At 33.2% G+C, this 72,089-nt stretch overlaps 1 protein-coding gene across 1 annotated transcript; it reads left to right on the top strand.

Annotated features, from left to right (window-relative positions):
• Nucleotides 1–39,420: 39,420 nt before the first annotated feature.
• On the top strand, nucleotides 39,421–51,321 carry LOC129224794 (uncharacterized). The gene is made up of 6 exons (XM_054859343.1): nucleotides 39,421–39,610; nucleotides 42,478–42,731; nucleotides 44,441–44,722; nucleotides 45,671–45,969; nucleotides 47,441–47,783; nucleotides 51,307–51,321. Exons 1-6 carry the CDS (start codon nucleotides 39,421–39,423, stop codon nucleotides 51,319–51,321), a joined length of 1,383 nt encoding a protein of 460 aa, XP_054715318.1.
• Nucleotides 51,322–72,089: the final 20,768 nt, after the last annotated feature.

The following is a 72,089-nucleotide window of genomic DNA, read 5'->3' as shown; positions in this document are numbered from 1 at the left end:
TTCCGCGACTTTGCCATTGTTTGCGGAGTCGGATTTATTTTGGGACAAAGGAGTCGAAGACTTTAAATTTCCAAGAGTCGGAGTCAGTGATTTCCCCTCCATGCCTCAATTTTTGCCAAAGCTACGGAGTCATAGTCGGAGTCGTGGAGTCGAAATCCGACTAAGTTTGGGAATCTAGAATCTTCGCTTTTCACTTGATTATAGTGCTGGTGTCAATCGCTCTCCTACCGTACCTTCCCAACCATCAACTGCCCATCACATTTCCCCTGTAGTAACCGTGTCTTTCAGTCTTTTTAATCTTTTCTCGGTATTGTTGGACTTTTCTCACTAATCGTTTTATAGCTTCATTATTATTATTGTATAATTGCATATTGTTTATTGTTCTGCATCATGCAGCATTATTAAGTACCGCTTGTAACTTTATTATACTCGTACTTACAGTCGTTTCACATTATAGCATCTGTAACTTTTATTATGCTTCGATATTCATAGTGTCTGTGTCTACTACTTCTAAACTACTTTGTACGCTGTTCATTTTTAAAATTCCACTCCCTATTCATCATCGTAATATAAACAGAAGTATGTATGTAACGACGACGTCGTCAACTCAGTACCTAACAATTCCCCAAACTATGTTCCAGATGCAGTGCAGTGTGCAAGGTTCCTTAGCTAACCCACCTGTGTTACGTACACCCACTGTGTATCCCTTTCAATTCTTATACATATGGCTTTCTCTTCTCACTAACCACCACAACATAAACAAATGTACGCCTGTAACGGCGATTTCGCTAGCTCGGTACAATTCCAACTATTTATATCATTATCTGTCACGATCGCCCAGTTCCGGGTATTTTACTTTTTGCACACGATTGCCACGGCGCTGAAATGACAACTTCACCAGCATTCCACATCCGAAATCACTCCTTATCACATTTGAACGCTGCTTGTGGTGGGCGGCGGTGGCATTTATTGGTCTTTTACTGTATTACTTTATAACTAGTATATACTTACGCATTCACAGTTTTAGTGCAATATGTATTACTATACAACATTACTCGCGACGTAATAATCAAATGTACTTTTGTAACGGCGAACTATGTACCCATCGACTACTCTATTATCTTCTCAGCATCATGTTTTATAGCATGTTTTTTTCGAATTGTTTTGTGCTTCTATGTCTGTTTGTCAATATGTATTGTTATTGTCTGTGATCTTGTTTGCTTGTACGTGTGTGCATTGTTATATGTTGTATTTTGAAATGTATATGTTGAATGTTTAAAATAAAGCTCCGGGGGTCCTAAACTGGTTAAATCACTTAGTGATAGGTACAGTGGGCCCCCGGAGAGTGAAGTGAAGGTACAGGAGTCAGATTTGGAGTCATCTACCCAAACATTTTAGGCGTCGGAGTTGGTCATTAAGAGCTATTTCCAACAAGATTTGTTTGAAATATATACGCTTTTAAATTATCGTTACCATTTGAAAAAACAGAAGAACCTTTTTAATCCAAACTATAGTGATGTAAAACACCTGGTTATGTTTTGAGGGGAGGGAGGGGGAGGTATTTGTGTGCAATGATATTGCAATATGCATATAGTATATTGAATGCAAAGAAAATTTAAACATTTGAACCGTTTATACAAATTTTTAGCTTTATAGACCTAAAATAATAAATCAGGAAACACTTATGTTTTTAACACCATGCATTTTTGATGCAATACTTGATTTAAATATTATCGCTTTGTTCAGCCGACGAAAAAAATCCAGGTTTCTTGTCTAATTTTACACGTTTTAAATTAGGGCAAAAATTATCATGTAAGCACAAGCCATTTTTGTCCAAATAGTCAACTTTACAGGTTTCACTGTACAGTAAAAATTATTTAGCTGTCAAACATTTATCCTTATTTATGATTTCCCATGCCAATATTTAAGTGACAATATATGCAATAACAAATATAGATTGTCAAAATTATATGCTTATGTAACATTGAAACTTGACAAAAATGACGTATAAAGTACCTGTGCATTTTAAGAAAACAAATGCTATTATTAGTTATAGCATTTAATGTCTTCAAATTATCAATTAATTAGTTTGAAAAGTACTATACTAAGTTGAAACTATTGTGGTACAAATAAAATAAGAATTGTGTGATGAAAAACAGAAGAAAAATAAGAAACCACGTATAAATAATAAATGCAAACAGGAATCTTACAGACTGTGTTTGATGAATAAATGAAATCATTCTTTCAGTTTCAGAATACTACATAAGCTGTAAGAACTTCTCTCTGTATTCATTTTTTTTTAACTAATAATAAAGTTGAAAGTCTCTTTGTCTGGATGTCTGGATGTCAGTAGGATGTGTGTGACGCGCATAGCGCCTAGACCGTTCGGCCAATTTTCATGAAATTTGGTACAAAGTTAGTTTGTAGCATGGGGTGTGCACCTCGAAGTGATTTTTGAAAATTCGAATTTGTTCTTTTTCTATACTAATTTTAGGAAAAAAATTTCCGAGCCAATTATCACAACGCGGAATAGTAAATTACGAGACCATCATAACCTGGAACCGTAATATGGGCGAGCCATTTAACATAGCCAATTGGCGAGAAATTCATAAATAATATATGTTAATATACAGGCGAACCAAATGATCTTTTAATTTTTCTACTACGGGCAAAGCCGTGCGGGTGCCACTAGTTATAAATAAGCTACATTGAGCTTCTGCATTTAATATGTTGTGTTTCCCTTCAACGTAAATGTGGAGTCACGGTTAATAACCATGCAGTTTTTTTAAAAAACTAATTTCGTTTTTATACATAAGCAAAAAATAACTAAGTTAAATATGATTTTAAAATAAATAAATGCATATATAATTCGGAAACGATTTTTTAACCAAAATCTCACAATAACATCAATATTTACTTAGTATAATAACCTGACTGAAATATTTTTAAAAAGCGAATGTGAATAATTTTTGTGAGCAAATTATCCCCAAAATATTTAACACTTGAATACTTAAACATCTAAATAACAATAAATAAAGAAATTTACTGTAAAAACAAACTCGAAAAAAAATAAAAATGATAGCATTAAATGGTCACTTACCTGTTAAAGTAATTTCAGGTATTTTCTTCCTTCCCCCGATTTGTACTTAAGTTGCTTATTTAAGTTGCTTACAATATACAGCTTATCTTTTATTATCTACTAGTGGCACTCGCACGACTTTACCAGCAGTAAAAAATTAAAAGGTCTTTTGGTTCGCCTGTATATTTACAAATAATGCATGATGAATTTCTCACAAATTGGCTTGCCCATGTTACGGTTTCACGTTATGATAACTTGGTAATTTACGCGTCCATCTCATGATAATTTTGCTCGGGAATTATCGGGAAATCGTATTTAAAAATAAAATATTCTCTTCAATTCAAATTTCAATTAGCTGTAACAGTCGCTTTATGAATTTATATAAAAAAATTCTTCGAGACGTATCAAACCCAAATCGACAGCTCGGGAATGCAGCTCGCTGTCCACATGGCCACCGAGCTGTTGTGGCGAGTAATCTCTATTAGTATACACTCAGGAACATTGAAAATAGCGCCCCAAGAAGGAAGCATTGGATTGAAGTGAAATTTAATGTACATAATAATACAGGTGAGAGAGACACTTGATCCAAAAATCCAGGAAATTAAACAAATACAGGCTAAGAAATAAGATAAATACAGTGCTACTTTAATAGCGCGTTGGACCCTTTTTGCTGCAATGCATGCCGCAGCACAAACCGGCGCTAAGCTAATTAAACGTCTGACGTTGTCCTGTGGCAGATGGTCCCCCAAATTTTGAACAACCATTTCTAAATCTTGCACAAAGAAGCACGGCGGCATCTGATGTTTCAGCTTATCTCATACATGCTCTATACGGGACAAGTCGGGGGAGCAGTGGGCCATGGAAGCTTCTAAAAAGGACGTAAGAAGTCTTGAGCAACTCTAGCTGCATGCGGGGGAGTATTATCTTGCTGGAAAATAGCCCGCGGGAGACCATTTCGGGACGGTGCTATATCTGGTTGCAGAATGTCATTAAGACAACACTGGCCCGTTAAGGTACCTACCTTAGCTAGAGTGGACAGGCTATCATAGGCTATGGCCCCCCAGACCATTATGCTCGCTGTTCGGGCAGTATGTCGTGCGATAAAATGGGTTAAATGGTACCTTTCTCCAGGGCGCTTCCACACCCGTGTGCGGCTATTATCTGACCCTTAAACAAATCGAGATTCATCACTGAACACCACTTTTTGCCAGTCAGTGACATCCCACATCGCTCTGGCTCCGCATCATTGTAGACGGAGTTGTCTATGCTTTGGTGTTAAAGGGAGAAAGCGAAAAGGGCGCTTGGACTGCAGATTCACTGCTTCAAGACGGCTGGAAATTGTTCGAGGAACAAGTGCTAACCCTACGTCTGCTTGTATGGTGGAACAAGTCACTGTGGGATCCACGAGCGCTTGCCGCACGATCCTACGATTACGTCTCCTCGTCGACTTCTTAGTTGCTCCAGATCCGTTTTTTTGCACGTGGATACCATCTCGTGTCCACTGCCTACAACAGTTTCTAGCGGAACACTCCGAATGATCCACCTGAGCAGCAACACGGCTCGTCGACCTACCTGCAATTTTCATGCCGGTGATCAATCTCTCGCAAACTTGCCCAACGGTGAGAAACGTTTTCTAACTAATCGACCTGGCATCTTTCACTCATTAAGGCTCTCTAACAATCGGGATGTACTTTTAACATTTATAAAATCTTAATTATGCACTGGTTTATATAGCATCTTTTTCCCGATAGCGCCGATAGAGTAGGGTAAACAGTCATGTGCAGTGACACCAAACTTGGATCATTTGCATATCAGATGTCACTCTTCTTATATGCAAAATTTCGTGATTGCACCTTTCTTCTTTCTTGGTGCGCTATTTTCAATGTTTCTGAGTGTATATAGGCTGCGCGTAAAACTTTGGAGGCTGTTTTCTTGGAATATTCTGGCTAGTGCGCTTTATTACTTTACTGTGTGGATACTCTTAAGGCAGCGGTTCCCAACCTTTTTAGCCTACTTTCCCAGTAAAAGTCAGAAAAGAAGAAAAAAGCATGAAAGAAGGCTTAATGCATCTTAAAAATATCGTGAAAAACAAAAAAAAGTCAAAAATAAATAAAATAATTAAATAAATATTGAAAAATTAAAAATTGGAAAGTAGGGTATTGAGATGGGGAAAAATGTCTGTCGGTCTGTCTGTCGGTCTGTCTGTCTGTCGGTCTGTCTGTCTGTCTGTCGGTCTGTCTGTCTGTCCCCCCCTAATAACTTTTGAATGAATAGTCCGATTCGAACAAACTTTTTTTTGTTCGAAAGATCTCGGCGAGGACACCTCATTCCCATATTTCACTTTTTGATTTGAACTATTTTTTGTTCAATTTTGAACAGTTCAAAAAACTAAACATTAGCGCCTACGGGGAAATTCAAGGCAATTCCGAACTGTGAGGCGAATTTGCTTCAAACAAACTTTGTAGGAAAAAGCTTTTGATAAAAAACTTGTATATAAGATATCTTTTTGATTTGAACAATTTTCCGTTCAATTTTGAACAGTTCAAATCCCTTAACATTAGCGCCTACGGGGAAACTGAAAGTCAATGTAGATTCCGTACTTGAAGGCGGATTTACTTCAAACAAACTTTGTTGGAAATAGCTCTTGACGACCTACTCCCGACTCCGACTCCGAGAATTTAGGGGGACCTGACACCGACTCTGACTCCTGTTCCCGACAATTAATCGGACTCCGACTCCCCGACTTCGACTCTGACTTCGTAGCTTTGGCAAACATTTATACACGGAGGACAAATGACTGACTCCGATTCTTGGATATTCGACTCCGACTCTTTTATCCCAAAATGAGATTGACTCCGACTCCGACTCCGCTGCTGTGGTTTTAACTGTGAAATAATTATTGTTGATATGATTTGTTTTTATTTTCACGCTAAAGTTTTAATTTAGGTATTTAGTTTTCGGTGAATAAACTCGAAAAATATGCGCAGACGATTTTTTTTTTTTTGACAATGAAAATTATTTTTTTAAGTTGACATTTTATTGTTTTTTTTTTATTTTGGTAAGTGCATTAATTCGTTTAAAAAATTATTTTCGGCAACAGGGGAAAAAGAAACGATTTTTTTATATGATGTATTTATTTTAATGAACTTATTACTATTTTTTCGTTTTGAAAGCTGTTAAAAAAAATTTTTAATGGAAAGAAGTGTATTAGCTGCTTTGTTTAAAAAGTGCTGCTATTTTATTTGTTCGTTTTTTTGAAGAAAAGTAAGGAATATTTTATTCCTAGAAATCAGCTTAAAATATTAAAAAAAATATGTTTGAAAAAATTTGCGATTTTAGCTATTTTTGAGAATATTGATCAGGTACTAGAAAGTAGTATGGGTATACGGGAAAGTAGGCTCGTCTAGTTCTAGACGGAACTTCTTGTTAGTTGTACGGCCCACCAATTTTGTAGAAAACACCACTGAGGACCACTAACTACTATGTGTTACTTGCACAATCAAAATTGACTAGAGGGGGGGGGGGGAGGTTGTATCTGCTGGAGATGCTACCCTCATGCTGCACCACTTAATGCAGATAAACTGTAGAAGAACAATTTTCAAAGTACTTTTTTAAGAAAGAAAAGAACTTTATTGCTTGCACTTAGCTGACACAACTGTAAGAAAACTCAAAAATAAGTCGTCAAAGTTGAAGCTCCATAGGAATTTTTTCACTGTTCTTCCTCTAAGAGGGCGTTGGTATCTGGATTGAAACTGGATAGTTTTCGTCTCAAATAACTCGCAACATTCAATGCATTTCTGTATTATTCTTCTAAAAAACTGCAACGAAAAGTCTCATTAAAATAGGTAGGTTGTTCAAAAGCCCCACAAGTGTCCCAATTCCCTGGTTAGTCTTGCCAGTTTAACAAAGGAGTGACATTGTTAACTTTAAGCTTGAAGCTAATAGTTTTTTGGCAATCTTCTGTAAAAGAAGTTCTGATTTATTGGATTTCACCTTCAATTATAGGACAAAGTTCCTAAGAAATATGTAACATCTTAACCTTAAAGTTCCTTATTGGCTATGAGACACGGAGAGCTTTTGAATACATCTAATATGAGTTTTCGCGAAAAAACGGAAATTAAGACCCTAAGATTTATCTTGGTTCAGATTCTCGACTAGTGTCCACGACCCAGTAACACGCTGTTCACGGCCCACTTGCGGGCCGCGGCCCACGGGTTGGGAACCGCTGTCTTAAGGGGTACTAGTAATTTGCTGAATTTCATCCCGATCTGAATTTCCGAGACCGTAAGGTCTCCTTGTAAGTAAGGCTATTTTCTACACTTCTATGCAAAAAAAAAAAAGTTTGTATGCATATGAGCAATAATTTAAAAGATTTATCTATATTTGTTTTAATTAAGACGAATAATAGTGTAAAAACATAGTGGCTTCAAGATCTGTCTTAAAGGCATTGCCAAATCATATCGATGAATAACATGTATTTTGGAAGTCACATAATTATTTTTTAAAAAATCGTCTTTATTCCACGCAAAATAATACTTTGTATAACATTACAATTTTTGAAGTTTTGAAAACAGTTTAAATTTTGCGACAAAGTTCCTGAGCTCGTTCAATTAGCAGTAAACCACTTTCAGAAGTAGATGCCATTGAAATTTAAGTTATGTGATAAATTTATAAGCTGAATAGGATTCTGAAGAAAGGTTTTTTCGTAACTGCCATGGTACCCTTCGCCGGTTAAGCTAGAAATGGCAGGTACGAAGGTATCATTGGTTAAAATAAAATAAAATAAATTGTAGGAAGGATGTCTTTTCTTTCATGAGCTCACTTCTTTTTTTTTTTGTATTGAAAAAGCGTTCTTTGTAACGCAGAAACACGTGTCTGTAGTAATCTGCAGTTTTGTGCAATTAAACGTCTTCATTTATTATTTTACTACGAGCAGCTTTGTTAATTTTCGCTTCTCTGTAAAGTTTCAAAACTTTCTACAGCAACTTCCAAATAAGTTTTTGTCCTCTCATAAATAGAAAATCGTTGCTAATTTGCGAAGCATTTACAAATAATGCGTACACTCATTCAGGGGAGAAGAGACACCTGTTGGCCCGGGTCGGAGCCTGAAAAGAGCCCAATATTTTTTAAATGAGGGGTGAAATGTAGGGGTAAATAATATTTAAGGGTCCCATGATAGACATTTGTTTGACCCTAAAATTTCTGTGAACGCCCCTGATTCACGGTAACTTTGAACCGCAGTTTGCCTCAATCACGTTTTAATAGTTAATTGTGTTTTTTGGCATAATATGGAAAAAAGCGCATTAAAGTATTGCATAATACAAAATGAAGAAATAACTATTATTAAATCCTTTTGGAATGAAATATTAGTCAAATTCAAAGCCACCCATTTAGGGTAACTTAGAGCCACGTGAGAAATGGGATGCAAAGAAAAGTAGTTTAGTAAAGGTAGCGTAATTTTAATGCAGCAAAATAAAGTTTCTGCAATGTCTTCAACCTTCCCTTTGGACTTCACAACATTACAAGATTTTTACCATTTATATTAATGCGAAAAGTATCACAATGTAGGAAGATCAATTTAAATAGCTTTGAAAAAGTAATTTCAGAATCATTCAATGTTGCAATCAGTTGTACACAATATTGGCTGGTAACTTTTTTTTTTTGTAAAGTGAACTTATACACAACTACTTGTAGTACTTATTTTAGAGTAGAAACTTATTTCACAACTTTGACAGCAGAGTGCAGCTTTTTAGGCCTGCTATTTCTTTTCAAACTTCCCAAACTAAAAATAATTGAAATCGCTCAAAATTAATCGCTTAAACCCTAAAAAAATTACTTTTGTCATTCTTCATACTATCAAAATGTTCAAATCATGGTATTTCAAGCGACACCAGATTCGTATTTCTATGTAGACCAATCGTATCTCAGTTTAAACATTATTGGGGCAAGAACGTATTAAAATGTACGTACACAATTTTACTTTCAAACTCAATTTTCTAAAAACGTCAATTTTAAATAATTATGTTCATTTTTCTAGAAAACTACTTTACATATTACTTTGAAATTTTCACCATATTTCATTTATGTGTTTACAATCATACTGATGTAAGATTTTACTTTAGGACTCACACTTTTTCCTAAACAATTGCTCCTACAGACAAAAACCTTTTTTTCATTTAAAAAATGAATATTGCTTAAAATTTAACTAACTATGAATTAACCAGTATCGCCTTAAAATTTCACTTTGGTAGATTTTTGAAAGCATAGGAAAATTTATAAGTTTCTATCAAGAAAACATTGAGATAAAGTTACATAAAATTCAGCATTAATTTAACACTAAGCGTATACAGGGTACGACTCCCACCCTAAATGTTTCTGATGTAAAAAGTTCACTAGAAAATATCCGCAATTTTTTCTTACCATTTCCTTCGGATTAAGTGCATAAGTAAAAACCTAGCCTCAATATGAAGTAGCTAATGATTTGGTGAAAAGAAAGAAACTTTCTCAGCTTCACAGAAACTAGTGTTATGTAACATTCACACACCCGAATATGAATGCCCCACGTATTTGGTTAATTGACAGCTTGCCTCGTTTATTCACCTAATCCTCCTGAGCGAATAGTTTTCATTCACCTATGCCCGCTCCAGTAAGTCTAACTACCTAAATCACGCCCTTGTTTCAGATTTCAATTTAAATAAGAAACCTTTTGTCATTTTGTTTACACTTGCTTTGCATAATGTATTCGAACCGATACAAAGTGTATTGTTACAGCTTGAACTGATTAGCATAAAGTCAGACGTCAGTTCCACATAGATTCTTACCTCCGTCAAGTCTTGAAAAGCGAAACAGACCCTCGCTTTTGTTCCAGAATCATCAACGGCGATTCTCTTTGAGTTTAACAACATCCGGTGGAGATTTTCTTTTTTTCTTTTTGTGGCAAGGACCCGCAAATTAATCAGAAGGTCGATCCATTCACCTTTTTCTCTTCATAAAATTCCAATTGAAAAGATTTGTTTTTCTTTTTTCCAGAGGAACGCTTTTCCGCGATGTTTGATGAAGGTATCGGAGCGTAAGCTTCTGCTGTCTTCAGAGCATTTAGCAACAGGACGGCCGCTCGGAACAAAAAGTCGTCAATGACCCCGTTGAGGAATGATACATTGATTTTTTTTAAACATGTATGGTGAAATGATCAAAAAGCATTGAGAACCATTTGGTATATATAAGTTAAAATGAAGTCTTGGGTTTCAATATCTTCCAAACTTTTGAAGAATGGAGAACCAGACAGGAAAGAAAAATTCGTTTTAGGAATACCAAAAACTTGTGAGTAGATTTTCTGTGCTTACTACGGAATTTATGGAACTGAACATATTTCCACAAAACTAACGTAGCATATCGTATAACTTTTGTGTAATTTTAAATTTTAATGTCTAACAACTATCATTGCGCAATTAATAACCTATCAATAATACTTCAAAATGGAAAATTTTGTTATAGAATTTAATAGAAAAAATTTATAAGATAAACGTGCGAAATTTTCTCAACGTTTGCTGGACGAAATAATATTTAATACCTGGGTGTGTAATGTGTGTGAATTTTCTTTCTTTTTTTTTTCCTTTATTTATTTATCTATTTATTTTCAATTAGGAGAAATATTTACTTACCATTTGACAATATCATCTCATCTATGCCTTTCCGGGAATATTTCTGTACTGTTTCAGCAATTACATTAGCCAGTAGCTTAGTGATTAAAAGTCGAATTTTCATGCTATTTTTATCTCGTTCATATCTATAATTTCGTTCACAAAAATTCATATAACCCATTATGATCTTATGTTCGGTGCATCCAACATAATATTCTTATCTATAGTTGGGGTAAACCTAACCTGGTAGCATTTTGAAGGCTACGCAGATTGTAGTCACAGCATTGCGACGCTGCCAGATTAGGTTTGTCTAAAATATAGACGCAATTCCAATTTATTTAAATGTTTGAAGTAAATGCTTGTGTTCCGATTGCTGTATGCAACTAAAATATTTATTACCAATCATGATCATATCCGATTTTAAAATTTTTTACAGAGCTTTTCTCCGGAAGGAGGGGTTGAGGGTTCAATTTGAATGTTTTAAAGTCTAAGATTTTTAATTATTTACTAACGAAAAGAATATGATTAATCAATAACGTACAAAAAAATAATATATCCAGCTCTGAATTGTGAGGTTTGAGAATGACTACTAGTTTCACACATGAAATATAATTTGCAGCATTCTTTCTATACGTTTTTCAGTCAAAATGATGTCTTGAAATAAAATCATAACATACAATACTTAGTGACATGCATACCACTTTACATCCATAAGCTCAGTTTTTTGCTTTGAAAAAGGTGGTTCATTGTGAACCCGGGAACAAGTGTCTGCAGTTATCTGAAAATTTGGACTATTCATTGTTGGTATATTTTCTTTTCTTTTTTTCACAAAAGTATATATTTATTTCTTAGGAGTACAAATAACTTTAATAAAAGTTGGAAGTGATGTCAAAGTAGGAGACGTTATTTTTTCCAATAAGTTACTTGACAGAAAAAAAAAATAGTTTTCTGAAGCAAAAAAAATTTGGAAAAAAAAAAACTTGATGGTGCTTTAAATTTTATACAACATTGTCATTCTACAGTTGAAAATGAATTAAAAAATTTTATTTGTAGTTCAACTTAAAAGTGATGAAAGTATGTAACATTACAAAACTGGTAGAAAATTAAGTATTTTGCATACTATATGTTGCTGATGAAGCTTAAATTGCGAATTAAATACTAAATGCCAAATAATTATTTCAATTAATTTTTAAATTATAGTATGGCTGATATGGCCCCTATTCCCCCATGAAGGCGAATCAGTTAATATTCAAATAATTTTTTAAAAAAAGGATGTGGATAATATGATCTTAGTAGGTAGATAAATTTTTGTATTCTGAAAATGTTTTTTGCTAAATAAAGAGAAAAGAACATCTAATTTGCAAAAAAAATTTAACTGAATGTTTTAATCAGAAAAATAATTTGTTTTTAAATAACTACCGTTGTGTGTTCGTTTACTGTTTAAGAAGCAATTTTTTTATGAATTTTAAAACATAAGGGTATGGTTAATCTGCTCTTAGTAGTTAGCTTAACTGTTGGATTCTGAAAAGGCTTTCCATTGAATAAAGAGAATGGAATATCTAATCTGTGAATTATTTTACTGAGCATTTTTGTCAGATTTTTTTAATTTTTAAATTGTTACCATTATTTTATTTACCTTTTACAAAACGAATTTTGGCTCATCAGTTTTAAAGTATAAGGATATTTATGTTTTGCTCTTAGTAGTTAGGTGATTTGTGGAATACTGAAAATGCTTTTCGTTTGATAAAGAGAAAGGAGCATCTAATTTCATAAACATTTTTACTGAATATTTTCACACTTTTTTTTTTTTTTTTTTCATTTTTAAATTACTACATTTATTGATATACCTTGAATGAAATGATTCCCTGTCATCAATTTTAAAATATAAGAATGTTTATGTTGCACTCTTAGCAGTTAGAAAAATAGTAGAGTTCTGAAAATTCTTTTCTCTGAATTAGAAGAAAGAAACATCTAATGTAACTATTGCAAACGATTGTAAACAATTTTACTCAAAACTATTTCATTAATTGGTTTACCGTTTACGAAACAACTTTACTCTAAACAATTTCTCTTACACAATACGAAATTTTCTAGTCGAAAAGTAGTGAAAAAAAAAGCTATTGAAATAAGAATTTTTCACACTTAATTTTAATGATCACATTAGCTTAAACATCCCTAATGTTCTAAAGAGCCTAAATTGGGAAATTAAAGCATTTTGATGCAACTAATAGCAATTAAAAGCCCAGTCAATGTTTTAGACAGTGCAATTGTAAAGAACTACATTATTGTGTACTATGTCTGCCTTTGTAGATTCATATCTTTTCAATGACATGTTAGTGTTTTGCTAAGTTTCGAAGGAAAAAACAAGAAGCTCCATCCAGAGCTAAACGAATTGTTCAAATCAAAAACATATTTTCTGTACATGTTCTTCTTCAAAAAAAATTTCCTGCAAAGTTTGTTTGTAGCAAATTCGTCTCTAGGTTCGGGATTTATATTTGTCTTAAATTTCCCCGTAGGCGCTAATGTGTTAATTTTTTTTTTTTTTTTTTTTTGTTTGAACTCCTCGAATCAAAAAATTAAATATGGGAATGAGGTGTCCTTGTCGAGACCTTTTGAACAAAAAAAATCGAATCCTACTATTTAGTCAAAAGTTATTAGGGGTGGGGGAGAGAGACAGACAGACAGGCCGACAGACATTTTCCCCATCTCAAAACAATACTTTCCAATTTTTAATTTTTCGATAGATTCATTCCACTTCAAATCAGGCAGGCAGGCATGAAAAGTGTCATATAACCATCACCGACTTTTTCGAGAAAAATTACAGTATTTACAACTAAGGGACATATAAAATCCCAAAAGGATTTTGCAAGAAAAATTTTTTGCTTCAGTTACAGCCTACTAAACCTTACGAGTGTGATCGAATTAGTAGCTCGTTTACAGTACCTGGCAAGGGCGTATATAAGGAAGAGACTGAGGGGGCCCAGGCCCCCTCCAAAACCTGGAAAAGAAAATTAAATAACAGGGAGTCATTATTTGGTTTCAGTTAGCTCTCAAATAATTTCCAAACTTTAGCTACAAAAAAAATGAATAAATAATGATAGTGATACTAGTAATTATAATACATTAGATCAGAGATTTCCGAACTGGGTGCCGCAGGAGGAAGTGAGGATATCCACGAAGTGTCCATTGTAAAAATACTATACATATAAATCTAGACTAGGATGCCGTGAGAAAATTCTAACCCTTCAAAAGGAGCCGCGAATCGTTAAAGTTTGGGAACCCTGCGTTAGAGGGCACCAGACAATGCTGTTCCGAAGGAAATCCGTACTCCTTACTCAAGAAAAGAACGTGTCTTGGAAAAGCGAAGTGATTTAAACAAAAATAAAAGCAAGTAATGTTGGTGTGGTGGGGGGGGGGGGGGGATCTCAATTCTTTCAAAAACAAATCTTTAAGTTGAAAAATCTTTTAACAGATGCTGATTATTGCTTAACAAAATGCAAATAACATATTGCTTGCAAATATTATAACACCACCTATTTCCTTTACCTCCACACACCCCATTTTTTTTCTTTTTCCTAGTCGTTCTAAAATTGAGACAGTTTTCAAAATGCTAAACTTTTGTAAGCCTCCTCCCCCCACCAAAACCATTAAAGAGAGTCACAAATCTCATTCTCAAGGCTTCAATGTCGAAAATTTCCAGGGAACAGTTACCAAACGCCTTGCTTCTAACAGCATCGAAATACGTTTGAGATTGCTTTTATGGGAGCTTCAATTTTGAAAAATGACCGAACCCCTAACGTTACCTAATATGGTACCACAGTCGCGTTTTTAAGACTTCAATTACGAAAACATTTTGGACGAGTGCCCGAATGCTCCCAATGAAATCTGAAAATGAAAACAGTACAATTTCGAAAAAAAAATTAAGGTGGAGAGTGTTTAAATCCCTCCACCTAATGTCAATGAATATCTCTTTAAAACTTTGTTTTTTAGGACTTTTATTTCAAAATAGTTTTTGGGGTAAACCCAAGAACCGCCCTGCCCGTATCAGCATCAAGGTTAGTCTGAAACCTCAATAAATCGGGCGGAGGGATGATCGATTTAGCTCTATTTAAAAAAAAATCGATCGTGGTTAACTTCATAAAGTCCCATTCTTTCAATACCCTAACGTCAACAAAGTTAACTGCTTTTATTAGAGCTACAATTTCAGAAAATTTCCGGGGAAGAACCCCGGATCCCCCTTCCCCCCCATCACAAGAGAGATTTTTTTAAGAGTGCCCTCCTAAAACTATTTTTTGGTTGCGCCACTGGCTAACAGTATGAAATCCTAGACCCACCGAAAAAAATGAGAAGATTAGGGAACTGTTGCTCCACCCTCCCCCCCCCCAAAAAAAAATTAAAAAAAGGTGGGGGAGAGGGAGCTAATCTTGGTTATATGGGCCCCTTCAAAATAAAATCATATATACGTCACTGGTACCAGGTATGATATGATGTAGGACGTCGTACAAGATTGTTATGACTCTATGATTGCCTGTATTGCCTCGTAAATTCACGCTAGGCGTGGCTCAACAGGGTACTAAAACCTTCATTCATCTGGGATTTATCCACTAATAAATGAATACTTAGATTTCATTTTCTTATATCAATGGTGTCCTTTCGTAGGTAAAATTTCGTTTTATGCTCTCAGTTCCTTCTAGGTGAGCCGATTGTTTGTTACAGAGCGCATTGGGAGAAAAGGAAAAATTATAACTTTTCCCTAGTGCACTGGGAATCTTTAATATCAAGCCTATCTCATTAGTCGCGGGGAAAGTGTTAACCTTATACTTCTATAAAAGCAGTTTGGTGAGATTTAAGACGATTTCTTGAAACAAATCATTTATGGATTCATTTTTCATTTTTTTCTTAGGTGAATACGTCACCAAAGATTGTCCTTTATATCTGGTTCACAGCAGATTTTTCGTTGTTTAGAATTGGAGATAAAAAATGCTGTCTTTTATGTTGCCTATTCTAGGTAAGAAAAATATCCCATATTTAATTGGAAATTTTAAAAATTAAAATAATATTTCCCTGAAAAAGGATCTTTATAAATGATCTCATTCAAATGTTGATCTTTTGCAAAGCACTGTGAGAATGTTGCCTTTAACTAGATGTTGATTTTGGAAATTATAATGTGATAATTCAACCGTTTATTTCAGAGTAAAGTCTAGCGCGAAGTTCGAAAACAACGGAAAAGCCTTTTTACCGTCAAATCGAAATTTTTGAATAAGGATTGCAATATTTTGAATTCAAAGGAATACATTATTTAGCCACATTTTCTTTCAGTAAAAATCTCTGTAATCTCTCAAAAATTTTATAATGATGACATAATATTTGAACTAGAAAATTTGACGTTTGCATGGTTTCTGAAATGAACGATTCAATTTAACTAGTTACTTATAGTTTTAAAGTTCTTTGATTTTCATTATGTTGGTTAATCCTAATTATAAATTTTCATTCCAACTATCTATTTAATTATCCCTCTTAGACTCCTTTTTTTTAATGCTTAGTGCTCCAGTGCATTTGTTGTTCATTTACTTTTTTTAAATTGCCTTTTGAAATTTCAAGCTTTTAAAAAAACGTACAAGATATAAATACCACAATTTATTTTTGAATAATTGAAAATCTTTCTTCTACTTAAGAAATTCTTCACTTTCTTTCAGTGTTTCTTGGTTGTATCGAATTCTGTTTTTCAAAGGTAAGTGACGAACTTAAAAACATTTTATCTGTGGGTATAAATGCTTCCTTTATTATGTCAAATAGATAAAACAGGACAGTCTGTCTAAGAAGTTAAATTAAAAAAAATATTGAAGCTATTTTCAAGGTTTCGTAAAAATCAAGAATCTGCTGACCCTTGCGAAACTAGGTTACTGATTTGATGCTTTAGTCAGCTGAAAATAATAACACGTTAGGCAAAATTAACTTTTGTAAAATGTGATGATAGATTTCTAATTATCAGCATCGTTTTACATAAAATTAGTGACTTTTCATATACAATAGAAATTATTTATATTGAATCTTGAGCAGATAAGAAAAATGGAGTTAGTGGAATTTTAACAATGGTTAAGCAGAATATTTTAAATTAACACTTTAACAGGTGCAAATAACATTATTCTATTCATTTTCAGTAGTCTTTCTTGTCTTTTCTTTTTCATTCATATTGCATTCTATTTTATCCTAATTGTGATAATTCTGCCTATAATCAGGTAAAGTTCAACAGTAGCAACAAATACATAAAATACACCGCCAGCTCAGTCATTCCATCCGTGGACTGCAGCTTCGTCCCTATTAGCACTCATCAGCCGGGATTAGGAAGTGACTGAGCTGGAGGTGGAAGACTTCTTAAGGAAGCCAAGAGCTGACCAGATACTGACCAGATTTTATATATTTCGGCCTTAGTTCTGGCTATAGGGCGGTAACTTACTGAAAATAGTAGCAACAAATGTTCATTAAATAACGACGTTTCAAAATCGGGATTTGTATTAATTTTTATGTTTAGAAAAAGTTCACTGGGTCTTTGATTAATTAGGACGATTGATGATCATTGATTGTGCTTCTTCTATCTGTTTTTCCTTTAATTTGATTTGCCACCATTATTTTCCATGTCTATTTGACGGCATGTTTATTTTGAGCCCTTAAATTTTTATTGCCTAATATTCATTAAATTCTTGTAAATTTTAACAAATATGAAAAAATCACTGCGTCATGATGAGTTCGATATCAAGCATCAACTCGCTGGAGTGGAAAGAAATATTTTCTTGCACGTTTTTTTTAAAATCGATTCGTTGTCCTGACTTAGGAAAAAACAATTTAGTTATTAATTTAGCACAAACAGGTTACATAATCTATTACTTTTAAAGTTTTAATTTTCTTTTTTTAACAATTCTGTTCATTTCTTCTGTTTTCAACTCGGTGATAGAAATTTAACTCGGTAAAACTCATCAAGTTTCTTTTCCGCCATAAATTGCAAATAACCAATCAACCAACGAGAAAAGGAATATTATTTTTACTGCTATTTTGACTGTAATAAGTAAGGTATTCTGTGACATTTTTCTCTCACTACGATCTGATTATTACACTCTAAATTTTGTTTTAATATAAAACATTGAAAAAAAAAAAATAGTATTTCCACTGCAACTGGCGAACAGCTATGGAAATAATGAATGAATAATGTGCTAAAATCTCGTTAAATTCATAAACGTTAAAGACAAAAAAAAGGCTACATGTTGTTCTCAACAATATTTTTTGAATTTTAATTTTAGAACGATGGAAATACTTTAGTTCAAGAAAACCTACAGCAAGGTTGGCAACAGCAAGGGCAAAGAGGACAAACAAAAGGCCAGGGTCCTCTCGGTGGATGGGACGACGAAGCTCTTAATCCTTGGGGAGGATACCCAGAGGACACGTCACAGTGGAAACTCGAGGACTCCATACCTGGTGTACCAGGTCATAGCTATCCCAACTTTGACAAGATACCAGATACGTCTTTCGACTGTAGGGCGCAGAAAGATCCTGGCTACTATGGTGACGTCGAATCACAATGTCAGGTTAGCTATAACTATTGAATTTTTAATCGCCATCTTCATTTTTAAATGCTGTTAGCTAAATATATCATTTAAAACTGCATTATATTTAAAGGTAATTGAATTTTTGTTAACAAAGGAATAAAGTAAACCGAAGACATATCTGATCAATTCAAATCTAATTTACTTTATAACGAAAACAAAATGAAATTTTAATGAAAGCCAAAATACACCAGAGTAAATTAAAGTTACACATTCCACTTACACAACATGCAAGGTCTAAAGCTTTGTGCCTTCTTAACAAGTCACATTCACAGTAAAATCAGTTGGGGAAAGTTGCCGTCCATGACTAGACCGTGAAGATATTTCCTGTACCAGAGTTTGTGCCGATGCGTAATCAGTTTTAGTACCTTCCTTTGTCTAAAAACAGTCTACTGCAGAGTTGTCAAGTAGCTAAAATGGCCTAATAATATTATTAATGGGTCAGATAAGATGTTTATCATTATCTTACTAATTATTGAGATTTTCATTTAGTTATAACATGCTTTGAATACCTCTGATCAATTAAACATGAGCATTGACTTAAAAGAGTGCCTTTTCTAGTACAATTTCCCATGTTTCATCATGATTCGTCACAGCAGTAACACCTATAAGAATATTCAAAATGACGTAGTTGCTATCTTTGGATCGCTAGGTGTTTTCACGAATGGACCACGTAACTAAGTGGAAAATTGCAAATATTGTTGTAATTTCAGCTCAATTACCTTAGAAAATTGCTCAATTGCATTACAATAAGTATGATAATACTAATGAAAAAAAATCAGTAATTCATGAAAACTCTTTTGCTTTCTTATAATTTAAACTACATTTTTTTAATAAAATTGATCAAAAATTTAAAACATAATACAGTTTCAAATACTTTTGCTGTTCCGAAAAAATGCAAAAATTAGTAAAATATGGCCAGTGGACAAGTGAGAACATGTAAGGTGTACAGTAGCTCATAGAAATGGTGGCATGAACCTTAACGAAGTCTACCGATAAAAAAAAAGAGTCCTGAAAGCAACTTTAAACAATCGAATAGAATTTAAAAACCGGTTTGTTATTGCTTTAATCACTTATTGAAAATTTAGGAGGTAAGCCCTCCGAATTAGGAATATAATTCCGAAATAGGAATAAATAAATTAGAGATTCATATTTTGAAACTATAGAAGACGTTTTTGAAATTCCTTCCAAAAAATTTGGGGAATTGGCCTTTCAAGAGGCTGAGAAAAATAACCTGTCCCACAGATTTAATTAGGACAAAAAGTTTGTTAGTACTATATTCTCTGGTAGTTTGAGACTGGTTTCAGGAATAAAATGGTCAATAAGTTATATGACATTTTACAACTACAATCTTGCGTCAAACGAAAATTTTCAAAACTGATTTAACAAAACTCCCAACAGTTCAAAGGAGGTTGAAAATATAAAAAAGTGTTGCACAGGTTGGGAAAATATCAAGTAGCGAACGAGGTATAAAAGATAACAGCTGTGAGTTATGTGAGTGCTGGGTTTTTCTTATGTCCCTCTTATCCGGAAAAAAAATAGAAAATTAATATATTTTTCTATAATTTATTGTTATTTGTAGTGTTTATTGATCGCCTGTTATAAATATGTGTAAGTTACGCATTGATTTTTTAATTTGAGGATGTGGTCCATCAATGGAAACTTGATGGTCCATCCATAGCAAGTGGTTGCCATGAATAGACCACATGCTAAAGTATTTATTTTTAATTTTCATCTTTATTGTGCATATTTATCATGAAAGTGAATATTATTATTAAAAGAGAAATATACTGAGAAATTGTTCCAATAACTAACGTAAAATTTGAGTTAGATTTCCTTTCTGAAAAATCGAAAACAATTATGTGGTTCATTGACGGTAACCTTCCCTATGGAAAAATAACAAAACCTTATAAAAATGTTCACAAATTGATATGAACTATAATATAGCTTAAATGCATTTTTGTACTCTGCCAACTGACTCAGTTGTGATTAACAGGTTGATCACATTTGAGAGCGGAATGATTTCTAATTGATATGCTTAAACTATTGGATGAATACCTTACTTCACCGTGTCTTCTTTCCAAAACTACGTGTAGCTTTTCGTTCCCTGCTTTTGCTTTCTTACTTATCATTTATAAATATACGAACCACTAAATTTATATTTCTAAAGGAATTCTTCCCTCATATCTCAGACACATTTTTCACTCCAGTGATATTCTAACCTTAAGTCATACTCTATTGCAGCAATTTGCACGTTTTTTTCGTCAATGCATACTTTCCATAATCTGAAAGTTGGCAACACTTTAACAATAAGAAAATTTAAGGAAATTTTTAGTTCTTTTATTGTTTGATGTATCCATCATATGACTTAGTGAGAAGCAAAGGTATGCAAGTGGCAAAATTAAAAATTTGGAGATAACCAGTACAAATGGTAGGTGAGCACTTCCTCTGTCTTGGGGCAAAAGATAGTACTAGTAGTCCTGGTAGGTGCTGCTGTACAGCATGATTTAGAAAAACAAAAAACAATGAAAGCCTACCTAAGACGAGATCTTTTACGCGTTTTACTCAAAAGAAAATGTCCACATACATCCCTTTGCTTCTCACTACCCCATAAGTTTTCAAAATATAACCTGCGATACTCTAATTTTCAAATAAATATAATTTCAAATTTTGATTGCGCAATATTTAATATTGTATGTATGAAAGCAAATATATATACGCTGCGACTTATGCACACACTAAGTGAATAAAAAAATGACTGCGAAATAACTTTATTTGAATTATTCAGATCCAGTTCAGAACTCTAATTGTAATGAATTTTTGTTCCTATTAGGCAGGTTAACCCAACTGAGCTTTTAGCTTGTTTGACATCATTGGGCATGGGTATCCGCAATGACACATTTCATTATTTCACGGCACATTGTTTGAGGATCTCCGCTGCATAACTTTTTACATTAAATACTAAATCTTGTTATTTTTGGCTTGGAAATGAATCCGCGTGTAGATACGTACAATGATTTAAGTGTATCAATGTAACTTATTTACACATTGAGTTTCCATTGCTTGCTATAAAGAATTTGTTTCTTTTGGTCACTGTCATACATTTTTAAGTAGAGAAAGAGAATTTTTAATGCGTTGTCTTTGAACTGAATGTGATGATGGTAGAAAATTCGTTAACCTTTTGTAAAGGCTTTTTTTTAGTTCAGTTTTCCTCTTGTTAGACACGCAATGATTCCAGAAAGACTGATTCCAATCTTAGAATGTTTTTTTTTCTTAATTTAAATCTAGAATCTTTTTCCCCATGGAAAAAAGCAATTTGTTAATTGTAATTCCAATTCTCCACCGAATACATTTTAAAAATAAGAAAAGTAAAACATGTTTAAAGAGATTTTCGAAACGAGATTTTATTAAATAATCAGGATCCAAAAATTTAAGCTAAGTTTACGGGCGAAACATGACAGAGAACACTTTGAAAACCTCTCGTGATAGCTCAAGGCCTAGCATCACTGATGATCCTTAAAGGGATGAGACATCCTTTAGGACGTCAATGTGATATAGATTGTTTGCTTGAGTGTTTAATGCGCATGATTTGAGTGTTTGATGCTCAGTAAAGCTTATAAAATCATCGGTTCTGTAAATTTTTATTTATGTAAACGCACTGATTAAATGACGTATGTAGGTGTATCACATGTGCAAGAATCGTGCCGAATGTGCTGCTTCAATTTCATGAATGAGGTATTTTTCTAATCAATTTGATGGTTTAATGCCTAAATTTTCTAGTTGAATTTTAAGAGCTTTCATATGCTCTTCAAGAATTAAATTCTTATTAATATTCCTTGAAATTTAATTTTTATAATAAAAGCGTATTGTAAAGTTTTCCATTTGCATTCATCCTGATATTTTGTTTCTGTTGCAGGTCTATCACGTTTGCCAAATAGGAGGACGTCAAAACTCTTTTTTGTGCCCTCTGGGTACAATCTTCAATCAAGAAACATTTGTGTGTGATTGGTGGTTCAATGTAAATTGTGATGACACACCCAATTACTACAAGCGGAATGAGAACCTCTTTAGAGGACCAGATATTGGAATTGATGGATCTACAGTTGGAGGGCAAAAAAGAAAAGGTTATCCAGAAAATACAGATCAAACAAATGTAGGTCAACCAAATTGGGATTCACAAGGCCATTGGGGTATGCAGGCTGGAACAAATCGTGGGCGAGATCAAAATCCACGAAAAACTCCTGTTAGCCATGCTGGTCGTGGCGATGGTAATGATCACAGACGTGGCAACCGCGGTCAGGGGCGAAACAGAGGAGGTCAAAATAGGAAGAACAAAGAAATGCGAAATCGGAGAGTAAACGTAGGTATTATTCAAAATTCTTCTCCCAGAAGACGATCCAAAGTTTCTGGGCCACAACAAAACTGGCCTCAAATGACTAGTTTTCCCCAACAAGGAAAGTCCCAGACAGGAGGATGGCCACAAGGTGGACAAACTCAATCTAACAGTTGGTCTAATAATGGAAATTCCCAATCTGATGCATGGTCTCAGCAAAGGAAACCCAAAACCGGAGGATTGTCACAACAACAAGGACCACGAAACAATGGATGGCCACAACAGCAAGAACCACAAATGGATCGATGGCCTCAGCAAAAAGGCATGCAGCCCAACGAGTGGTCGCGAAATGAAAATTTCCCCTCTGACGGATGGTCAAGGCAGCAAAATGCCCAAAGAGACGGTTTATCGCATCAAGAGAAAACGCAGTCCAGTGGAGGTGTTCACCAAGGAAATTTTCAGGCTAACAGCTGGTCTCAACAACATGGGAATCAGGCAGGAGGATTTCAAAACCAAAATAAATATCAATCAGGTAACTGGCCCCTACAAACTGGAAATAAGGGAAATCAAGGCGGAAATCAGGTAGGAGGATTTCAAAACCAGAATAATCACCAAGCAGCTAATTGGCCTCAGCAAGTTGGAAATCAGATAGGAGGATTTCAAAACCAAAATAAACACCAAGCAGGTAATTGGCCTCAGCAAGGTGGAAATCAGGGGAATCAAGGAGGAAATCAGAAAGGTATGATGTCTCACAAAAACTCCCAAAATCAATTATCTACTGGAATCAACTTTGATGGAAAACAAAACCAAAAGGGCGGAGGAAGTCAAAATGTTCAGAAGTCCAATCGAAAGAACCAGCAAATGTATTCTAAAAGCAATAGCGGTTTAAATGTGCAAGGCGGTAATTATCAAAAAGGTGATTCGTCTGTTGGATACAATATGACACCAGATTCCAAAAGACCCAGTGGAGCATCTCAACAAGCAAATAAAGGGTTTAGCGCAAACAACTGGAGTATGAAAAATTTTCAAACTTCTTCTCAAAATGGAGGAACTAACGAAATGTGGCCAAGAAGTCCAAACACAAATAAAGGCGTAAATGCAGCTCAAAATCAAGAAAGCCAGCCTTGGCAAGACGGACAGAGTCAAAATGAAAATCTATTTAAAGGAGATAATGAAAACAGCAATTGGAATAATGATGGTGGAGATTTCGGCAAATGGGGAAATAATGGCTTTCCGGACAGCATGATAGGGAATTTTCAGAATGGAGACATTCCTACAGGTCAATATTGGAAAGGAGAAGTACAAATGAAAAATGAAAATTATTTTTCAAGTAATGAACAATACTGGAACAACAATCAATCTAGCGAAAACGACTACGATTACACTTTGAGTTAATTTGCGATCTTTGAAACATTTTGGCTTAGTTTGGCCGTTTGGATACAACTCAGGGAATTATCGAAAGAAAATACTTTTCTGGTGTCTGTTGAAGGTTCTTATTCTTCAATCATTTTGTGGTCAGTCCTTGTAGGGGGATGAGAAGCTGGTTAGTTGGAGAAAATATTTTAAAATACTTTTTGGAATAGGATTGCTTTTTAATATTACGTGAAAACGGTTAACTGAAACAAAGCAGAATGGTATTATTGCACTTTATAATACGAATATCTGCTTAGAGTTCAGAAGTCATATTAACTGTACAGATTAGGAGACATACATACGAACATATGAGAATTAAGTTTTTCCTACCGCAATGTGCATGTTTACTCGTTGAAGAAAAAATGATCGAACATATCTAAAGCTGAGTATCATACTTGTACAAATACAGTAAAAGTATTAAACAAAGAACAATCTTTATAAACGTTATTATCATTGCGAAGTTCAAAAACTTCTTTAATTGAAATGCACATTCAGCGTATTTTCTAAGGATACCAATTTTGGTAAAATGAGAAGTAAAAACACTTCACTACATCAAAACCCAAACACTTGAGCATAATTAGTCTTTGTAATGAGTATTCCAATAATTGTCAAAAATACCAAAAATGATTTGGTGCGGATTAAACCCGGTTAGCTTAATATTCAAGTTGTATGTTCGTAAAAATTTTCATTCTATTGGAAAATATGAAACTTTTCAATTCATGCTTATTTTTTGTTAAAGTTATCTATCTGTATTAGAAAACAGAACATTTGAACTTAACTACAGCTTTTTATTTATGTTCTAAAAATACATAATGAGCTAATGTCTAGAAAAATATTTTTCATTACGCGTATGTAATATATCTATCAGCTACTCAAGTCTTAGTAGGATTCAATCAGTGTATGTTAACTATGGATCCAACTTGTTACAGCATTTAACTCTTTTTTTTCACAAGTATGAAATTCTTATGGGTTTAGATAATATTTAAAGAAATCTGTTCCTGAAATGAAGTTAAACTTATATATAATTTTTTAATGGGCATTATTTTATTGTGCAAATGTGAACTTACGCTAAAATGTTATGTTCTTTTTATTCTTCAGCTGGAGAAGAATATAATGCTAACAATTGGGAAATGTTTTAGCGTTGTACAAGTTTGACAGTTTCATTTGTCTTCATGTATAAGTTGGTTACCTGTTTTTCATTTAGAAAAATGTGACAAAATAAACATATTTCAAAGTGGTTTGTTGTTGTTTGCTTATTTTTGTTATATTTATTTCCCTTATTTGATTGTGAACCATGGATCCCTGGGGGACAGGGGTGTTGGTCAGGGATTACACCAGTATTGGAGCCTGGAAGTTACTCGGGTAAATGATCAAGAGTACAGAAAGTTATTTTCTTTTCCAGAAAAATTTATTTGACTTTTCCAGAAGGTAATAAATCGATTGGGTGGGATTCACAAACCGTGGTGGCTACCGGTTTCTGATTGAATGGGACCACAGTATGTTTTAGACTGATGTGGCGAGCGGATCTAAGGGCAGGGTGCCATGTTTTTGATAAATTGAAATTCTCCTCTTTTCTGTTGAAATTAAAGGGGAGTTTGAAAATTTCTATAGCTTCGTGATGAAGACGAGCAAAGAAATGAGATGTTGTAGCCAAGATTTCTGTGTCTTTAAATTTGATGTTGTTCAACATCAAATTCGTCTTCATCACGAAGCTATAGAAATTTTCAAACTCCCCTTTAATTTCAACAGAAAAGAGGAGAATTTCAATTTACCAAAAACATGGCACCCTGCCCTTAGATCCGCTCGCCACATCAGTCTAAAACATACTGTGGTCCCATCCAATCAGAAACCGGTAGCCACCACGGCTTGTGAATCCCATCCAATCAGGTACCAGGATCACCCAGCGGCTTGAATCTCATACAATCAGGAACCTTATTCCACCAGCGGCTTGCGAACGCCTCCCAATCAGGACCAGCAGCGCAGCAGCAGCTTGCTTAAATACCGGTGCCACCGAAGCCAGGAATTAGTCTCACCAATCTCAAACCACTGATGATGGTTGCAGCAAAGCAAGCCGAAACGTCTGGAATTTCTATTCCAATTAGACCACGGCCAATAAGCCCGGAAATGTTATATCCTCATAACATATTAATTATTTATTAATTCATTAATAATTATAAAATTATTTTTATTGTATTTTAAATACTCACAAGTACCAAATTCTGTTCACTATAACACATTTATGGAGCCTGAGCATAAAATGGCAAAATTTGTTTTAATAGGGTTGTTTCCATCAGTCAAAAGTATAATTTTTAGTCACTGAAGTTGATAGAATAGGGAAGTTGCAACCTATTAAATGTTCATATTTTGGCTATTGTAAATTGACCCTCAAAACTAAAAAATACACCATCGCCGAATTTTAAAACACCGTGATTGGTTTTTAATGAATTTTTAAAAATCCACGCGCAAAAGTGCGCTATTATGAAACGTCACGAGCTTACGTCACAGGGCACTAATGGGCAGCCTTCCGCCGAAGATCTCTTGTTTTCGCTAGGGACATTTTGAGCGCGATGATATTTTTATTTTTTAGAAATTCAACAATCCTTTTGAACACACTATGGAGGCCGGATTCATTAAAGCACAATCTAAATAATCTTCCTCAAGTAACATCAATGACGATATTCGAATATTTCCGAGAGGATGAGAGGTTTAATGTTCCAGAAACGCGAGGAGTTAAATGCGAGGAGATAAGCGTTTTACGTTTCGCCTTCAAAGTCGAATGCACGTCCTTGGGTTTCTCCCCATCGGAAGAGAGCATGACGTCACTTCCTATGCCATTTGACGTCACAAGCGCTTGAGCTTTAAAAAATAATTTAAAAAAAAACTACTTATCGTATCGCAAAATTTTTTTCACCTATGATGTTCATACATGTTACTCTATCATATGAAAATAAAATTGAAATATCGAAAACTTCCCTATGAGCAAATAATAGTAATAGTAATAATAATAATAATAATAACATGGAGCGAGGAAAGTCTTTTATTTTCAAAATGTTTAATTTTTAATCAGTTGTTTTAAATATTCAATTTTTCAAACAAGGCTTGGTCTTTAGGACGTGACAAGGGATGAACTTTGGCTCGTACTCCACTGGCACGCTGAATACGGAAGCTTGCTGTCTACCCCGTTCGAAGCTTATGATAATTCAGAAGCGAATTAAATATTGCGCTCTACGCTTGCTATCAATCATATCGTTTTCAGTACATGTGAGTAAAGATGAAAAATAAATATTGCGCTCTGCGTTAAAGACATCAGTGAATTACATTTCATTTGTTGTGATGTCATGAGCAGAAGCGTAAAAAATGAAATTGAAACTGCGCACCGATTAAAATAATTTTTTTTTAAATATTAAACTTTTTGAAATTATTTAAAAAAGGGTCAGATCCTATGTTTTTAAACGTGAGAAAAATACGTTTAAAATTTCGAAAACGGTAGACATTTTTAGCAATGCTCTTATTTTGTTTAACATAAATCAATGGTACTTTGACAGCTCCTTGGCGAGTTTTTATAAGAGTCCCGATGAAGGCAGTCAAAAATATGACAAACCTAGATTGCAGGCTCATTCTTAGAAACACCTTTTTCCCTTTTCTGCAGCAATTGTTCTGTTTGATCCCTAGAAAGACTGTTTGTTAAATAAATTGATAGAAATTATTGAAGATACGCATCTCAATTTTCATTCTTTGTTGTGTAAGGAATAAAATTCAGTTTTTTCTAGGGCAGCGGAGTAGGAGTCGTAGAGTTAGAGTCGAACTGGTTTTGGGGTTAAGGAGTCGGAGCTGGGATTTGAAGGAATAAAATTCCAAGAGTCGGAGTTAAAAATAACGTGAAAATTTGTGATGAAAACATGATACTGTGTCTGAAATACATTTACACTAAACAGAAGAAAATTAAAGTATATTTGAAAACAATTAGAACCGACTTTAAAACAGCAGCTGGATATTGGTCTAAAAAGTAAAAAATAGTTTATTCTTTGAACATCAGCGATTTTACTTTTACACATAATTTTTGATGTCGGTGCAAAAGGAAATATGTAAAAAAATTTTTTCAACATTTTTTTATATTTAAAGTCTAAACTTGCCTCTTATTAACTAAATAATAACCGTACTGAATATGAGTTGACTTCAACTAACACTTTAAATGTTAGTAACAAAATTTTATATTTTTAGAATAACAAATATCTTTTTTTGATAAACCATAAAATAATACAATAGGTGTAGCTGATTTGGAAAATTACTTAAATTATTATTTTCCTTCATCTTTAGAGCTATTTTATATTTTGAGGGAAATCAACTGTACTTTAAAATTTGTTAGGTAGGTGGCGCAGCATATTTTACAATATCACTTTGCCTCACATTCCTCTAATGCATTCTTATACTCCTTGCTTTAAGATTTATCTAGTGAAGAAAAGCCAAAAAAAAAAAAAAAAATGGTTTTCTAGACAACAATACAGCTGTTTTAGTGAGAAAATATAGAAATAAATGTCAGTAGTGAATACAAATATAATGTTTTGGATGATGATTGTTTAAAGGAAATAAATAGCACTGAAATATTTACACAAGAGAAAATAGTGCTACGTTGAGTTCTCTCTTTTACAGTCAATCTTTCAAACATTAAAACTCTCGTAAAATTTTAACATGCAACTAATACGCAACATGATTTACATTTTAAAATTTTTTTAATGAATTTTCAACCAGACTTAAATAAAAATTTAAAAGCAATGTGTTTTAATTAAAATTCTATACATATTTTTTATTTTTCCACATGAAGACTTAACTTTGGCTCGTAATTATTTTTTATATACATTTTGAAAGAAAAAAACCCGCAAAAGTAGCTGTTTAAAAAAAAACTCAACACGAGCGCTTCTTTGCAAAATTTCAAAACGTGCGCGTTCAAATAGTAGAAAGAAAACTATTCATAAAAATAGTAGTTCAATTTCATTATATAAACTGTTAAACATTAGATATCAGTTGAATTCGAGCATTAATGATTTTAAAAGAAGAAATTTTAACTCAAGCACAATTTAATAGTAAGCTTGCAAACACAATAAATTTTGAAACCTCAACAAAACTATTTTCTCATAAAATTTTCAAATTTGAACTGTTAAAACAGGAAAAAAGAGTAATATCAATGTTGTATTACATTTAAACATGCATCAAATTTCACCAGACTGTCTAACTTTTGAACGAAAATATTTTTCAATTTTAAAACGTTTCGTTTTCTTTTTCCCCTCATTCTCAAAAGTGTAACCTACTAGAAGTAACCATAAACAATGGCCCAGCTAAATTCCCATTAATTTACTCATAAATAAAAAAATATGTAGTAGTTTTGTTAATTGCACAATTAATGAGCTATTTTAATGATAAATGTGAATCAAATAATAATCTCCCTTAATTGAAGTGCGACTTAAATTTTAGTTATCCTTTTAGTTCAAATTTGTGCTAAAAAAGTATGGTATTAATATACTTCTAAATTAGTAAATTTCAGAATATACTGGTAATTTATAGTTTTGGTAGACTGCCTAAAATTGATTTATTTCCTCTCCATCATTCATTCTCACCTCCGAAATAATGACGTTGATAAGGTCTATCACGGAGGCGACGAATTTTCCATTAATATAGGCCTAATGGATACATTTTTCAGGGAATTTGTTCTGTCCTATCTCGTTGCTGCAATCTGCACATGTTAAAGAGGAAGAAAACGTGTGTACTTCTTTTGTTACATTCATTTAGATCCTTAAAATTCAAGTTCACGGAGGTGTGAATTCCCGATAACCGCACTTGGTTTTTAAAACAAAATCTATTTTCTTGTTTTTCGACAAAATCTCGCATTTTCTTTATGGCTGAAAATAAACCAGAAGGCAGATTTAAGCTTTCTTAGTTGTTATTTTCATAGCATTTATTAAATGAGTAGTAGTTCCATTTAGCCGTTATACTAAATGACAGCGTAGAAGTAAAACCATGTAATAAATATGAAAAAAGTCACAGACAACTAAAATGTTTCTATGAATCTCCGCTTGGCAAATAATGGTGTACAGTTTACAGTTATTTATAGAGTTGAGAGTTAAAACCAACTATCGCAATGAAAACAATATTCGCAGATATAACCAATGCCAACAACGGCATTAGCTGTCGTAACCTCATAAATCCTGAAATCTACAAATTCTGGCATTATTTCAATAATAACACATCCTAAAGAAAACGTAATTTTGAAATTTCTATTAGAAATAAAGTGTAAGGTAAACACACTAGTAGTGTCCAGTGCTTAGTAGTGCTTCAGTGGTAACCAGTTCAAGGTTTATGTTTGAAAAAGCAAGATTCCAGGTTTCCCATTGGATTCAAACATTACCTCCTGCACGTTGGATGCACTTTTGAATCCAATGAGAGACCTGGAATGCTAGTTTTTTTTTTCAAATATAAACCTTGAAGTGGCCACTACTGAAGAACTGCACTACCGGTGTGTTTGCCTTAATTTATGTTTTATCTAGTTCTATACTGCTGGATGTTGAATAAGTTTTTCTGCTCTTTACTTTCCTTTCTTTTGCTTGGCATATTTCCTGAATTACAGCACGAAAAATTATATTACAATGGGCATTCCTAAAGACACTGATTTTTAACGTGTTTCAATATTGAACAAGCGCAGGTTTATGAGTACCACTCTTCTGTGGCTTATAAAATCAAAACTTTTTTCTTTGGGGGGAATTTTGAGTTTCTTTGTGGAAAAAAAAAGAAAAGAAAAAAAAATTATTTGAATTCTAAAATTTTGAATTCAAATTATGTTTTTGCAATCACGAGTTGCGACAGGAACCTGCTCATTACGGCTCCTGTCCTCCAAGCCTGCTCCTCCTCTTGGGCGGTTACGTGTGTATAGTTGCATGTGTGTATGTATAGGCCTGTATGTGGGCATAAACCTGTATGTGTGCACATTGGCGTGTGTGTGTATGTGTGTGCATGAGCGCTCGTGTGTGTAGGATATGGACGCCAGCGACCAGGAGAAGCGGATTGCTCAGGACCGGAGGAACCGCGCTTGCAGAGTACGGTGGGGTTGAAAAAGGAACCAAACATTAAAGACTGTCAAGTGAAAAGAATTAGAAATTGTGATTGCTCAAAAAAAAAAAAAAAAAACTGACTTTGAAAGATACCAGTAAACAACACAATCAAACAGGATTTATTTATGAAATATGATTAGCCAAAATAATTTCAAGTCAACCTGAGGAAAATAAAGCAATAAAATGTTTGTCACTTAAAGATATTGCCATATTTATAGTGAAATTATTTTTAACCATTTGATTTCTAGAACTGTGTACTGGTCTATGAAAACTGATATACAGTGGCTCCCAAAAGTGTTCGTACACCTACGACTTTCAATGAAATAGGCCCTTATCCATTGGTTAGAATTAATATTTCGGAATAAGTATTTTATTATAAGATCTATGATCTGTTTTTAACAAAACTGCATGAAAATTTTTAATAAAACATTAAAACTTAATTTTTAAAAAATCAAAAACCAAAAAGTGCTGGAAAATTTTTCTCACAAAAGTCTTCGTACACTTTGAAAAAATGTCAAAAAATTAGTAAATAATCTAACTTTTTACTAAGTTATTATTTAGTAGGATATCATGCAGTAACAACAACAGCCTTTAAACGTCTGGGAATAGATTTCATTGTTTTTTCTTTCTTTTTTTGTGCAATTTCTGAGTAAGTGTTCAGCCGCGCTACGAGTCTTACTGTTTCTAGTTCGCTTTTTGTTTCAATGGTGTATTTTGGTAATCTAGCCACCAGATATCTCCAAATATGTTCCATTAAGTTTAAATCTAGCGATTGAGGAGATATTTCTAAGCTTAAGGACAAATTTTGAGGCGCCAAACGTGAATCGTTAGTTCTTATCGTTATCTTGATAAAAAACAAAGTTGTTTCCGATTACCAAATTTTGGGTAATAGTTTCAAATTGCTTCTTAAAATATTTAAATGAACAGCATAATTCATTATTTCATCAAAAAATTCCAAATTTCTGATTCCTGATGCTGAGATGCACCCTCACACAAGAACACCTTCACCGTCCTGATTAACCGATCCAACTAAGTTCTTAAGATTAAATTCCTCATTTTTTCTTCTTTTTACAATTATAAAACAATTTAACCCAAAATGTTGAATTTATTTTCGTCTATGAGTAAGACGTTGTTCCAAAACGTTTTGACCTTATTTATCATTGATTTTACGACGGAAAGTGTAAGCTTACTGCTTTTCGTACGAACAAGAAAATTTCTGCGGGAAGCGGTCCTATTTAATCTAGCTAATCAGAGAACTTAGCGAACAATTTTAGGTAAAAGTTAAACGTAAAATGTTTCATTCAATTCTGCAGAAACTTTTTCAGTTCTGAAATGTGTATTTTTCATATTTTTTTTAACTGTAAACCTCCGATCACTCTTTGTTAACTTTGCCAGTTGACCTTTTCTTACCTTGTTTTCGATCCGATTCTTGACTTTAAAGCATTTTATCAAGCCCTTCACCATAGAATGGTATAAATTAACCAATTTAGAGACATTTCAAACCAATTTACGGCTACTGTGAGGGAAAAAATCAAATTTCGAATCGTGTTTGTTGTTTTTTACGCATACCTGCCATTTTAAAATATTAAGCAAAATATTAGGGAATGAATACACAAAAAATTAAAGGCAAATGACTTTACAGTATCATTACAATGCAAAAATAATAAAAAAACCACATATGATAATTCTAATTATGAATTTATTCGAAACTATTTCAGTGTACGATGATTTTTGTGGCGTATTTTTCCTCTGACTCTTCGTTTTTTGACAAATTTCAAAAATAAAATCTGGCAATATTCTAAAAAAAACTACTGGGTTTTATTCAGAATGACATAGGAATGGTGCGAAAAAAAATTGGACTTTATATTCGAATTCAGTTTTGAGTTATTTTGGTTTTACTACAAAATTTCAAGGTGTACGAACACTTTTGGGAGCCACTGTATACATTTTTGGAATTAAAATTACTACCCGTTGAAATTATCAATTTTATGTAAATGTTTTTTCACTGTGATGTCATTACATGCGTGTAAAAAGGCACAAAACAGTTATAATTAGCTTTTATCTTTCAATTCCATCCAACATGAAACTACTAAAATAAATATAATATTAAAGTTTTTAAGAGCTTTTTACCAGCTTTTATTTATACTTTCATTTATTGTTCTGTCCTATCAGTTTGAGTTGGTGCATCATAGAGCAAGGAATATTAGCAATAATACGAATATCCCGCTGCATATTAGACTTACTGTATAGATAATAGTGATGCAATTCCAAAGCAGAACTAAGAAAAGCATGGAATTGTGTATTTGGGCTTCTGAAACTTTTCTTCAAAAAAACAATTATTCGATTGTTTCTTCGATTCAAGTCATTAATTCAAAATCTTTTCTTAAGCTTTTTTTCTTTAAATACTTTTGAAAGAATACTTTTTATGCAAAATAGGGTGTTAATGTAACTACTAACTGCACTGCATCAAATTTTATTATGAAATGAAACTGATTCACATTATAATGCTATAATCCTGACAGTGTTTTGAAAAATGATAATGAGCTTCTAGTCCTCAGAGAGCTTTGGTGCAAATTACAAAAGCAAATGGCTGCCCCATCAATAAATGCTTACACTGGTACCAATAAGCAATTAACACGTGATTATTCAGAAATCGCAAGTCACGGATGAATGGCAGAATTGATGGCCAATGTACATCGTAGAAATGCAGCGTTAAGTGGACAGTAAGAACCCTGTTTGCATGACAACAGTCCTGATTCAGAGGGCCATCCCTCACAACTGTTTAATGACGTGCCCCGATATCAATTTCTAGCCAATTAACGAACCATTCACAAACCTCCGGCCAGAAGAGCTGAGACAATGACTTCGTCGTTAAGAAAAACACAAATTGATTGCACGCGAAAGTGAATCCTTTTGTACGAACAAGAAGATTTACAACAAAAACTCATATCAGAGGGAAAGAAGATGAGGATAGCTGAAGCATGGCACGCGCCCACAAAAGATTTGCAAAGAGTTTGTCCATAGATGACCCATATCGGAAATAAGAAATTGTTACTGCCGGAAGAAAAACTGAAGGCACGGAAGTCCGAATAAAGTGGGATTTTGCAACCGAGTATTTAAGGCTTTTGTGAGAGTAATGGTTACTTATTTCCGAGAGCAGGTGTCAAGGAGAAAGTGTAGGCCTACTGACTCAGGAATTTCGATTAAGAAGGTAAGAAGCTCAAGGATTACAATTTCATAATGATTTTAAGCTCCCATTATTATTGTTTGTAGCAATCAGTAAAGTGAACTTCTATTAGCATTTGAAGTGTTTTGCCCACAAAAGACTACATTTAGCACATTCAACGTTGGAAGACGAGTTATTAATCTATTCCTTCCCATATACGAACTGATCTTTTAAAACCTTAATGCCATATTTAAATATATTTTATTGCTGCTCACGGTTCTGATTTTTTTACGTTAAATACTTTAGGATGTTTTAATTACAAATGAGAAAGAAATAAAAAAGGACCTCGAATGGTTTAAACTAAACTGCAGACTGAAAGAAATGGATAAATGACTAGTTTAATTATGAAAATTTTCCGTGGGAAATGCAAAAGAAGTTTCGACAGCTTGAGTAAAAACCGTAATTTTTTCTATAAGTTATTTAGCGGTTTTACAATTCAATAGCAATTGTGCAGCAGCACTCGTGTAGTTAGTAAAATAAGATAAGACTTTGCTTCGGGAGCAACATTTTTAGCAAGAGCCATAAATTAAAAACAAGAAAAAAAAAATGCTAAAAGAAAAGTAAGCCTAAGAAATTTGAAATATAAAAATTTTAAATATAAGTTTTTCCCTTGAAATGTAGAAATTCTCAAAGTTAAAGCTCAATAATTCAGAGCATCTGTAATTGTTGGTCGCTTTTGTCAGATTATGACACTCTTTTTAAAAATATTAGTAAACCCTTAAATAACATGAAACGAGCATAAATCCGAGCTTTTTTTTTCAGAACTACGATTCGCAAATGAAAAAAGGCTTTCTTGTTTGAAAGTACAGAATTTAGCAAAATAATATTAACAATAAAGTTTAATGATTACGAAAATCCCCCTTCAAATCCAAAAATTTTGAGGGGAAAAAAAAAAACATGCGTCAACGCTTCTTGAAGTTTGGGTCTCTCATCGATTTTTGCTAGGACACTAATAACCTGATAAACCTTTAGATTTCGTGAAACAAGCTGAAATCCCAACTAATCGTATAACCTTTCAATTTATGCGCAAAATTCCAATAATTGGGGAAAATTATGAGGCTATATGAATGTTGTGTTCGCAAAATGTATATGATTCATTACTACACCTTGATAACTAACTACTTGTATATTAGTCAAGTGGATTTTCTAAAATAGTAACTTTAAAAGTGAATGTAAATGACTTCTTTCACTATATTTGTACTAAAAGGTGTTTTTTTTAGAAGTAGAAAACTTTAGGTTCAAATAAAACACAGTTAAATGTTGTTAATTGCCATGAATGTTGCTTTATTCGAAAGGTGATTCTTTGCCATTTTCATTTAAATATGATTTCTGGCATATGGCCACCTCAGCTGGCTCGGAGAAAGTCCAATTTTCTCACTTTTTGCAGCAATAGAGGATGTATGTCAGTAATAAGGTGGCGAATGTTCTCTTCCAAGGCGTCAATCGTCTGTGGCTTATCGGTGCAGACCAGAGACTCCACATAACTCCACAAAAAGTAGTCCAGCGGTGTTAAATCGCATGATCTTGCAGGCCAATTCACGGGTCCATTACGCGAAATTATTCGTTCACCGAACGTTTCTTTCAATAAATCAATTGTGACACGCGCTGTGTGGCATATTGCACCGCCTTGTTGTCTATTCATGATGAAATGGCAAACCGAACTGAACACAAAACAAGTGACAGCTATCAAAATGGCACACATATCAAACAGTGTTGCCAACTTAAAGTTCTATACCTCTAAAAAAAACACCCTTTACATTTAAACTGTTCTTACTACTCACTTCATATTAAACTAGTTGCTGCATTTGAGTACATTTTCACTGATTATTAATGAAGATGATTTTATGGTTATTGGAGCATTCTTCTTAGAGATTACATTGTTCTATGCTATGAAATTAACAGAATTTACTTACCAACTTATAACCCCTTTACTCTTTAAATCAGTACCAAATTAGTTTTCAGCATCCAAATATCGCGTACTCATGAGCCAAGACCGTTTTAGTGAGTAATTTACCACCAGTATATCAGAAAGATGAATATTTAGATAAATTCATAAAACCGTAAGTTTCAATATTTCGCACAAAAGTATTCACATCTAGCAACTGATTTGGGATAAAAATTTTAACTTAAATGTAGCAACTTATTTGGGAAAAAAATTTCGACCTAAATGTAGCAATTAATTTAGGATAAAATTTGCGACCTAAATGTAGCAACTAATTTGGGATAACATTTTCGACCTAAATGTAGCAACAAATTTGGGATAAAATTTTCGACTTAAATGTAGCAACTAATCTGGGACAAAATTTTCGACCTAACTTTTACAGTTGAGCTATCGCCACCAATTATTTATTTTCATATTTTATATTATTTTATCAATAATATTACAATTGTTATTCATTCAGGGCTTAATTATTTATTGCCGCAAAAACAGGTTCTAATATTTATTGCCGAATTTTCCCTTGACCAATTTCTCGTCAAATTTCAATAAAACTCCACAACAACATATTTGTTCATCTAACATGATTTTGATATAAATATTTCTCCTTATAATTTGGCCTTTTATTTATACATCTAATGTATTCTTCCACCTAATTTTATAGAAACCAAGCTTTGGCCTACTGATTGTAAAGTATGGAAACGATTCTAAAAGGTAAGTTCAGACTAAAGGAATTTATTTATTTTCCTTTTTAACATGTTTTTAGAAAGTAGAAGCAAAAAATTCTATTTTCGTATATGTGATTACAGAAACATTTGACAGAACATTATAACATGCGGGTCGTGTGTAAAAACTTGTAAAATTGATGCTTACAGATCAAATTTTCTAGTATAAGATTAGAAGAGTATAAATAATGAGCTAACATCTGTATTTCGTAAAACTGTCTCTTCATTTTATTTTTTACCATATTTTTAAATTCTTGTTAATTTACAGGCTTCGCCTTCATTGCAATCCTAACTATGACATCGGCTATAAGGGTAAGTTCCAATCACTTTTGAAGACAACTCATACGCTGATGTCAAAAAGTTAAGCATAATTAGTGATGATGTGTATATTTTAGAATACCTAAGTCGGAATGATGGGAAACGTGGAACGCGAATGTAGTACAGTTATATCAAAAGATAACAGTGCAAAAAAAGGGATATTACTCACCTTTATTAGTCAAGGATGAAGTTTGAAAGAAAATTGAATTGACGAATATTTTTACACTTTAGTCAAAGAAATTAAAATACAAAGTTGACTTGACAGCTTAACAATACTTGAAGAAGCCTCAGGGAGCTACGCATGCAGGACAACGATTTCCCATATTTCCTCAGACATTCGGGATAACTTGGGGCCTCAAAGAGTTCCAAGCATTATGGAGATTGCTGTTGATCTCTGCAACGGAGTTTAGTTCGGTGTGGAAGAACTACAATTTGTCTTCCGAACATACACTGCACATGTTCGATGGGATTCTGATCAGGAGAGCGAGGAGAGCACTGTATGCGCTGGATATTTTTACTTTGAAAGCAGTCGTCATCCAGGACCACACGGTGACAAAGCGTATTATCTTCCATGAAAATGAATCCTACAGTCCCTCGAAACAAGCTCGTATAAGGCTCAAGCATTTCTTTTCAGTGCCTTGTACCAGTAAAAGATCCCGGTTCAAAGATATGGTAGCTCAAGATGTGGTTTCAATTCTTGACCACATCTCTGTGTGGTCATTCATCATGATGCCTACCCACATCATGAGTCCCCTTGCAAACAGATGTCTTTCCGTGATGTTTCCTTATGAAAACGTGTTCCGCGTTTTCTCCATATCGTTGCCTGACGAGAATCCATGTTCAGACTAAAGAGAAAATCGTTCTTTTACACCATAGTGTCCCACTGTGCCGAAATTCATTGGCTTTTACAGCGCCTCTGACAACGCGTATTTTTCTACAAATATTGGTCTTGCCGAAGTGTTGTCATTCTTGGCCAATTTCACACTGGTCGTCGGATATCATCTCTCTTCTACTTTGAAACTTCTGCCAGAGGCTTAAGATCCACACTGAGGCACATCGAGCAGTCTAAACACTTTGGTTTGCAATCGTCCAGATTCCAGCATTCTAATGATTCTTCCTTTCAGAAACATGTCTAGTTAGCTTTCTTATGCCATCATTAGTCCTTTTTAGTTGTTAAATGCAACTTTTAACATAGCACCTGCGCAGAAACTGGTACGTCTCCCTGTACCGAGTTAGTCCGTTTTTTACTCATTCTCACGTGAGCAGAAGTTTCGCACATGTTGACATCGACTGCATTGTTTTCTTTATACACAATGTTTCTTCTTTAGTACTTTTGAACAATATGACTGATATTTACTTACATTTTTCCATGTTTTACGAATTATGCTTAGCTTTTAGACACTAGTATATAGATATATTCATATATTTATTTGTTTATTCATTTATTTATTTATTTATTTATTTATGTTGTGAAAGTACAGAAAGTATCAGCATTTCAATTTGAACTGTGGTGCAAACAATTGCAGTACTTTTGGTATAGAAATATCTAACTTCTATTAAATAACAGACTGAAAGTGTTTGACAAATTCTGTTACTATTACATATTTTTTTAATTGCTAGAAGATTATCCAGTCTTTAAAAATTGCAAGCAGGAATCCGATAACTAGTAGAGTAGTAAAAAAATTCGAGTGAGAAGCTACATTTTCCCACTAAAGTCGTTATACCGAGGTAGTAATGTAGTTGCACGATACACTACTAAAAGTTTATTTTTTATCAGATTTCTAAGGCTGAAATTTATTTTATCAAAAAGCAATCAGCAAATATATTTATCCATAACTGATACTTCTAGCATACGTCTAACTAGGTTTTCTTTTTTTTAATTATCATAATCATGTTCTGCTTTCAGTTTATAATTAATTGAATACATCAATCTTTACTTAAAATCCTTCCAGAACAAAAAATCGCCAAAAGCATCTATAAAAATTAGAAATCATAACTAAAGGACGTATCAAAAATAAAATATACAAATTTTCATTTAAAAACCGATTAATAATGTTACGTCAAACATTCCAGGACCGACGATATGCAGGCAATAGACAAAATGGTGGAAACGAATGGAGCTGGAATCGAGGAGAACAATTTATGGAAGCGCAGAATAAAGATTTCACACAATCTTCATGGTCCTCAAACAAAGGAGACGGCGGAACGTCAAAGGAAAGATCTGACTCTAAGACAAGTAGAGGTATATTATAATGCTGAAAAAAAAAATGACAGAAACTTTTTGAGTTGCGTTAATTATTTACTACTGCCAAATAATAATGGTAAAAATATTAATATTTTCTACAAATTTTAGAGGGGCAATTCCACGGGTAATCGGCTGACAGTTTCGACGGAAACCATAAGCATTTAGTCAAATTACGCGCAAAATATGCACCAATTTGAAAATAGTTTCCCGTGGTTTATGGTTCTTTTTTTAAGCTGAACTTAATCCCGTAATTTAATTCCCAAATAATCTTTTGCATGGTTTTTTAAATAAAGTTGTAAACACAGTAACTGACGGACATTAAAGTACTTTACATGGCAGTCAGTTCCCATGCTTTTAACTATTTTTTTTAATCAACAAAAAATATTTTGAAAATTCAACTACACCATTCATTTCAGAATTAAAAGAACAATAAACAAGCGGAAATAATTTTAAAATTCTATTTCGTATGAGTTCGCAACATGTAAAAGACCCCTCGAGTATTCATTTGGTTTTGAATACTTTTTGTAAAATTAAATTTTTATTGTAGTCTCATGCATCGTAAGAGCCCAGGTATATTCATCTGGTGGAGGTTCCCTAGGGCATCAAAATTATCGTGGTCATCGCATCTGCATACAAGGATGCCACATGAATGAAGGAACGTCAGTCCCTGGGGAATGCACTAGGTTTGCAAGTGGTTCGTTGCTACCAGGGCTGTTGAGTCGGAGTTGGGTTGGTTTTGGGGAAAAGGAGTCTGAGTCACTCGAAAACAGGCCGACTCCGACTCCGGGCTTCTTTTTTTCATTAATATTCACTGACTTTCCTTGCATTTTTTAAAAAATTGACTACTAATTGGTTCGATTACATGTATAAAGGCCTACTAATAAGAAAATAACTGTCATTGACAATCAGCTGGTTTGATAGTTTATCGAACTTTCTGTAGTAGCTACTACGCCGTCTCCTAGTTTACTTGTTTCTTTACTCTTTTTAACTAATAGCAACTGTCACAAACGGTTTTTTGCCTAACATTTTCTAAGCAATCACTTTCAAATTAAAAAAAAAAACACACACATTTTTTACTTCGATCGTAGCTATACAATAGTAAAAGGAATGTATTCCTTGAGCAAGTCGACTCCCGTATCTCGGGAGAAAATTTCTGAATGTGTTCAGTAAATTCAAATAAGTGCTGTTGCGGCAAATCCAAAAGATTTGACAAAAAGTTTTTTTTTTTTCTTATTTAAATCCGTCTTTCTCAATTTATTTTGAGAAATTTTGCATGATGTTTTTCTTTCTTGTATTTAAGCCTGATTGTTAAATATACGTCACTTGACGCAATCTTCATTTTTAAGATAGACCGGGCAAAGCCGGGTAACGCAGCTAGTTAGTAATAAAAAAGAACAATACATTTTCATCAGGACTCTATAATTTATAGGCGCTAGGACGCCACGGTACACAGATCTTCAGAGCTTGTGCTTAAAAAAATGACGGCAAAATTGTCTGCAACTTCAATACGTTTCATAGCATTATCCCCAACGTTGTCATGGATGTGAATCAAATTTTTGCAGACCAGTAATTTTCAGAGTTAGTTTAAAATTGAATTTTCTGTTTTTGATGAGCTTAATCTCTTTTATCAATGCTAAATTCAAATGAACTATAGGAGGCGCTGCATTCTCTGGTTAATGGCGTCTGAAAGAGGTAAACCGAGATTAACGCACTTGCATAGGATATGATCTGTCTAAGGAACAGTTACCTTGTCCTCGCAAAATTAAAACTCTTTACTTCCTTGGCTATTTTTTTAAATTCCCGCAAGATGACGGATTCAAGCTCTAGATTTGGCAATGGTGTTGTTTCCATCAGTCAAAAGTACTACTTTTAGTCACTGAAGTTGATAGAATGAGCAAAAGAAATAACATGGAGCAAAGAAAATCTTTTATTTTCAAAACGTTTAATTTTTAATCAATATTTTTAAATGTCCAATTTTTCAAACAAGGCGTGATCTTTATGACATCACAAGTAATGAACTTTGGCTCGCTGTTCCACTGGCACGCTGAGCGCTGACGCTTGCTGTCTACCGCGTTTCCAGCTTATGATAATGCAAAAGCAAATTAAATACTGCGCTCTAAGATTGCTATCAACCATATTGTTGCCAGTAAATTTGAGTAAAGATACGAATTAAATATTGCACTCTGCGCTAATGGCATCAGTGAATGGCATTTCATCACTTGTGACGTCATGTGAAAAAGCGTAAAAAGTAAAATTGAATCTGCGCACCGATTAAAAAAATTTTTGAAAAAATATTAAACTTCGTCAAATTATTTGAAAAAAATGGCCAAATCCTATATTTTTAAGCTTATTGCTCGTTCAGAAAAAAAAATACTTTTAAAATTTCGGAAACGCTATTTTCGAGAAATTTCTTAACATAATTACTGCATGAGTACACACTTTTAATTTATTTGTTGCTTAAAAAATATGTTTGAAAAAATTATTTTGTAATGGATGTTAGAAAAATGAAGGAAAAACGATGTGTCGTAAAAGAAATTACAATATAATCATGAAGTTTTGAAAAATAAGAACTGGCTGCTAATATTCGGCCTATCTCCATGAGCCATTGTCAACCCTTGCTTTACATGAACTTTAAAAATATCTTTTCCTCTAACGTAGTAACAGAGACCTCATACGAAAGATTCATACTGAAAAAATAATTTCAACAATTAAATCGCCAAAAACATAAATTTCTTCCTCCGGTCCAGTTTTGTGACACAAATCTATTACTGAACGATTATTGTCCTGTTAACTATTCTACTGTTTTTGGTTAATGGTTAGTATGTTTCAATCCTTTTTTCAAACTATGGTGCAATTTTTAACAGGCAACTCTTGGAATTCGCAATCTTGGTCTTCAAATGAGGGAAGTGACATGGGGTGGAGCAGTGAACCACAAGGCAATAACAAAGGCAGTGACTATCCCGATGAGGGAGGCAGCTCCGGAGGAAATCTGGAAACTCTTCTGAGAGGAGTTCCTGGAATGGACTTCCCAGATTATCTGACAGTGCCAAACACTGATTTCGACTGCAGCAGAATGCCGACGAGAGGATACTATGGCGATGTAGACGCAGGCTGCCAGGTTTGATGACAATAAATATTTGCAACGAATTTAGCTCTTATTCTTCTTAATGTATTTTTGAGTACCAATTTGTGTCTAATTCGTGAAATTGCAGATATATTACGCTAACCCACTAAAGCAGCATGAATTATCTGCTGGGTGGTGGAAGGGGTCATAGCATGTAAGAATTTGCTCCTGGAGAGAAAGTTTTGATCATAATAGAAAATGTATGCCGGAGCGGATCCATAGTTAGGTCATGGGGTCATGACCCCCCCCCCCCCCCTTTAAGTTACCAAATATAGCTTAAAGCCGCATTTTAAGACTGAAATTTCCAAAAAACTTCGCCTGGGATCATCTATTTATAGCTAAAAATGACGTTCATGACCACCCTCCTCATGGCAGGGTACCAAACTAGACGCTGACCTAAACTAGAAGCTAGATCCACCGTTAAGTGTATGGCCATGCATGATGCATTAATGAACGGAATTAAAGATATTAAGAAAATGAAAGGTTGAAATAAGAAGGAGGGATATTTGTGGTTAATAAGTCAACATTTATTTATTTATTTATTCAGAAGCTAAACAGCTTCACATACATAGAGTACTGCGCGCCAAACGCCTTGACTCCGGACACAAACAGGAAATATTTACCACATAAGAGAAGGAAATAACATCCAGGGCACCGGCGGAAATCTAACCCACGACCTCCGTCTTAGAAGACGAAACTTCTACCGCAGGACCACGAAGGTACAAACGTGAATATAAATAAGGACATAACTATATCGATGAACACGTTGAAACTGTTGAACACAATATAAAGATAAATTTTATAAGCAGGGAAAAAAAGCTTCATTTTTCAGGGTAGAAACTACGATCTTGACGCACGTGTTCTTATGAATTTGTTATGAGCATTCATAACACATTTTGATAGCTAATATTGTTCATGACACGAAAGTCCAAAGCATAATTAAAGAAGAGAAACGGAAGGAAAACCGATGGAAATAAACACCAGTTTCCACAAAACGTATACTAACATCTTTATTTCTCTTTCTTAAGTATGCTAAGGAAGTACATTAGACATGTTATAGGCGATTCGTGCGAGGAGGCAAGAGGTGCAACTGCCCCCTCACTTTCAAAAGTAATGGAGGATTGCCCCTCCACTTTTCTAAGTTCAAAATTAAATAGTCAATCAAAAATGCATATCCTTGGATCCTTTAACGTGGTTAAAGAACAAGAATTATCTTAATAAGTGTGAGTTTTTTATTTCTCTCATTTTATTTCATAAAAAGTATGATTTTACTTTGAATTGAAAGGATGCTGTGTACCGTAGTCAGCTGCCAAAATTTTTGAAGAAATGTATTGAATCAAGAATGCCGTTACAATGCAATAGTTTACCCAATTTTCCAAAAAAAAAGAAAAGAAATCTATGTTAAGACAACTACTCACCTACCCCCTACCCCAAACACACATCTTCTTTGACCCCCCACTTTTATGGGACACACGCCACCTGTGCGACATTTTATAATTTATCGATATAACTTCAAGTAATAGTGATTGGCATTCGGTATTCCCTAACGAGATCTTTTGAAACTAGTTAGTGTATTTTTAAATTAAGAGTAACTGATGTAAAAATGAAATATTCCTTTCTCAATTTTTACTCAATTTAGGGTTGCGCATGAGCTCTCTTATTGACTTCTTTTTGGCTGGTTAAATATTTCTGCTTTGTTCCAGGTGTTCCACATCTGTCAGCCAGGAAACCGCAAAGATTCGTTCCTTTGTCCTATCGGGACCATCTTCAACCAAAAGTATTTTGTTTGCGATTGGTGGTACAATGTCAACTGTTCTGATACTCCATCATACTATGACTTAAATGCAGAGGTGTATAAAGAAGTTTCCATGACAACTGAAGGTATTTCGAGCACGACAGAGAAATCATTGCCCTGGAATCCACAAGATTTAGATAAGAAAAGACCGACAAAAAGTTGGGGAAATCAAGGATCAACAGGAAAGCAAGTAAGATTGCTTGTTTTCAATTATTAAAAATATAAAAAAGGGTATAAGAATTTTTCGAAACTTTTTCAAGTCTCTATCTTTAATATCCCTTCACATTACCTTAACTTTTTTTTTAAAAATTTATAATTAAGCTGAACATAAAAAAGCAATAAAAACACATTTTCGAATACTTTAAAGTACCTTTAAATGATTTAAGTAGTTAAAATGTTTACTAAAATCACTAAAAATTTATCCTTTGAGAATTATTAGACTTTCATTAAATGCTCAATTTGTTTCAGAAAAGTTAATTTCTTATTTATCATCAAAAAATGTTTACTCAACCAATTAACCACCAGTTAATCCTTGAATATTAAATGTATATGTACCATCATTTTGTTGCTTTTTTTCCTTTCTTTTTTTTTCTTTTGGTAGCGATTCTGAATAGTGAGTGGTTCTATAAAAAAAACGTTTTGACGATTATTTTCATTCAGAAATCTTTAGAATTTTTTTTTTCATTCAATGAGAGTAAATTTGTGATGCACGAAAAGAAATCTCGATGCTATTTTAGAAACAATACATAGCTTGTTTCTCGATCCCTTTTTCTTGTGAAAATTAACTTTATATAATGGTTTCTTTTTTTTTTCTTTTTTTTAAAGAAAATACATAAAATATATTTTTGAAAGGCAAAATAATCGCAGAACATTCTGGATTAATTTGGTGTTTATTAGGGTGTGGAATCGCTAAATTGACCCCTTCTCTTTCTCTCTCTCTCTCTCTTTTTTTTTTTTTTCACTTTTTGTTGAATATTTGTGGAAAAGAAAATAACGTGAAGCGCAGTTTGACAAAAATGTTACTAAGAAAATTGTTTTTGACGATGGATAATAAATCAACGACTGCATTTAACGATTCTGCAAAAAAATGTATGTTTAATATCTTTCTATTGCACTATTTGCCTGTTTGCTCCTGAAGAACACACGAAAGCAAGACACGCCCACCAGACGAGGCAAGTCTGACTCGGGATCGAGTCGAGAAGTCGTCAGCAGTACATGGAGTCAGTCTGACATCCAAAAAGAAGTGACCCACTCCTGGAGCACGTCGAGTGGCAGCACGTCCGGCAACTACGGAAGCCCCTCTTTGTCCTCCAACGCTGTTGTACCGACAGTCAAGCCGATCTGGTATGGAATTGATGGACAACCAGCAAAAGATCAGTCCAATGGAATGAAAAAGAGAAATGGTTTGGTGCATTCGTCTGCACCATTCGGAACGAGGTAAATATTTCCCCAAACAAAGAAAGAGTCCAAAAATGTTTGATTCTTGTTTCATTTCATGAAATTAATGAAGAACATTGGTTATAATTCTATAAAATGCAATTAAGTGTTACAGTTTCCGCAAACATTATTTAAAATGTATTGTTTTTGCTCAGTAACGAACATATGAGTCAATGAGAAGCAAAGGGATGTAAGTGGACTTTTTAAAGTTTTGAGTGAAACGCGTTTAAAATTCAGATCCTAGGTCGGCTTTCATTGATTTTTTTTTTCTGAATCATGCTGTATAGCAGCATCCGAAAGAGCTGCACTAGAACCATCTCTTGCCCTAAAACAGAGGAGATTTTCTCCTATCATTTGCAACGATAATCTCCATTTTTTTTTTAAATTTGGCACTTACATCCCTTTGCTTCTCACTGCTTCGTGTATGAATCTGTTATGAGGCAATGAGGAGCAAAGGAATGTGAGTGAACTTTCTTAAGTTTTGAGTAAAACGCGTTCAAAGTACAGAGCCTTGGGAGACTTCCAATGAAAAGTTTTGCTAAATCCTGATGTATAGCATTACCTACCAGGGATACTAGTACTACCTCTTGATCAAAAACAGATGAGAGCTTCTCCTACCATTTGTACTAATTATCTTCAAATTTTGATAAATGGGAGATCTACTGGTTGGACTACGCTGCTTTATATCGTTATAACGGTTGACATAGTCCAGTAACATTTTCTCCTGAAGAGGGGGGAGGGATCTTTTTTCAGATCTAATAGTTCTGATTTTTGCTGAGTTATTCATGGAGTTGGTCCAATAATTAATCTAAGTTTTTGACTTCGAGCACCGAACGCAACCTTGTAAAAAATCAAAGAAAAAGCCGTAAAATTTCAGACTTTACTGAAGTTTTTTTCGAATTTAACCCTCAAACGACTACTTTTCCAAAATGCTTCTGCTGAACGTTTTTACAGTAGATTAAATTTTCTACAATATGGATTTTGAGCTATCTCTTCAGATCGAATAGTTATCGAGGTAAAGTCAATCAGAACGGCAAAATATTGCTAAAATTTGTGAGGTTCGAAAGAAACAAAAAAAAAAAAAAAAATTTAAAGGCTTTATTTTGGAAACCGTTGGGTCTAAGGAGACAGTTCTAGATACCTATTGTGACGAATTTAGTCCGCTTAAAAACGTTCATAGTATGCATTATGGTAAAACTTGTCGTTCAGGGTTTTAAAATCGAAAAAACTACTGTAAAGTCTAAAATTTCACGATTTTTTCGTATTATAAAAAGGTTGCGTTTGTCACTCTATGTCAAAAACTTGGATCATTTATTTTTTGCCAATCCATAAACATCTCAGCAAAAAATCAAAACTACCGAATCTGACTCAAGGTGTGACATATATAGTTACTAGACAATACAAATACAATGCTTATATTTTTAAAAGTTGCTCAAAAAAAAGGTGATTACATTTTGAACCCCTTGATTAGGATGAAATCAACCCCAATGGCTACCGCTGGCACTTGGACTCCAGCAGAAGTACACCAGCCCACACCATCACCTATACGGAACAACGGTTTTCAACCAACACCAGCAACAAGAGCCTGGTTGAAGGTGGACGACATCCCAGAAACTTCTATCGTCCCAACAGGTGTGAAAGGAGTATGGGAGCAGGAAACCACCAGACGATCTGAGCAAGGTTCACATACCAGAACGACTAGCACAAATCGCAAACTATCTGTTGCTAGTCAAGAAAACCGAGTTGTAAACAAAAAACAGCAATCTCTAGATTCGTCTAAATTTTGGGGACAACGACAAAAGTTTCACGCGTCGGTAAATCCTTCGACAGAAACTTCTAGCTTAGGAAGGAGGTGGACAAAGAATCAATTCCACAACCAGCCAAGACAAGATGCGAATCAGTTGAACTCGGATATCAATGCAGTGCGTCACAAAATATGGCAATTTCCTACCACACAGACATAGAGAGGACTTTTGATATAAGGCTGGATAAATCGTACAATCTTCTTAAAAAAGGGCTTACTCTTTTAAAGTTAGATTTTGGGCAAATTAAGAATTTTCGTGATAGAAAAAATTTAAGAATGCATATTTAGTTTTTCTTAAATTTGTTTTTAAGATGAAAATATTTCTATTCTGAAACTCTTTGTCTTAATCATATTTAAACTTTTATTAGCATTCTTTAAACGAAAAACTCCATTGACGAAAGAAAAAGTTACTACTAAACCATTTTCAAAATATAATTAAGTGAAAAATGTTGACTAGTTTTTCTCAAACCATAGAAATTTTTTAACATGTGAATTCGAGAAAGGATTCAAAACTTTTAAATTTAACTTGCTGTTAACGCCCGATCCTAATTTTAAGAATAATTAAGTACGTAAGTCAAAGAACAACACATTAAAAACTTCTTCCTCTACATTGTTCCTCAGCTTTGAAATTAAAAGCTGAAGCTTTGAAATACCTCATAACTACTATTTTCATAATTTATATTGCTATTTTCATCCTATTTATATCATTTTATTTATTCAAACCGACGAATTGCGAGAGATTTAGTATTTTTATATCCCTTATATATTAGATAGATTCTACGATATACAGGGTCTTTTTGCCACATCAGCTTCTTTTAACTTGACAAATTGTGTGTGATTTTTTAAAATTATGTTTTAAATTACAAAAAGCTCAGTACTATGGTATAAAATGTTGATGTTCCACGTGTAATCTGTTTTTATTGGAAATAAAATTCTGAAAAGACCCAATTATCGTAAAATCATCTTTTTTCATTGTATGTTAACTAATGTTCTCAGGAATACACAAAGTAGCACATAATTTTGTGTTTTCATATCAAGTATGAGAAGATGATATTTTGAGAACGAAGTGCAAAATAATTTGTGCTTTTAGTTTTGAAATATGTGAACAAAAAATTGATGTGTTCATGAAATGCAGAAAATTTTCAAAATGAAGGTGTTATTCGGTTATTGTCATTTGTATATCATATCATGTAATAAAGCATTTTTATCACTATGGGCAACTTCTTTATTTCTTATAACTTAGCTATGAATTAACTGAGAATATTAACAATTAAGGGACTCTGGTTAGATATAGGGGCATTCCAAGGTATTTTTGACATTTATGTAGAGTCCGTAACGTGACCTTTTTTGCCATAACTTTTTAATTTACCATTTGATTTGCAAATTATTTTAATTTAAGCTGCTGTGTTGGTAGGAAAAGATCAAAATAAAGTAATATGGTAATCAAACAGTAAGTTAAAAAGTTATGGCAGAAAAGGTCACGTTACGGACTCTACATAAATGTCAAAAATACCGTGGAATGCCCCTATAAGTATTTTCGAATCAACCACAAACAGCAATAACACTGTTGTGTATAACCTATGAAAAATACAGAAATAAAGTAGCGTTTTATATGGACAACAGGTATTGTCCGTTTTCCACGAGAAGGCACTTGACTCCTCCTTCGTCACCTGGCATCCGAGGACTCTATTTCGCTGTTTTCGGCAGAAGGTATATTCGTAATTTTTTTAACTGTAAATCGATCACGCTTTGTCAATTTTGCCTATTGACCTTTTCTTACATTGTTTTCGGTCCGATTCTTTTCATTAAAGCATTTTATCAAGCACTTTATTATAGAATAGAATAAATTAACTAATTTAGAGACATTTCAAACCAATTTACCGCTACTGTGAGGAAAAAATTCAAATTTCGAATGGTGTTTGTGGTTTTTTACAAATACCAGCCATTTTAAAGTAATAAGCACAGCATTAAGGAATAAATAAACCAAAAATTAAAGCCAAATGACCTTTAAGGGTCAACACAATGCAAAAATAATGAAAAAACGACATATGATAATTTTAATCATGAATTTAATCGAAAATATTTGAGTGTACGATGACTTTTGTGGCATATGATTTATCTGTCCTTTCGTTTTTTCATCCATTTCAAAAAGAAGATCCGTCATTATTTAAAAAACAAAGGGGGGGGGGGGGCTGTTTAGAATGACATAACAATGATGTGGAAAAAAAAATGGACTTCATATTCGAATTAAGTTTTGCGTTATTTTGGTTTTACTAAAAAATTTCAAAGTGTACGAACACTTTTGGGAGCTTTGACTAAAAGTAGTACTTTCGACTGAATGAAACAACCTCATTGGCTCCAAATTTTGAATATTCAATCACGTATTCCATAACAAAAATAGGAAAAATCTATCATTCCATACGAAAATTCGACTTTCAAGTAAGTGTTTCAGCAGTTCTAACAAATAAAGATAGTTTGGCATTATTAGAAACACTCTCTTCAACAAGGCTAACTCTGAAAAATACCAAATAGTACTATTAAACAAAAATTATTTCAATTTTTTTTTTCAATGCAAAAATATTTAACTCCATTTCATAAACTCTCAAAAACTTTATCAAAAATTCTATACTTACTATTTACTTCAATGGAAATGAGGAAGATTAATCGTCACATTTAGAGCACTAATCAGTCGTTTTTCTTTTTTGCAACTCCTGTGCACAGTTCGTGTACAGATGTGCAGCATAATCTTCCATCTGATCCATCGGTGTCGTAAAAAGGGCACCGGATTCCTAATCAGGCCATTCATGGCCTTATTGGAATACAATCTACTTTTCTAGCGTTATCAAATGACATGAAAAAAAAATGACGGTACATAACAACATTTTTTTTTTAATTCGTCAACTACACGAAATACTAGGACAATTAATACCTTTTTCCAGTAAAATAAGTTTCGGAAATTTTAATAAAAGACTGTTTGGTATTAACTGTTGCTACACTTTTGCCGCTTGATAACAAACTAATTGTTGATAACACTTTATCATCAGTTAAGCTTACTGATGACGATAAAATCACAGACTAGCGAATTTTTGCCATTCTATACCAAGATATTGGAGGCTGGTTTTAATGAACTACACAGATTTATTTGGCCCATCCACTACGCATAAACTAGAGGAGGGCAATATAGTTCTTTTGAATAATCCGTTCATCAGAGGATCGTACATTCTTTTGATCCGTTCATTCAACTCGCTCATTTGAACGACTTCGTTCATTTTAAAAAGTTGCAGGTGATCTCTCAGCACGACATACTCACGTACATTCGAAATGTTTCATTACATAAGTAATATCCTTTGAAGGAAACATAACTAAAATCATCGAAAAGTAGGAAAATATGCCTATGAAAAATGGATCAAAAAAACTTTTTTTCAGGTTTAGCTGGATACTTATAGCACTTATAGTTCATTTTGTAATATATTTCCCAGTTGCCGAATTGTAAAATATGTTTTCCATTGCAAAAATCGCAGGTTCCATTTCAGCATGTCACAAATTAAGTTACTAAATTTTACTATAAAAAAAAATAAATAAACTGTTTGTGACGTCAGAAAATTTGAACTTACGTGAAATAAAGCACTAATTCTAAATAGAAATATCATATCTATGGTATAATATGGTGACAGATGAAAATAAAACTAAAAATAGTTTTGAATGTATACTTCAGATTACATTTTAAAAAATGTAAATCACAAAATAAATAAGTGAGAGAACTACAACAAAAAAAAAAAAAAAAAAAAGAAACAGACTGTAATATAAAACATGAGAATAAAGAAATGTTTATTAAAAATATGTACGTTAAATATACATAAAATTAACAAAAATTTTGTTCATCATAAAACCTCTATATTTTTAAATAAAAGCTGGTGCAAGTTGTCTGTCGATACTAACCTATTTTGACCCCAAGACATCATTTATCTACTACAACATCTACCCAAAAGAAAAAGGTGCGTTTCTTCAAAAAAAAAAAATTTTTTTTCAGCTACAGCGCTGTATATATTATTATATACATTATTATAGTATTATCAATAGAACATGTAAAACGAAAAAAGTAACAGGGTCATTCTCCAGAATGTGTAACTTTTGAACGAAAATACTTTTCAATTTCAAAACCCATTATTTTCTTTTTTTTTATTTATTTACATAAAAGTGTTGCCCACTAGAAGTAACCATAAACAATGGCGCAGCTAAATCCCTGCTATTTTACTCATAAATAAAAGAAGTAAAAAAAAACCTTGTACATGTAAATAAAGAAAGAAGAAAACACTTTTAGTGTTTGAAAATCGAGGCCAATTTAATATTAAAATAATTTTGTTAATTGTGTAAACAATGAGCTGTTTTGTGATTAGTGTGAATCTATCATTAAGCTCTCTTAATTAAAGTATAGCTTAAATTTTAGTTATCCTTCTACTTAAAGTTTATGTTTAAAAATAGTATACAGTCGACTCCCGCTACAACGCGATTCAACTTACGCGAAATGGCAATAACGCGAATTTTCCACGAGTAACGAATTTTAGAGCTGACACGAGCGAGTTCCTCGTCCACAACACAAATTTCTTTAGAAGGAAGTAGCGGCTTCGTAATTGACAACTAAATATATATATATTGTGAATGTTATTACATCCCATTAGCATCACATTGACCATCGAAAGTTCCCACATCAAACTAGTTTAGGCATCACGTTGTTAGTGCATAAAAAAACCGCTCAGCAACTTTCTTTTTTTACATTCTAAACATTATAAAGTTGATGAAATATAATGGCACTTTAGTGAGCTTTTTCATCCAAAGTTTATGAAGATGGGAGGAAAAATAAAGTTTCTGACTATAAAAAGAAGATTAAGATTCTCGATATGCTTGGACAACTATCAAACGTTGACGGTAGCAACACAATAAGTATGAGTGAATCTTCCATACGTACAGTTAAGAGCCATTGTCTGTAAGAATCAGGCAGTTTAAAGCATTTGTGATTGTTGACATTTTTAATTTTTTTTATTTTCACATATGTTGTTCCTTATCATAAATGTAATGTAAATCCGAAATTTGAGCTTTGTCTGACTCACCATTTTTAAGAAAACAATTTTTTTTTGTTTAGGGGGCTTGGCACATTTTTGCCGGTTTTTCAAATTTGCAGATTTTAATGTGCTTGTTGCTCGAAGCGTCCTTATAATGACATGGATTTTTTAATTCCATATTACTATATGGTCTTGTTAGATACTGTTACAACTGTCAAATCGGTGACAGTACGAGGGCGACGCCCACAAACTCCGTTTAAAAATGACCGAAAATGAATTTTTTTCTATATTCAAGGCCAATTTTCTCAAAGCGCCTTCATGATGACACCAACATTTTTAGATCATTTTCTAGCCACACTTACATACATCCAAAATATGTATCAAAATCGGTGTCACTATAAGGGCGCCAGCAGATATTGGAACTTTTATTTAATAAATTTCACAAAAACACAAATATTTAGAATCTAATTACAACTGTCGCCCTCATAGCAGATATCTGATACTACATTAGTTTAATAACCAACATGTTTGTCTAACATTTGCACAAAAAAAATCGGTGTCACTCCTATTATTTTTGGAAATATAATCGTTCCAAGTTAGTACGTTATGGCGTTTTTTTTATTTATTTATTTAATATTTTCACACCCAGATTTTTTTGGTACATATTTATTTTTAATTTAATACAAAGAAGTGTACCTTATAACATAAACAGCTTTGGGCAGCAAGAGAGTCTTTTTCTTGAATAGAAAATGCCTGTTTTGATATAGGTACCAGGTGGATCTATTGTGCGTAACATGTCTAGACTATATTACACCAATACTCGTCTTCTTTTTTCCGGCCAATTAAATTTATTTATTCCAATTGTTCTTGACATGCATTTGACATAAACTCGCAAATGGTCAACTTCTACTCTTTTTCTGGGATACCATGTTTTCCCATGCTTTAGTGCTACAAAATTAGCAGTTTTCAATAAGAGATGACCGTCTTTCTGAAATTGGTTTGACTTGATTCTTAATGTTTTCTTCGTTTTGGTCTACGTTATCCTCAAATTCAGTTTCAGATTCTAAATGTTCGCTTTCTTCAATATTCTCATTTGATGTATTGAGAATGCATTCGTTTTTTTGTTTCTTCCATCGAAAAAAAGGATAGGATTTGTTTCATAGTACAATACTCTGAAGCAACGAACAGTTTTTTCCCCGTTACGAACTGTATTTCTCATCTAGTGTGCAACTTGACAGGGATGTTGTTTTTTCCCAGTATTTTCACCAATCGTAAATTGTTCTTATAAATACTCCTTCTGCTTTGAAGTGAACTTGAACTGAGCTCGTAAAGATAGGGACCATCCAATTTCATTAAATTGAACTTTTGGCAATGCAGGGGTATTTATTAGTTGAAAATTTGAAGCATTTATATAAGATGTTTGTAACAGCTTCTCTCTATACATCTTTCGTATAAAATAAATTTGCAAGTTGAGGTCAAATGTATGTCAAGAACAATTGGAATAAATAGATTTGTTTGGCCGAAAAAACAAGATGAGTATTGGTATGATAATCTAGACATATTATGCACAATATATCTACCTGTATATCAAAACGGAAATTTTCTATTCAAGAAAAAGACGTTCTTACTGCCCAAAGCTGTTTGTGTTAAAAGATACACATTTTTGTATTAAATTAAAAATAAATATGTTCAAAAAAACTATCTGGGGGTGAAAAGATTAAATAAATAAATATAAAAAAACGCCATAACGTACTAACTTCGAACGATTATATTTCCAAAAATAATAGGAGTGACACCGATTTTTTTGTGCAAATGTTAGACAAACATGTTGGTTATCAACCTAATTTAGTATCAGATCTCTGCTATGAGGGCGACAGTTGTAGTTAAATTTTAAATATTTGTGTTTTTGTGAAATTTATCGAATAAAAGTTCCAATATCTTCTGGCGCCCTTATAGTGACACCGATTTTGATACATATTTTTGATGTATCAAAATGAATGGCTAGAAAATGATCTAAAAATGTTGGTGTCATCATGAAGGCGCTTTGAGAAAATTGGCCTTGAATATAGAAAAAAATTCATTTTCGGTCATTTTTAAACGGATTTCGTGGCCGTCGCCCTCGTAGTGACACCGATTTGACAGCTGTAATAGTATCTAAGAAGACCATATAATGGTATAGAATTTAAAAATCCATGTCATTATAGGGGCGCTTAAAGCAACAAGAACTTTAAAATCTGCAAATTTGAAAAACACGCAAAAATGTGCCACGCCCCCTAAACGAAAAAATTTAATTTCCCAAAAACGGTAAGGCAGACAAAGCTCATATTTTGCACAAACATTACATTCATGATAAGGAACAACATTTGCAAAAATAAAGAAAATTAAAAATGTCAACAATCACAACCTGCCTGATCCTTACAGACAATGGCTCTTAAAAGTCAAAACAAAATGACATCCGTATAAGTTCAGAACTAAATTTCAATGTTAAAACTTGCATAGTCTGAGTAAAGTATATGAAAATTGAAGCTGCTCTTGCATTGTGGATTAAAGAGTTTGTGATGAGGGGCTTGTTGCCATAAATGGAAACGTTATATAAAAAAAAGGTGAAGCAACCGTATTTTAAAATGTATTTAATAAAAATTAACGATCCGATTATGCAGCATAAATCTTCATCTTCTTCATTTTTGAACTCATAAATATTATTACTGTATCAACTGCACAGTACTATTATAGTGCAGCATTTTATTATTACTACATACTGTACGTACCGTGTTGCTTTATTTTATCAATCATTCTTTTTGTGCACTTTAACTATTTTATGTTGAACAAAACAGCTTTTTCATTTTTTTAAATACAGTAAAATTTGAATTTTTTATGTAAGAAACTGTAATGTATAGTTGAGGAATACTTTAAAGCAGTTTGAGGGGTGCTTACAAATGTCTAAAATATTTGGTATGTTTCTAAAAAATGTTTATGCATGCATTTTTCAACAACGGGAAATTTCGACTTACGCAGGAGTCTTGGAACGCATCCCTCACGTAAGTCGGGACTCGACTGTATTATTAATGTTTTTCAAAGTTAGTAAATTGGAGAATACACTGGTAATTTATAGTTTTGGTAGAATTCCTAAGATATTTCCCCTCCATCATTTATTCTCAACTCAGAAATAATGACATTGATAAGGTCTGCCACGGAGGTGAGATTCACAGAGGTGAGGAAATTCACATAAATATAGGCCTAATGGATATATTTTTCAGGGAAAGAAATTTTTTCTTCGTTGCTACAATCTGCACATATTAAGCATATGAAAACATGTGCATTTCGTTTTTTTTAAATAAATTTATATCCCTGAAATTCAAGTTCACAGAGGTGAGAATTCCCAATAACCACACTTGGTTTGTAAAACAAAATCCATCTTCTTGTTTTCCGAAAAAAATCTCACAACTTGGCTGAAAATAAACAAGGGGCTTCCTTGTATTATGGGAAATAAAATGTGATGTCTTTACTGCATCTGTCAATGAGAAATGGCATTTTGTGTTTGGGTAATGGAGATGAAAATTTGTGATGTGACATAATTCCTTATCGTACTAAAACTAACTAAAACAGAATATTAAAAAATTAAATATACTTAAACACATAGTACTTGAGACACTTGTAAAAGAAATAATAAACAAATATATATATATATATTCCATGGAGGTGAGAATTCACATGTTGAGAGCCAAAATATCTTTACTAATAATAAAGCTGAAAGTCTCTTTTTCTGGATCTCTGTCTGTCTGTCAGGATCTCTGTGACGCGCATAGCGCCTAGACCGTTCAACCGATTTCCATGAAATTTGGTACAGAATTAGTTTATAGCATGGGAGTGCAACTCGAAGCGATTTTTCGAAAATTCGATTCTGTTCTTTTTCTATTCCAATTTTGAGAAAATTTCCGAGCAAATTATCACAACGTGGAAGAGTAAATTATCAAATTATCCTGACGTGGAACCGTAACATAGGCAAGCAAATCAACATAGCAAATTGACGAGAAATTCATCATCCATTTTTTGTAAATATACAGGCGAACCGAATGATCTTTTAATTTTCTACTACGCTCAAAGCCGTGCGGGTACCACTTATATTAAAATAAAAGTGATTATTAAAACATTGTTGGCAGGTTTGAATACATATAGTTTTGATGAAATTAAAAAACAGCATGAAGTGAATTGTTCCTTAAAGTTTTTACAGTAAAAAGCGTGTGAAGGAAAAGTTACACCTTTTGAAGAATGACGTAACAACAAATGTATTGGTAACTCAGACGGAGTACCGCATAATTTATTTCAAAAATTTTTTTAAAAAGACTCATCTAAATATTAGGGAGCTTGAAAAAAAAATTTTTTTTTAAGTAGATGGTAGTTGGTAGGAGTGAAGTTGATGGTATAGAAAACAAAAGGATCGCAAGAAATGTGATAAAAGATATTTTTAGAGATAATTTTGACGACAGAAAGCGTGAGACGATTTTTAGCAGTAGCGTGGACAAGAAGTGGAAAGTTTGTAGCCCAATTTTGTTAGTAGCCCAAATAAGTTACGCAGAATATTACTAATGGATACATCGGAAAACTGCAAGGGAACTGCTACGGTTACCGAAAATAATGAATGAAGCAGAAGATAAAAAGGCTCGAAATGAATAGATTGTACCGCGCTGAGAAAAAGGAAATTTGAGATTGATAAAGAGTTAAAAATTTGAAGATGAATGTAGTTAAAAAAAAGCGATTTTATCGCATGTGCATCAGTACAAACTGATTACCGTTCAAAAGAACGGTCGTTCAATTTTTAGGTGAACGAACGCATCCGTTCATTTTAAGGATTCGTTCTTTTTGACCCGTTCTTCATGAACGACACATCCCTAGCATAAACGTAGCTGATATTGTTGAAAACTGACATTTTAGCGATTTTGAAGAAAGTGGAAAAAACTGGCTCTTTTGTAATATTTAAAACTAGTGGTACGCGCACGGCTTTGCCCGTAGTTTAAAATTAAAAGGTCATTTGGTTCGCCTGTATATTTACAAATAATGGATGACGAATTTCTCGCCAATTGGCTATGTTCATTCGCTCTTCCATTCCACGTCATGATAATTTCGTAATTTACTCGTCCATCTTATGATAATTTTCCTCCGGAAAATGTTCTTAAAATTAAAATAGAGGAAGAACAAAATCGAATTTTCGGAAAATCGCTTCGAGGTGCACATTCCCATGCTACAAATTAACTTTGTGCCAAATTTCATGAAAATCAGCCGAACGGCCTAGGCGCTATGCGCGTCACAGTGATCCAGACATCCTTCAGACATCCAGACAGAGATTTTGAGCTTTATTATTCGTAAAGATGTAACATTCATTTACACATACTCCTTCCTCCTCCGCGATTAATCAAATCATTCGCCTTTTTTGTTTTCTTTTTTACGTTTTTTCTTTCACATAAGCAGTAGGCTTACTTCAATCTTAAAAGAATACAGCATCTGAATAGTTCAACAATGTCACGAAGCAAGGCCCATCGTGAGATCAAGATTACTTTCGAGCCAACTATTTGAAGCAAGATCAAAGAAAAAAAAACTGCGTTTTCTATTCACTTCAATCTCTTAAACGATAGATCTAATATTAGTAAGCAGGGCAAGGAACGTCAATGATTGTTCGTACAAAATATGCGAAAAGATGACAAGTCTGTTATGTTGCGAAAAAAATAAATAAAAAAATGTTTTTTAAATCTAAAAACTATTTCTATAAAGTTGGTTCGACTTAAAAAGTGAAATAAAATAAGTATGTGTTATTGATTGCAACACTCAAAAATTGCAATCGACCTCAATTACCGTTTAGTTAATTCTAAAGCAGCCACTGAAATTTAAAATTTCAGAGAAGAAATATTAGAAAAAGCTATTTGTGCAAATCAATTTTCCTTTTCGTAACATTGTGAAAACAACCAAACCATTTATTGAAAATTTCCGAGAAATTTTGTTAAGTACTATTTGAATTTGAGTTCAACTCTCCAGATTTTTGCAATGTTTAAAAAAGAATAGATTGTATGATTGTTAAAGATCGAATCACATTTGTATTGCACAAATACCAGCATGCTTAATAAATAAAAGAGACTAATCTTTACTCTGAAAATTAGAAATATATATATTTCTTCAGAAAAAAAGTAAAGTTACAAAATATTAATAAGTATTTTTAAAACATACTGTAAAATAACCATCAAGTTGAAATTACATGTTGGTTAAAACTAGGGATTCCAATCCCGCGCCAATCTCAGTCCCGCAAATTTTTGGGATTGTAAGGAGTCCATCCGGCGGATTGACTTTATTCTTCTAAAAGTTAATTTTTTATTAGAAAAATGTGTGCTTTTATTTCAGGAAGGACTGCTTTTGTTACATGAATTAGTCGTTATCTAGAATTCTGTAAACCAATTACAGAGTTCTATAAAGTCACATCTCAATTAGTGACTCGTTTGGTAGGCAAAAGTGTACTTTAACAGAATCCAATGCGTCTTAACAAAACATCGTTCGTATGGGATGAGAAAAGATTTTTGCTCAAAAAATAATGGACTTGATGAAAACTCGTCATGTGGCTCCACTGCAATTGGTTTTACTGATATTAAAAAACTGGGCACATTTAGCAAATGATCCCAAAAACTTTATCACCTTCTAAAATAGATTTTTCTTTTCTTATGGGGGTTTTGTTAGGGGTTTTTGCTCAAGAACTTCAAATTTTGGACAAAAACGATGTCGGTTTGAGTTTTGTATTACTCTATCCAATTTAACTTCCCTTGTTGCTTCATTAACGTTGGTCACTATATCAAACCATTTGATTTGTTACTGCAAGGGGTGGCCGCAGTCTCAGTAAAAGGTTTTGAATAATAGCGCTCATTTTACTTCTCACTTTAAAGAGACAATCAAAAACTTGAGCAGCTTAATGTACTGCACTGTCATGCGAGTCATCTAGTGTTTCATCCAAGTTTCTGTCACCTCTTTTAGAGTCGTGCCGAACATTGCACGACTCTTGCATATATTGCTGAATATTGCCGAATATTGCACGAGTTCAGTTAATTTATCCAACATGATTTTCAAGGTACCACCCACATTTATTACATTAGTTTCACGGTGACAAAGACATCGACAGGCACTTTCTACAGGTTAGAGAGCATAAATAGAAAATAATGTCAGGTTTTGAATAGCTTAATTCTTCGCAAAAAATTAGTGTACACTTTCAGTGAGTTAAAGGTTTCGAGTGCATTCCTTAAGTTTGCTGAAGCGATCCAACATCAACAAATCCATTAAGGCTACTCCAGTGGATTTTGGACTCTGTAACACACTTTCTCAATTTCTTATAAACCCCAATTTTTTGAGTTTCAATATTTAGTGATGGTTATCATAATTTTTATGCATTTTTGCAATTGCTGAACATATGAAAATTGAAACTTTGAAAGAAAATACCAATTTATTCTCGGAGAAATATACTCCATTTTTATTGTTTTCTTTGTATGGTAAATCCACCGTTCATCATATGAGACAAAGTTTTTCTTACTTTTCTTGAAGGTATATGAGAAGGTGATGAAAACTTCAATTGATACTTGCGAAAATATTCGTTTTATGAACGGCGAAAAATTGGGAAACGTTTGCACAGAAAATCTTTGCGGGATTGGTAATTCCGCGGGATCTCTTTGTTAATCCCACGGGATTAATACCGCTAAACATCATGCGGGATTACGGATCGAGATTGCGGAATTGAAACCCTAGTTAAAACATTTTCGAATTTATGGGATTTTAAACTAAAAAGAAGAATGTTAGCCTAATCGACATTCCGATTTTTTCTGAAAATCAATACTGTTCTAAGTAGAGAAGAGTGTACGAGTATTTGTCATTTCTGTGTTGTTTATTTGATTTAGGACACAGTTTTTTAATTATCCTTTCTAAAGGATCATATGATTTCGCTTTCCGTTTATTGCTTTTAGTGGATCATGGAACTTTCAGCATATTATGCGAGGTAAATGGTTTGAAACCATGAAAAATCCACCAAAACATGAAATGTCGACCTAACAAAGGATAACTGAAAGAAAGGAATTCAAACATGTATTTCACCCACACACAAAAGAGCGTACAGCTCCGGTGATATAGAATAGAAGGATGGTCTTTAACCAATCCAGATTGCTCTTTTCGAATCTTAAACGGGTCAGTTCCATGATCGATCTTCTTATGAGCAGAAAGATGGGGAAAGACAAAAAAGATTCCAAATTGCTAGCACGCTGTTTTACAATGGATGGCGGAAGCTGGCCTGCTACCATCCAGGCGTGAAGCGATTGCTTTCTCCTGTGAATCCTTTTGTTGCTTCCACAAAACGAAAGAAGAAAAAAAATTAATCACCTTTTAGGCTCTTGTCCCTCCTAACAATAAGGGGTATAAAATTGTTGCTACATTTCGTGAGAGGGAAAATGGAATCATCTTGTCCAGCCACTGGCCTTAAGAAAAACGACAAGTACGTGTCACTGCAGGCGAAGGCGTGAACTCTCTCACCTTTCAATATTCCACGGTTCTTTCTCACTCTTGATTTTTTTTTAACTCTTTTTATTTCATTTTTTTTCTTTTTTGTAAGAATTACTTGCTTTTGCATTTGATTTTGTTAAAGTAAGTGATTATTTTACTATTTTCCTAAGAAATTCTTTCAAGGCAACATTGTTACATTGTTACCAAAATTTGCTCTATAAATAAATTCGTCTACTAACATTCGATCCATTTTCTTCTGTTTTGAACAAACTCGAAGTCATCGCCTGTTGTCTATAAACTAGCAATTATTAATTTAATCAACAACCAACAAATAGTAAGATGTCTTAAAACCTTAGTTTTTGAGATTTGAAATATCCGCGATTTGTGAAAAATCTCTATAAAAATCCTCAAGTTTACTTGTGCGCAAGAAGGCGCTCGTTTATCGTTTCGTTTATGTAAATCAACTTCTTGGAAGCCCTTTCGAGTGTAGAATTCAAATCAAGTTAATTCAGGTTTTTCGATAGTTGTCTTAGCATTTTCTTTAAAATTACACTATATATCTTCGCATTGCAGGTCCAGTATGATCCGCAAATGCATCATTTAAGACTAAATCAAGTACAGTCGACTCCCGCTACAACGCGATCCGACTTACGCGAAATGGCTATAACGCGATTTTTTCCCCCGGTAAAGAATTTTATTCCTAACGCGATTTCTTCACTCGCAACATGATAATTTTCCGAAGGGAATCGCAGTTTTTTCGTGAATGGACCTTCATCACTTTGGCATCGCTGAGGGTGGAAGTTCCCATACCGTGTACTACTAGTCTAAACATCGCTGATACAAATAACTACTCATTTTCCATTTATTTTTTTCATTCTACTTGGGAAAGTTGATGAAATATAATGACACCTAAGAACGCTGTTTCATTTAAAGTTTGTGAAGATAGAAGGAAAAAGAGAAAGTTTCAAAACTATAGTGCTTTTTTTCTTCTTACTACATAATGTACATACCGTAGAGGTCTATTTTACGTCTTCCTTTCCCATTGATCATTGATTTTGTGCATCGTAGCAGTTTTTTATGTTAAATAAAACGTTTTTTTTTAAATACAATAAATAAAAATTCAACTTTTTGTTTAAGAAACAGAGATGTATAGTTAAGAAATGGTTTTTAACAGTTTGAGGTGGTGTTTACAAGTGTCTTTAATCGTATGGGTATGTTTATAAAAGTTTTTACACATACCATTCTCCGCAACGCGAAATTTCAACTTACGCGAAGGGTCTTGGAACGCATCCCTCGCGTGAGTCGGGACTCGACTGTAAACATATAGTATTTATACACTAATGCATTATTTAAACCCAGGGTTTTGCGTGTCCGCATGCAATACTTCTATACACTACAGAGTATTTACAGACAAATATAAATAATAACTGCTACTGGTATCAAAAGTTACAATACGATACTGTTATCAATACTAATGATGAAGTGTTGAAAACAGCAAGTGAACATTTTGCCACCAGTTAAATTGATGAAAATGTGTTAATTAATTAATAACCAACTGCTGTTGGGTGATTTCACCTTTACGTGGGGGACAATTAGAATATATTTTTTCAAATAGTTATACATACTATATGCATACAAATTAATTAAAGCTAAAAGTTAAAAATTTGCTGCCCTAGTGAAACTACGTTAGCTGTGTGATTTATGAAGCAAAAGGTAAAACTATTTCTTCATATCTCTTTTAATTGTTATTTTTTAATGAAGTGTTGTTGCCCGTGTGGCACGTGCTTTTGGATAACAGTTTTTGTCTACTCAATTCTGTCACAAAATTCTCCGCATCTATTATACTCGTATTCATGCAGCAGCGAATTTTTACATTTAATTTGGTTTCCAGCTCTTTATTTTTTAGTGTTAGCTAGTAGAAAAAAATAAAATATTAAACTTAAAAACTTTGTAGCAGCTGTCACGTGTGAGACGGGACATTCATATCACGATTTCGACACTTGTATCCTTTTTCAATCATTTTAGTTTTTTCCCCTTGATAGAGTTAGCCTTCATACTTCAAAATAAACAAAAACTCATTTTTCACATTTAGTTTTTTATTGGAAATTTATTTTATAGTCTTTTTTGATTTTAGTAGGGGAATGTGTGGGGCAAAGTAAAATGGTTAAGATGAGTAATTTTTTTCAAAATGAAAAAATCAGAAATTTGTTTTGAAAATTTCAGAACAGAAAGAAAGAACATTGTATTTTATAATAAAACTTACGTTGAAACCGTATTTTTTATTTTTCGCAGTTAATTTGAGATTTCAAAAAAAAAGTGGAAAATTTTCACTTTTTTTATGAAAATGAAAATTGAAATATTCTTCTAATAAAATGTTTTCTATTCGATTATAAAGCATATTTTAGATCAAAAGAATCAGTAAATAAAAGGTTGAATAAAAAATGAAAAGATAATGAAACAATAAACGAATAATTAAATGAATAAATCAATTAATGTATGAAGAAAAATAAACTAACGAACAAATAAGTTATCTACTAAATGAAGTAATGTAAACGAATTAATTCATAAATGAAAACGTATGAGATTTATATTAAATGATTGAGTGAGTAAATGAAACAAACTATTTCACTTTTCCCCATTTGCTTTGCGTCGTATGTACTTGACTGATTGAACAATTTATTTAAAATACAAATAAGTTTTATTAACTAAATTAATTCTGCATTGAATATTAGGAAGGTCTCAATTAACATTTAAAATGTTACTGACAAGAACTTTATCATTATATACTAACAAAAATAATTTTTGACTTACAACAAAATATTACAATATGAGTATCAATTTTTTAAAATTATCTCTCTTACCAAATGATTTAATCCTTGGCGGTATTTTTTTTCCTGACTGGAATAGACTATATATGGTACTATATAGTTAAAATAATACCAGATAGGTGGAGCTAAAAGCAGAGTAAATATTTTTTCTCCTATTCATTTTGCCCCGTTATTTCACTTCGTCCCATATTCCGCTACTATGAAAGTTTCTCTTGAAAGCCAGTGGGTTCTCCACGTTACGTCCCATCTCTTGAATTGCATATTATCTTTTGATGGTTCTTGTGTTTTCCCATGGATTTTTCTCCGCAATCTTTATTCAATTTCCTCGTTTACAATGCTGAATACATTTTCGCTTGGTGTGAGTTTGCTTGGCTAGCGTAATGTTTGCCGGATTGAACCGCGTGCTTTTCGTTCAAACGCATTGTCTTTTGACGAACAAGTCTCTTTGAATTACCACAACGAACAAGTCTCTATTAAAAAACCCTAGTTTTTGGGCTACACAATACCCTCTGTTACACTATATCTAGCCAGTGCAAATCCAGTATGATCTAAAGATGCATCACCGCAAAAGAAAAATTTAAGTAACGTAGGGTGCTTACTCTATGCTGCATTTGAACCTTGATTTTTGAAATTTACATCGCGGACATGCAATATTCCTACACACTACTATTACAAACAAATATGAGTTACATCATGATTGGCTTCGGTACCAGTATCGAAAGGTAAGATACTATACTGATATAGATTATAAAGAAGAAGTATTAAAAAGTAGTTCACTCTAAAAATGCTTGTGAATTTCAAAACCTTTCGTTTCAAGAAAATTTCATTTCAGAATTCATCTTTCATTGACACAACTAAAATAAATTTCATACAAATTGGTCATTAAAATGTTTCTGTCATTTGAGTAGGTTTTAAAGAGTGCATTTGTATTTTCAAGAAAGTTTATACTTCTGCGCGGCTCAACCTTGATTCTGCCATTTCTTATTTATAATTTAATACGGTCAGAATTTTTTCCGTATGTTTTTCATAGTCATTCTTTGTTTCTTAAGGACTATGCAGAGTTCTCATGAAAAATAAGCGATCCAAAATATGTAGTAAGATTCCCCAAAGGCACATTTACTTACAATGATTGTTAATTTCAAATAAATAAATAAGTTTGGTACTCCATTGTATTTTACTGTTTACGCACAAAATAAAAGTCGATATTTGTTAAGATTTTAAGCTATGGAGCCATAATTAACTTGACAAAATAACGCAATTTTCATTCAGATCTTAGTAGATGCAGCAACTAAAAAACAAATTTCCATTGAATATCATAAAATTTTAAAAAGATATTGGCGACTTGATGAGCCAAATTTTAACTATTCTCGAAACCGTAAGGGATCTTACCCAATTTTGCAATACTTGCTTGCAATCGTTCAGTGGTTTTACAGTGTGGTTAGTGGTAAAAATAGATCATTTGTGAACTATCTCTTATGATTCATCGTGTTTCCCAGAGAATGTAAAATGCAGCTCATTAGAAGGCCGATATATGTCTTAACAGGCTATAAAATTATGAAGCTAGTTAGCCGCTAATTTTCGCGCATGTGTAGCGAAAATTTGATTCTTTCAAATGTTCATATTTTATCAAATTTTCAATATTTTTATTTTGAATTTTATTAAATATTTCTATTGTATGCTGTCAAATTTTCAGAAAATTTGATAAGGGTTTGACAGAAAACTCTATGCATTTTAGGCCAAAAACCTGTGAACGAAATAAATATTTTTTATGGAGATGCTTTTTTCTTCGTCAGTGATATTTTCATGAAAATCTATAAAGTAATTGTTCATAGTAAGGAAATCAATTTCTGAACTTTACAGTTTATTATCAGGTATTTACGACGATGAGTGATCAACATACCGTATTAACCCACATCAGTCGGCATGCCGCAAAATTCGGGGGTCACCAAATTTTCATTAACACTTGCCTGGTTCTTTCCGGCATGCCGGAAACATCGAGGTTAGGAAAAAAATAATACTATAAAAAATTTATGTTCCTCTTAAAAATGAATACAAGTTCTATACATATCGTATTAGTATTAATAAGCAGTTAAATTCTGTAAAAATATTCACTAACAATGTCATTTGTTGCTTTAATAAGAAAAATATTATTCAATAACGAATAATTACAAAAATTAAGTGAAAACTAGGGAAATGTTTAAGCAGCAAAGTTACCGCCCATAAGCAAGTACTAAAGAATTTACCATAGCTATTCAATAAACAAAAATTAAACTCACCTCTCTAAAAGAAATCTAAAATCCTTTATTTAAAAATTTTTGAACGAAACGCAGTAACAATGATTGCTTTTGAATTGATAACATTATTAGCATATTATTAAATCCATTGATAATGACCTGCCATAAATAGCAAGCACATATTATGTGCAATACACAATTGGAACTAAATAGGAAAATTTGCTTTTATTTTGTTGCAAAATTAATCTCAAATTATTCGGTACGCCGGAAACTTCAAATTTTCCGGCAAACTCGGTAAACTTCGCTCTTTACTTTTTTCCGGCATACTGGTTAATGCGGGCTAATACGGTATAGTTTTTTCTTTCCTCAATTTATTGCTGGTCCCTTAAACGCATAGGTGGTGGTAGTAGTCATTCTAGTTCGTGCTGCCACAGAGCATGATACAGAAAAAAATGCTCAAGAAAAGCCTATACGAGGCTTTAAATTTGCTCAGGTTTTGCGCAGAAACTTTTAAAAATTACAATATTTTAGCTATTGATTAACAAAAATTCATTGAAAAACATCAACTTTAACAAAAACATCAAATTAGTCTTTGGATCAAGTCTCCCTAGTTAGCTTGGATCAAAGCTTCCTAGGTGGCTTTCTTTTGTTTACATTTATTTTTTATCAACTTCGATTAAAGTTATATAAGACTACTGCATACCAACGTATAGCTAGAAAAGTGACTAAAACATGTATACTTTTGAAATTAATTCCCCTCAAAACTGGAGGTTAAAATCTAAAAAATTCTAAAATCTTCAAAATTTACTTGAATGGCGCAGTATCATTTAACACTGAATTTCTTGACAAACACGATTCTGAATTGAATTGTCCCTGCAAAATACTTTTGTGTGACTGGTCAAGCAATAATATGACTAAAATTTTGCCTAAATATCCTTTTCATGGAAAACATCTCCATGAGTCAAGTCTTCCTATGGGTCAAACCTCCGTAATTTCCCCCCATTCCTGGTTAATTCGTAAGTAAACAGTACTTTGACCCGATTATTGAATGTGCTTTATGAAGTTCAAAAAAACACATGCGACCCTCACCCGAATTCCAGATAATTTATCGCATTCGAAATCTGTTTTACGATTTACGAATTTCGGCCACAAGAACGGCAAGAGCAGCGATTACAGAAGCGAAAAATTCAGCAAGAGAAAGGATGAATCCTGTCCCTTTCTCTCTTGGAAAGATGTGCAAACGAAAGAAGTGACCCGCATAACCCAGATCAAAAGCACAGTATCATCAAGTGAAAGTAATTAATGAATAGGAAGTCTTGAGCTTAAATAGCAAGAACAAAATGGCGCTGAGTTTTAGTTGAGAAGGAATCTGTGTGTTTCGTTTTCCACCACTGGATAAAGTTAAGGTTCTTTTGGCATGAAGACTTAACTCTTGGATACACAAGTCAATTTGATTCATTTTAGGTAAGATGCTGTTTGTAATATGCTTTTGGAGGTATGTTTTCCAATTTTATTTTGAAGAAAATAATGATGTATAGGAATGAAATAGGGGAGGGGGTGTGTAGCACTGTTTTGTAGCTCAAAATTTCAAATTAAATATGCATGCATTTATTTCGAAGGGGCAAGGAACCTCAAATTTATTTCTGGATAAAAAGGAGTTATGAATGAAAGTCATCTTGAAGGAATTTCCCATGGAATGTTTTTCTGACTGAATAATAGACGATTGAAACCTCGAATTCTCCATGTATTAAAAAAGGGGTCCCTCGAACACATGAAGTACGTGCGTGGAATTTTAGTTTGCCAAAGTGCATAGTAAAATAATTTTTACCTCAATTAGTTTTCTTATAAAGCTAATCAGTGTTTAAGTGTTTAGAAGTACTTTTTTGCAATTATCAATGCATTTGTGCTCCAATTAATTGAATTTGCCCCTACAACCAGCAATGTTAAGTTTTATAAGAAAATATAACTAACAGAAAGATAATCTTACTTCAAGTTAGGGTTTAATTTCTAACGGAAGAATGCGGTGCTCTAGTCTAACTTTAATGCATAAATAGTCTATAATATATTTAGTACGTGGAACTTCGCGTAGAGCCCCATGAACACTGAAATGAGGTCACGCACCTCTCCCCGCCCCCCCCAGATGTGGTCGCGTCGCTCTACTCGTACGTGTACGAGCAGTACAGTGAAAAACTAAACCTGTTTAAGCTAGTTAACAAGCAAAAATCCATATATTTTCGCACACAAAATTTAACACTAGTTGCCACAACTTTATTTGGAACATTTTATTGCTAAAACATATGAGATTCAAGAAGAAAATAAGTAAATAGATTTTTTATTTATTTATTTATTTATTTATTTATTTTTATTTATTTTTTTTTTATTATTATTTTTTTTTTTTTTTTTTTTTTTTTTTTGAGGTTCTCTAGTATTTAGGTGAGGTTAGCAAGCTCCCATTAGCTACTTTCACAGCATTAAACTGAGAGCTGACACTTACTTAATATTCTCATGTAACCACAAAATTGAATAAATCATAGTTTGTTTTATTTTTTATTTATCTAATATACCTCCTCCTTCTTGAAATTCTTTTACCCCCCTTAGGGAGCGCGCCCCACAGGTAGAGATCCGCGCATGTAGAGTGTGCAGCCCTCCAAATTAAGTAAAGCTCAAAAAGTAAAACTTTGACTTTAGAGTATAAAATTTCTTGCTTCGCACCTATTTAACATTTTGACGTTTATATCCAGCACTTTATCTTTACCAAATTTAGCAATCAGAGTTATTTATAGATTTTACTTTGCCACGATCTGGAGTTCCCCAATCTATTGGCTTTGTACTTGGTTGATAGCGAGTCTGGATGAAAAAGCAAATGTATGTGTGCTTGCATGCTATTTCCTCGAGAAACCAAAATTTTCTTAGGCACTCATCAGTCCCCGTATCATCTTTGTAAACCAGTAGTTAACAGACACATTGACTGAAAAGACAATTGGGACTCTTTCGCACATTTGGTGTTGAAAGCATCGTACATTAAACATTTTGAAAACAATTGATTCCGTGGATTTTTCTGCGTAAAATGGGATTTGAAATGGATTTTTATGTGGTTTAGCTGGATTTATATGTGGTTATATGTGGGTTTTTTTTCTTGTCTTCCTTTTTTTTTTTTCTTTTTTAAACGATGTCTTTTCGCATGTTAGTGTTTTCCTTCATTCCGCAAAAAATATTTCCGAGCGTTATGTAGAAGTTGTTTAGGCGGGTATTACCCGCGGCGATAATTTCACCCATCCCCCCTCCTGCTGAAAATAAAAATAAACATTGAAGGTTTTATTTAAACAAGAAGCACGTACAATTTTCAAAGCAACTCATTTTTATTTTTTTTCGTGCAATTAAACTTTAAGTTTAAAAAAAAATATAAAATGCAAATGCATTTCTTATAAAATTTACTCTTGATGCATATGTAACAGCTATCCTTGCAATAGTGTACTCTATTCTCGCTAAAATTCGACAGATTAAATATAATTTATTGATAGATTAAACTTTATCAATTAATAGGGGAGAAATTCTAGAACTAAAATATTTTTTATCTCATGCAAACTCTTAAATCTGCACTGATAGTCACCTCAAGAAAGGTGTCACTTGAAACATCCCCCCCCCCCCCTGGTGACGCTGCTGAATGGGACTGGGGAGGTTTTGACCCGCTTTTTACAAAAATATTTTTCCATTTTTTCCTAACCGCTAGAAAGTTTCCAAATTGACAGTTAATGTTTTCTTATAACGTCTGGCAACTTCTTGCACTATAATTGTTTATTTAAATTATATATCATTGACCCATTTTTGTTAAGAAAATGCAGAAAGGGACAGAAACTTTATTAACCAGGAATTGTTGTTAAAATTATTGTATGCTTATTTATTTGTTCAGAATCCAATGCAACTATGATTTTGACTGTAGATGGTGTAAAAAGAAACTACTACATTGCCTGCTGATTTAATTTCATTCGTCTTGCATTTGATTTCAGTTAGTCATGTTTTTGCTTATTTTTGACTCGTAAAAACTTGTATGATTATGAAGTTTTGTTTCTTTAACATTATTTCCCAATTCCTATCTATGTTTGCTTTTAATGTTTTGAAGTTAAATCAGAGGTGTTTTTATGAATTTTGAATGTTTTAAGTGATTTAGACTTCATTTACAAAAATAGTGAAAACAGTATAGGAACTTACGTTACATTTTTTGTTGATACCAAGTTTCCATACGTTTCTTAGAATCCAGTTTCTGACTATTTGACTTGAAAGTTAAAATAATAGCTTGAAAAACCGAATTAAGATGATTGATTTTCTACGAAGTTCTAACAAATTCTAGAACGAATTTGTTTTTCGATTCTTAACATTGCACATAATAGCTGATCATATGCATCAACGCGGGTCGTGGTTGGGTACCACTGATTAAAACTAACTTCAAAACTAATATGATAAATGTCGAGCTTAATGAAGCACTTAATAAATTCATATTCAACTCGAAACTTTTCTCTAAATGCTAGTTTACTGCCAAAAATGAAAAATGATGCTTCAATTCAGGCTTTATTGTTAAACTAGCTGCGTGCCCGGCGTTGCACAGGCTACTTAAAAAATGAATGAGATGTCCAATTGATGTTTTTGTATTACTCTGACATGAGTTTCTAAAGCGCTAAGGAGTAAATAAATACGCGTAATGCAAAGTTTGTAAGACACCAGTAGAGCATATTTTTGGCAAAAATCTCTTTAACGTTAATCATAGTTATCAATGATACAAGTTATGAGTATTTTCAATAAGCACAAAAGATGAAAATATATGTATTATCAACTATAATCTGTGCTCACGTTAAAATGAATTACATCTGATAGACAATATCTGAAATATTTATGTACAATTACAATCAGCTTTTTACATAAAATGACACACACTTTTTGGTTGATTACGTGAAACTAAAGCACCAAGACTAAATAAATACCAATAAGCATTAATTTAATACTAAGTCATCAGATTCCAATTTAGCTTTAGTTAAAATCCTTAAAAATAACCTTTTTTGTTCAACTGTTTCACTTTTTTGTTCAACTGTTCAACTGTCTCACAGAAATCCAAACAATCTTAATTTAATGTGTTCTTTTAACCATACAAACTGTATTTCAAAAATAGAAACAGGCAGGAAAAAGAGAGTAATTACAATTCGAAAACTCACCCATGTGACGGGAAAAAGTCCAACAAAATAAACATAATTAGTCGCACATCCTAAATGTACCCAAATATGAGGCCGGTGAATGATAAACTTACACTTCAATCAATAAACATTACTAAAGAAACAACTTTCATATGCTGAAAAGAGTTAAGAACGTTGAATGTAAAAAAAAAAAAAAAAGGACAGACGATAAAATGAAGGATATGTCCGAATAGAGCAATCAATTTTAAACTAATTTAAAATGAAATTCTAGATGGAAACGTTGTTTTAAGATTTGGACAGCAGCCAAAAAAATCTCTTTTAAAATAATTATTAGAATTTTACTTTCTCACCCATATGCAAAATGGCAACAGGAAAGAAATAAAAATTCCTGAATAACGTTGTGCTAACGTTTTAATTAATATCTCCACTAATTAAGTCGCATAATTACGAGATTGGTCCTATTGTTTTCTTTGAAAAATTTCGAATTGATCGGTATC

The sequence above is a fragment of the Uloborus diversus genome, chromosome 6 (genome assembly GCF_026930045.1).
Source record: "Uloborus diversus isolate 005 chromosome 6, Udiv.v.3.1, whole genome shotgun sequence".
In the NCBI taxonomy this organism is placed as follows: domain Eukaryota; kingdom Metazoa; phylum Arthropoda; class Arachnida; order Araneae; family Uloboridae; genus Uloborus; species Uloborus diversus.
Note: the sequence above shows the minus strand (reverse complement) of the source record. Positions and strands in the feature narration are given on the sequence as shown.

Bases quoted from the DNA above. Each gene is read 5' to 3' on its own strand.
- LOC129224794 (XM_054859343.1), top strand. From the start codon at position 39,421: ATGTTACGTCAAACATTCCAGGACCGACGATATGCAGGCAATAGACAA. The intron at 39,611-42,477 runs GTATATTATAAT...AATTTTTAACAG, and splicing joins TGACTCTAAGACAAGTAGAG to GCAACTCTTGGAATTCGCAA. The intron at 42,732-44,440 runs GTTTGATGACAA...GCTTTGTTCCAG, and splicing joins ATGTAGACGCAGGCTGCCAG to GTGTTCCACATCTGTCAGCC.